The sequence below is a fragment of the Mus caroli genome, unplaced genomic scaffold, assembly GCF_978045245.1.
Source record: "Mus caroli unplaced genomic scaffold, Mus_caroli_1 scaffold_5, whole genome shotgun sequence".
In the NCBI taxonomy this organism is placed as follows: Eukaryota; Metazoa; Chordata; class Mammalia; order Rodentia; family Muridae; genus Mus; species Mus caroli.
In genome coordinates, this window is record NW_028227260.1 from 105,706,524 (window position 1) to 105,778,612 (window position 72,089).

Sequence of the window (72,089 nt, forward strand, 5' to 3'; positions counted from 1 at the left end):
GCATACAGAACCAGGAGCCCTGACTTTAATCTCTTTTGACCATTTTCTCACTTAATGTTCTTTCTTCCAAACTGACTCTAGCTTGTATAAAGTTGACATAAAGTTAACTAGCATACCTATTTTTACTTTTGTTTCAAAATATTAATCAGAACTTTCATTGTATATTCAGTACCATTTTTGTCTCTGTTCTAGAATCTAGCTAATCTCTACAGAAAGAAAATGTCCTGATCTTGGCTCACCTGAATAAAACTACAAATGATAATTACACTGCAGTGTAATAACCACTGTATGCATGAGCACACAATACTAATACACAATAAATAGTCCTTTCATGATCTTGTCTAATCAGAAGTCTTCTTAAAGAGGAAGTATATCTAGAGAACTAAACAATGAGTTGATTGGAGGAAGATTAAAAGGAGGAAGAAAATTCTACAAAAAAAAGAAAGAAAAATAGAGAATAGAAACAAATAGAAAAACAAAGAACAACAACAAAAAAAAAAAAAAAAACAAAACAAGACCCCAAAGCCTGAACTAGCTCTCATCTGAAATCAGGCAAGGCTTCCAATGGAGAGATTGGAACAACAATCCAGTCACAGAAATTTCTATCTAAAATGTGTCATGCCTGCAAGATGTGCTGGGCTAAAAGTGGTATAGAAATTGTAGGAATGGATAAAAAAATGACTAGTCCAGCTTGAGCCCCATGCCATGAGAAGGAGCATACTCCTGACACTGCATCAAGGACCAGAAACCATAAATAACCCAGAGACATAGGATAGACCAAAGCATGACTAGAATGTAAAAAGGCAATGAAAGGATTCCTAATGATATTCTGCTATACTCAAAGACTGGACCCTAGAATAATCATTATTAGAGAGGCTTCATCCAGAAAGTGAAATGAACAGACACAGAAACCTACAGTCAAACAGTAGGTAGAGTTAGAAGGGTCAAGCACATCATAAGAACATGTCTCATAGAAATCACCTGATCATGGGGCTCATAGTGGATTACTGATATTGAACTGCCCAACAGAAATCCTTCATTGGACAACCAAGGAGGCATTCTACATATATGTTATTGCTGTGTTCCATGGTCTTCTTGCAAGACTGCAAACATTGGCAGTGGAGCTATCTATGAATCTTTTGCCTGTTTTGGGAACCTGTTCCTAATGGATTATCTCATCCAACCTGGATATACAGCTTGATATACCATGTTTGGTGCATATTCCTAGAAGGCCTACTAATTTCTGAAAGGAAATGAATATGGGAAGTGGGGGTGGGGTAATGGAAATGATGTGTCAGGGGCCTGGGGAGAATGGAGGGTAGAGAAACTGCAGTCAGGGTGTAGTATGAGACAAAAATTTAAAAAAAAAAGGAGAAAACTTCAGTTAGTTTCACTGTCAACATGAAATGGTGATAAATTTTAAAGATGGGATAGGGAGAATCAAAGACAACTAGCAGAGCTACAGAGTAAAAAGCTGAGGTTTCTCCATAAATTCATGATATTCTAGAAAAAGACCTGGTAGTATGGCATAAAAAAACACCTGAATAAATGTTTACAGGGTGAATGAACATAAAGGGAAATATGGGAAATTATTTCTTGTATTCTATAATGAGTTATTAGGAGCATGGCTATTTTACAAATGGTGACATGGACAGGAAATGAAGGCTTAGATGTTAATCCTAGTTTCAGGTCCTAGTAGCTATATAACATTGTTCCAAGTTATCTTTCTCTGGTTCTCCTTTAATACAACTAACTAGTAAGCTGTAAGTACTGTACAAGGAGTAGAATGCATGAAGAATTTTTATACAGAAAAACATAAGGGCCTACTAATGAGTTCACTAAACATGGCACATCCTGAAAAGCCAATAAACAACTGGTCACTACTACTGACACGTTTTATGTCACTTGATTTCCATATTTATGAGAGTCATATTGATACAAAATTTAGTGGAAAGAAATACAAAACAGTTTTTTGTCTTTCTACTATATTCACTAGATAGTCTATTTAAAAATGTTAATTTAATCCAATGAAGTAGAAAACTGTAAATATAAAATCATACATACATATTTTTACCTCCCTGGAGCTTTTTCTTGAGCATGCTTTTTTTTTCTTAACATCATAACAACTTCCAATGTCAGCAGTATGATGAAAATATATCAGAAACTGTGGTAGGTGATTCTTGTTTGTAGGAATTTTAGCAAGAAATGAAATGTGTTCCTTTGCCTTAGCAGGGAGGGAGTATCAGAGAATTATAAACTCCTTTGTCATTGAAATTAAATTTCTAAGATGACTGAAGGAAAACTGCAAAATCTTTCATAATCCCTCCCAATCCATGCATTAGGTCTTTACTTCAATGCTTTGTACTGATGCTGGCTGACTAGCTAAATGATTGTACCTTGATAGTACCTGAAATATATGACATTGTGATAACATAGTAAAATGGGTCTTCTTGATAGATGCAAAAAAAAGCCTATATGCAAAGAAATATTGGATTGTTTCTTCCAGTCCTGTGTAATAGAAAATCCTAAAGAAGATGTCTTGAGCCAGCATTGATGAAAGCATCATAACAGAGTGGCAGAGAATCATAAAAAATCATAACACTTCATTTCTATAACACAAGAACCATGCTATTAGAATCCAAATTCCATATTTCAAAAAAAAAAGCAACACAGTGAGATGATCTTTCTCCTTCTCTAGTAATGTATTAATGATGGAGTATGATGAGGTATTAGTAACTGCTTCTGGAGTTACAGAAAATTAAACAGTTTGCAACTTTCCATTTCTGTCACAGACTGCAAGTATAATAAAACATTGCAAGATAGTCAAAATGGAAGATTATTTGGAAATTCATCTTTTTAAAGTGGCATATATACAAAGAAACCCATGCACCCAAGTCTAAACAATAGAGTAAAAAAAGCTGCAAAATGGCAATGCACATATCTGTCTGCTTAAAGGCAGCATTCATATTAGCTACACAATAAAACAGCAAAACAAACAGCAAAACACACATTTGCTTTTGTAGTGACACCAGAAAGGGATTAAAAAGATTGTGTTTGGCAACATGTGGTCCTGAAATCAAGTCTCAGCTCTAAGATGTAGTGGATTTATGATCCTATAAAAATTAACTTATCAAAACTTTCCTTTACCTTAAAATAATAAAGTTAATGTGTGTATATAAATGCATATATCATGTGTAAGACAAAGGAATCTGAAATTATATCACAGAAATAGTTGATAATCTGTTACCCACTATAGATCATATCCTATGTGGCAGGCCAAAGTTATCACTGAAAAGTGTGTACGAAGACAATTCATTATCAGATTTTACTTTATCAAGCAAAGAAAAGAATGCCACATAGTATTTTCAAACAATAACACAATTAAGTAGTTAAGGACATGGAACAATAAGTGGGAGAGTAGAGAATATGAAAAGACTATAGAATAGAAGGAACCTGCACAACTGTTTATATATTTCTGTTTGCCATATGCAGACATATTCATGTGTCCATAACTCAGATTGCTGTAGATATCAGGACCCTTATGATCCTTCATCCCAAGAATGCTTACTGGATTGTGAATTTCAGGTGTGTTCTGTGCCTGGAGCTAGCCTCAGGTAGTAGAGCTTTTGTCACTCTGAGCTGGGAATAATTGGCCCCTATGGGGCCTTTGAGAGAACCACTTAAGGGAAACCATTGAAAGGTTGAAAAGAGGGATGCACATAAAATCCAGGCAGATATCAGATTGCTTTTGTGAATATTTATTTTTCATCATACCATGCTCAGAAATTGGCCCGATAAACATATTGACTACTGATCAGGATAGCTTTTGCTTCAATCAGGTAAAATGCCCAATTATCTGTCAGAACTCATATCCTTGAAATGGATCCTGAGTTACAGTTGATCTAGCCCTCAGAATTGGCCAATGTGTGCCTGCTGACAGCACAGCTGAGTTATATGAGATCTTTCCCTCTGCATGCTCAATAGCATGTCGGGTAGTAGCATAGATGAAAGTTTTGCAACCCAACTCCTATTAGAATCTCTATTAAATAATTTGTGAACCTTAGCTTATTTATAACTTATAACTGTATCAATGAGATAACCAAAATCTAATTCATGGAGATCTCAGTAGTGATATGAATGATAATGCTGTTAAGTGATATAATCATTGAAATACAACCATTATTATAGATTGATTTCCTTTCTGTAGCAATTTGATTAACTACTTTATACTTTACACACATACTCCTGTCAGTTACTGCTCCATATCCTTATCTGCTTAGTTGTGTTCTTGTTTGGAAATACTATGGGACACCCTTTTCTTTGCTTGATAAAGTAAAATATGATTCCTGATGTGTCTTCCTACATACTTTTCCAGTGATTCTTTTGGCTTGCCACATGGTATATACACTATAGTGGTGATAGATTATCAACTATTTCTATGATATAATTTCAGATTTCTGTGTCTTAAACATGACATTTTCTTAGTTGAATGGTCTCCATCCTGTTCTTTTTTAAGTAGTTTTCCACACTATTTTAGTGCAAGCTTAGTAGTCATCTTTGAGAAAGAGCATTGCTGAACAGTATACACTATTTGCCCCTCATTCATCATTATGCCTTACAAAATAATATCATATAAATCATAACATTATTTCACTTGCCTACACTTTCCCTTAACTATACTCTAAATGCACTTATATAATTGCATATTTTATATTGATTATTAAAAATAACAAGATCATTATGTAATGTTGCAAACCAGGAAGATCCATCTGCATTCCCACTCCTCAGAGAGTGTCAAAATTACATATAGCATTAGACAGGGTCAAATCAATTGTGTGCAAAGAACTAGGTAGAAAAAGTACAAAGCTTATTTGAAGGACCAAAACAAGTTCAAAAGACTATAATATAGAGACACTAAAATCTCAATTTCCTACAGCAACGCATATATATATATATATATATATATATATATATATATATATGTATAGCATAGCTGATTCAAGTTCTTTATGTAAATATCTTTTCTATTTCAGATGCACCCCACTAAGTTCAAGTATATTCTGTCCTACATTATTTTCTGTAAAAGTTGATGCTAGTTATGGGTAATTAAATTGATACATGATACTACTAAAGAACTCCAACCATACTGTGAGAAAAACTTGCCATAATCTGAATGAAAGATATAGTCATGAGCATGGGTGTCATCTTGTGAGTGAAGGAAATAAAGTAAGAAAGATTACCTAAGAGCATGGAAATAGGAGTACCTGAGTGGGAGGACCCCACCACCTCCACCACCAGCGAACAAGGATTTGAGATAACACATAAATTTCTTTGAGATGCCATTATCTAAATAGAACTCTGCAAACCTCGATTCCTGATCTCCACATAGAATGTGAGAATCCCATATAATGCTGCACAGATTAAAACAATGGAAGAATGAGAATGGTTCCGTCGTCTAGTAAAGTATCTCGACCTCACAACTACTATACCTACTCAAAAAGTAGATACAAGTATAACATTATCACTATCATTGAATTTCTCGCAAATACAATAGGATAATATTTGGGTCATAAATGTCATCTGAAAATAAATTCTACAGCAGGTTAATTTTATTTTACAAAATAATTTTACTATCTTTGTGAATTAAAACAATCCTAGTAAATTATGTCCTAGCTCTCATGTCACTAGTACAAGAGGTATCTATTCAGTCTTCTATCTTACACTGCATATATCATGTTTCATAGATAATTAAACAGAAGAAATCACTTCCCAGATCATTCATCTTAAGGCTAACACATTACTTGAGGACAGAGGACTAAAGCCCCTATTTCTGTTATGTATTTGGCTGAAAGTTGCTACCCTGTGTCTGAAGTTTGCCTAAACTTTCCTGCCAGCTGCCATTTTATGCTGACAATAAACAGTTATAGAAAAAATGGTAACTGTTTCACTGACTAACTCCGAGAGGGGAAAAATGGGGACTGAATTAGAATCCCACTTAGTATACATACTATAGATATTTCTGCCTACCTGATTCTGAATACAATTTAGCTCGTTTGCTTTTATACAGTATTGATAAATGTATATAAATGGATGTTTTTACACAATATATCTCATTTAATATAAGAATATCAAGATTTATATCACCTAATATTAAGGGACTTGCGAATCACCAGTGGTAGATCAAAACATCTTCTTGCAGCTTTAATTGTTATATATTCAAGTTTGCTGCAAGAATTCTCTAGATATGTGGGAGTTGATTCAATTTACATTTTTATGCTTTCACATTGAAATATTTTTATTATTTGACATGATCTCAGTTTGGTCATAGCAATCACCCAGTTTCTTTATCTATTTTAATAAATCTGTCAGCTAAAGTCTCATATATGTGAGAGGATTTCAGAATTAAAAGCAATGCAAGTACTAAAGAGTAGAGGCAAAATTCTTTTTTTTTTATCTTTTTTCATGAATTAAGTATTTTCTTCATTTACATTTCCAATGTTACCCTATAAGTCCCCCAAACCCTACCCCCCTAACCCCCACTCCCACTTCTTGGCCCTGACGTTCCCCTGTACTGGGGCATATAAATTTTGCAAGACCAATGGGCCTCTCTTTCCACTGATTGCCGACTAGGCCATCTTCTGATACATATGCAGCTAGAGACATGAGCTCTGGGGTACTGGTTAGTTCACATTGTTGTTCCCCCTATAGTTTTGAAGATCCCTTTAGCTCCTTGGGTACTTTCTCTAGCTCCTCCATTGGGGGTCCTGTGATCCATCCAATAGCTGACTGTGAGCCTCCACTTCTGTGTTTGCTAGGCCCCAGCATAGCCTCACATGAGACAAATATATCAGGGTCCTGTCAGCAACATCTTGCTAGTGTGTGCAATGGTGTCAGCGTTTGGGGGCTGATTATGGAATAGAACCTCAGGTATGGCAGTCTCTAGATGGTCCATCCTTTCGTCTCAGCTCCAATCTTTGTAACTCCTTCCATGGGTGTTTTGTTCCCAATTCTAAGAAGGGGCAAAGTGTCCACACTTTGGTCTTCGTTCTTCTTGAGTTTCATGTGTTTTGCAAATTGTATCTTGAATCTTGGGTATTCTAAGTTTCTGAGCTAACATCCACTTGTCAGTGAGTATATATCATGTGAGTTCTTATGTGATTGGGTTACTTCACTCAGGATGGTGCCCTCCAGGATCATCCATTTGCCTAGGAATTTCATAAATTCATTCTTTTTATAGCTGAGTAGTACTCCATTGTGTAAATGTACCACATTTTCTGTATCCATTCCTCTGTTGAGGGGCATCTGCCTCCAGAAAAACAAATAACCCCATTAAAAATGGGGTATAGAGCTAAACAAAAAATTCTCAACTGAGGAATACCCAATGACTGAGAAGCACCTGAAAAAAAAAATTCAACATCCTTAATCATCAGGGAAATGCAAATCAAAACAACCCTGAGATTCCACCTCACACCAGTCAGAATGGCTAAGATCAAAAATTCAGGTGACAGCAGATGCTTGCAAGGATGTGGGGAAAGAGGAACACTCCTCCATTGTTGGTGGAATTGTAAGCTTTTACAACCACTCTGGAAATCAGTCTGGTGGTTCCTTAGAAACTTGGACATAGTACTACCGGAGGATCCTGTAATACCTCTCCTGGGTATATATCAAGAAAATGTTCCAACCGGTAAGAAGGACACATGTTGAACTATGTTCATAGCAGCCTTATTTGTAATAGCCAGAAGCTGGAAAGAGGCAAAATTCTTAATGGACAAAACATTACAGGTAATATCTATTTTCCAGCAAGTGTCCTTTGAAGTTTCCTTCCTTTCCCAGTACATAAATGTTTAAAATATACTTATTTTTTCCAGAGAATCTAGACATTGAAGAGAATATCTTCTTATTGGATGGTATACAATTTTAATGTTATGTATTGCTTGGAATTCATCCCTACCTTTTTTTCTAGATGCAAAATTTAAGTTTGGATTCTTTCTGTTTTAATTAAAATAGGAAGAAATTATAAATATGTATTTGTACTAAATCAAATGCATGAAGTAATGGGTATCACTCTAAGAATAGTTTATAAACACAATCTTATTTTAATTTAGTTTTGAAATCAAAACTTCTCAAAAACAATATCAGAATACTGTAGAAAAATTAGTTTTTGTAGGGTGGGTGACACAGTTAACAATAAGTTGTTGTTTGAATGAGTAAGATACAAGAAACAATTTTCCTAGGACCTATTATGCATTATTAACACTTAGAGAAATGCAATTTATAATGAAAACTCTATTAGAACTAGTAGGCCAGATCATGGATATATCACTATACCTGATATGTATGGGACACTGGGACAACAGTGACTAACACAAAAAACAACCAAGCTTGGGAATATATAAACATAATGACACAGTCACTTGTCTCTACATACTCTTCTGTCTTAGCTTTTCGTAAGTCTTTTAAGGACAACACAAATTTAAGAGCAATTTCCATGTGTTTTCCAATCTTAGTGAAAATAACTAGTTTATCTCTAGATACCTAGAAATACCTAGATATTTATAATAAATGTGTATAAAGATAAAGATAATTGAACTCTCCACAGTATCTTAAGCTATATTGGATTTTATCTTGAAGATAATAGTTCTAAAACTGTACTTTCAATGTTTTTAAAAATTAAAGAGAATTCCTTATGTGTACACGTGAAGGTGAAAAGTATGGCTGTGAGGGCTAGTTGTAACTGTCCATTTGGCATGATCTAGAGAAATGAGAGGAATTCTCAATGAGGAGTTGTCTATATTATTTGAGCCTGTGAGAGTGCCTATGGGTGTTTTCAAAAATAGGTACCATTATGAGGGGCACTCTTCTTCAGGTAAAAAATTCTGGATTATAAAAGAGGGGAGAAAATAAGCTTAGAAGTATTATGCAAGCAATAACTCACTACTCTATTTCTGACTATAGATGCAATGTGACTAACTGCTTCAAGTTCTTAATGACTTGACTTTCCCAAACTGGTAAGTGTTACATTATATAAATAAAACAATTCAGGCTTAAGGTTCATTTGTTAGAACATTTTATCGTAGCAGTGAGAAAAAAGTAAAAGACAAAGACAAATACATCAAATAGAAGATTAATATAGATAAGCATGTTAATGAATTTAGTGAATATCTGGGGAAAACATGTCACTAAATTATGCATTTTTTATATTTCTTTATTTAACTTGTAATGGGGGCTCTTGAATACTATAACACATAGATAGAGGTCAGTATACAACTTATGGAAATTGATTATTTTTTTTCTGATATGTGGGCTCTGAAGATAAAAATCATGTCACCATCCGGGCGTGGTGGTGCACGCCTTTAATCCCAGCACTTGGGAGGCAGAGGCAGGCGGATCTCTGAGTTCGAGGCCAGCCTGGTCTACAGATTGAGTTCCAGGACAGCCAGGGCTATACAGAGAAACCCTGTCTCGAAAAACCAAAAAAAAAAAAAAAAAAAAAAAATCATGTCACCAGGCTTGGTAGAAACTCTCATTCTTCCACTGACCCATGTCACCAACCTTAAGATATGTTCTGTTATTCTTGTATACTACTCATATTTGATTTCTGAAACTGCTCACAACAATCTTTAAAAATGCACCCTTTCAGAAAACTTTAAAATGTAAATATAATTAGGTGTTCATGATGAAGACACTGAAGCAGTGTTGTCCTGTATAATACCAAAGATTCTAATCATAAGTAGTGATGTACCAACTTAAATTTTTGCTCTTTCACTATAGGATTAAATCATCATTTATGGTGCATTTGCATTCCATTTATGTAAATGAAAAGCCTTGGTAATGTTTTGCAGAGTTATAACAGAGGGAAATGCATTTAATTTTTGGAAAGTTATAGACATGAGATTTAATCAAAAAATTTAATCTGATGTTTATTCCACTAATGTACTGGATTTCAGGATGACTTTGACACACAGAAACACATGAACCATCCCTATAGTCAGTAAATAGAAAACCTACAAGACATAAACAAAATTAAATAGTATATATTGAAGATCTAGAAAATTGCAGCTTTCACCGAAGATTAGAGGGGTACTTTAAGCCAATTAGGTAACAACTGAGATTATTTAAAATGGTTCTCTCTTGAATTCTGAATCATTTTGAGGAAGATAAATATTTTCTATTACACTGAGGATGAAATATAAAAGATAAGAGGGTAGTCTGATAAAGGAATGGGATGAACTGTATTTTGGGATATTTTTCCTCTAGAGAACTTAATAATGTTTTAAATTAATTTGATTTTTCTACTTGCATTTTGGAACATTCCATTATGAAACTTCTACAAGTAAGGAAGATGATTAAAATAAATCATGCATGGTACAATCCAAGAAAAATAATTGATTGGAAGTGTGAACTTTATACAAAACACTCAAGATATTCTAATGTGCATCAATATTGCATGATTAATGTGTCTGTACACTGAAATGTGTCTCTTCAAACAGTCAAATTGTTATGCAACAATTAATAAGATTAGCTATAATATGGTTATTCGGGGGTAGATATTGTACCAAAGTAGTAAAACAATGGTGATGAGTAAATAACCAGTGGGTTTGGAACAGCGAATGTAAACTTTTCATATGTTGGCTTTAAAATAATCCATGAAAGTATTCTAAACTAGTACAAGGAACTTTACTATTCAATAATCAGCATTCATTTGCTATATCTGTGTTATATGTATATATCTGTACTATATGAATGTCTCACACACAAGCACACACAAACATATATATATATATATATATATATATAAGTTTCATTTTAATCGGTGTAAAATAAATGCCATATTTATTTTTGACACTCGGTTCCTAAGTATGTCAGCACATGTATTTAATAATAAAAATACATACTTACATACTTTAAATCAGAAAAGTGAACATGGGAAATACAGCTGTTTACATGAAGGAACCAGAATCTAAAAGAGTGATACCATTTTAAGTACCACATGATAAATAAATATTAAATTTCAAATTATAGTTTTTATTCTAAGTTCCAGTAAAGCATGTTAAGTATATCCTGCTACTTGACAAATATCCAGAAAATATTTTGAGAGAACAAAACTTCAGGTTCATTTTGAAAACTTTTTCTGCTTAAGTTGCAGGATTTTTGTACACATTCTGACTTCTCTTCATCCAACTCTGTCCCATTTTTTCCAGAAAATTGTTAATACTTAAAATTTAACTTACACCTTTCAGAGTACTGAAGCTTAAATGTGTTGCAAACTATATGCATTAACATCAAATTCATTATAAATAAGGAAAGCAAGTGTATTTAATAATACAAATTCCATGTGTTACTATACTACATAATTCTTAAACTGATACCATGTCCCTTAATCTCATTTTTTAAACTCAAAATATTTTAAAACAATTTAAGTACAAAAATCTTTTGTGAAAAAGAATCCCCCAAGCTGGTACCAATATGGATCATCTATGTCCAAAGGAGACCATGAAACAGAACAATCTGCTACTACTTTGAATTAATTTTCTTCCAAGTCTGCCATTAATAATACTGTAGACTGCTGCAGTCTCTAATGCATAATGGCTTGTGGTTTTTCTGGGATATATGCCAATTCCTTAAGTAGCCTAGAGTGACAGTTATCAATGTTATACACACACACACACACACACACACACACACACACACACAAATTATCTTACTTCCTATTTAACTTTCCTCATTCAGATATGCATGGGATAAATGAATAGTTGTCTTCTCCATTTATTTGAGCAGTATTTGAACTTTGCTGACCTAATATCATTAAGACCAGTTGTTCTCATTTAAGGTAATATATTACAGGCTACAAATGAACTCAAGCAAATGACATATAGCTACAACATCTTTGGGTTAAATAATCAGCCTCAACCCAATGTCTTTTGAGGTCAGCATTATTGTGCAGATTTAATTAACTCATTTCAGCTATAATTGCTTCATATTGTAGTCAGAATAACCAAGATTATGGATTTGAAGTTGCAGGCATAAAGGAGAATATGAAAATCTTATTTGGAAAAAAAAAACCCTCAGTAGATATACACAATTTGGCAAAAGCCGTTTCTGTCCTAATTCAATACATAGGTTAGTTTTCTTTTGTTTCAAATGAATAACACTTCAACCAGTTTTATACTTATACATGTGCTTATCTGCTGTCTCTATGACTGCAGGACTCATGTGAGTGTTCCCATGTGATCACTTCAAAAGGTACTTCAAAAACAACTTTTGTGTCATGAAATATTTCAAGTGAGGGTATTCAAACAAAAAAAAATGATAATCAAAACTATGTAGAAGATTTTATGCCCAACTCATGGAACTGGAACAAACCAAAATAAAAGGCTTTGTATTCGTCTGTAGATTGAGTCTATGATACTCTTTTGGGGGAACAAAGATGAGATGAACTGTAATATCAGCATTGATTTCTGGAAGCTTATATTTCATAATTTATTCTATTTTTGTTAATCTAAAGGTATACATAGGAATATGACCTGATATATCCCTATAAATTATAGTTTAAATTATTTTTGTGGCACTGTGGAATATTGTATATCAGAAGAGATTTGTGATTATGTTTACTATCACCAAATCTTGTATTTATAATAACTTATATAGTATGGAAATAATGAATAGTTTTCATTTTCTCTGCAGGGTAATGTCAATGTATAAGACAGATATGTCAAACTCTGCTGTGTTACTCTTGTCTGTTCCTCATCTCACAAATGAGACAGACCATAGTTTTCTTTCTTGTCATGAAAGTTTTACCTAGGGTCATAAGCATGCTAGACAAGTACTCTACTAGTGAACTACATTCATATACTTAACCTATTATTATGGTGTGTCTCATTTTCAAGGACTTAAGTTATTTTGAGTTTTTAATATATTAAATAAGAGATCTTCCAAACTCTTAGGCTATCATTCAAAATAATTAAGGTGCCTCAGAACTTTTCCTCATTTTGCTTAACACCCTTCTGTAGATTTTTTGCTAATTTATGAAACAATGCCCTAAATTATTTTTTGTTAATTCTTAATAAACTCATGGACTTGAATGACCTTTAATATTGTTTTCAAATACACTGAGACATCCACATTTGTATATTCATTTTGGACCTCCACTATCCCCCTGAAATAAGTACCTTACAAACTCTTGATGTACACCTTGGAAGTCTAAGAAGAAATTCAAAATTAGTATGCCCTAATCAAAATTTTATCTTTTCAACAAAGCTCATTGTTTTTCATATGTATTGATAACTTCTAGATGCTATTTTTTTTATTTTGGATGTTTAACACTCAAACTAGAATTCATTTGTTCCTCATATCTATTACAGACCAGTAGAAACCTGATAAATATCTTTAATTTATAGTTGCTGACCAGTATTTATATGTTTGAAATTTAAAATAATGAGAATATGGCTTTATTGTATACATATAGATTTTCTCTTTCTATGATTTACAAAAGAATATTAATTACTATCCATATGGCACTTATACTGTATTAGCTATTGAAAGAAATCAAAGTAACAAAGTATATTATAAGATATGTATAGGCTAAATGCAAATAAAATTACATCGTTTTATTCAAAGAGCCTGAAGATCTCTGGAGTATGATATCTTCAGAAGATTCTTGAAGCAATTTCTTAACAATATAAGTGATAGCTTCTCTCCTCCAATTAAATTGGCATCCCATTAATATACCACCATCATAATCTAGACTTCATTAGTCTCTATAGAGGACTCACTAGATTTTTCCACAAAGTTTTCACAAGTCTACACATAATTAATTGGTTCAACATTTTTAAGTGGGATGACAAAGAATGTGTTCTTACATACTGGGTCCTTTCTTTTTTATTATTAAATATTTTCTTCATTTACATTTCAAATGCTATCCCAAAAGTCCCCTATACCTTCGTGCAATTCTGCTCCCCAAACCACCCACTCATGCTTTCTGGACCTGGCATTCCACTGTACTGGGGCATATAATCTTCGTAAGACCAAGGGCCTCTCCTCCCAATGATGGCCGACTAGGCTACATATGCAGCTAGAGACATGAGCTCTGGGGAAGAAAGTGGGGAAAAGCCTCAAATATATGGGCACAGGGGGAAAATTCCTGAACAGAACAGCAATAGCTTGTGCCATTAGATTGAGAATCAACAAATGGGATCTCATAAAATTGCAAAGCTTTTTATAAGGCAAAAGACACTGTCAATAAGACAAAAATCCACCAACATATTTACCAATCCTAATCAGATAGGGGACTAATATCCAATATATACAAAGAACTCAAGAAGCTGGACTCCAGGAAAACAAATAACCCCATTAAAAATGGGGTACAGAGCTAAACAAAGAATTCTCAACTGAGGAATACTGAATGGCTGAGAAGCACTTGAAAAAATGTTCAACGTCCTTAATCATCAGGGAAATGCAAATCAAAACAACCCTGAGATTCCACCTGACACCAGTCAGAATGGCTAAGATCAAAAATTCAGGTGACAGCAGATGCTTGCAAGGATGTGAAGAAAGAAGAACACTTCCCCATTGATGGTGGGATTGCAAGCTGGTAAAACCACTGGCTCCTTTCTTAATGTAAGGTTTTCAAAGATCATCCATGTTCCCATAACATTTGTCCCATTGCCAAATAATATATTTGTTATATGGTTGTTATGTGTTTCATAAATAAATTCAGCAATAGATGAACATTGGAATATGTATAATCACATGCTTCTGTGAATAATTTCATACAAGGTTTTTTATGTGGCTATTCTTTATAATTTATCTTCAGTTTATGACTAAAAGTAGGGATGATGGATAATATGGTAGGAGTATATTTAGCCTTTTGAGGAACTACCAGCATGTTTTCAAAAGTAATGTGCATTTATTTATCAACAGAAGTGTAAAGGTTTTTATTCTAGCAACTTTTGATATAAAATATCCAATTTCTTCTACTGAATGAATTAGAAGTTCTTGAATTACACAATGGGTCACTATCAATATAAGACAGAACTTTTCTACATTTGAAGAATCCTTAAAAACTGTATAACTCATATTTTTACAGTTTCATACTCAGAGAAGCTTTCCATCATTTTTGAAAATGTTGTTCCTTTGAATACTAATGTGTTACATGCAATTTCGTCTTAAAGCTATTCATCTATTTTGTGAAATTATTCCCATGTCTTTTTTGTCTTTCCAATACTTGTCTTATTAGTTAATCTTTTAGACTCTTTAACATCAAACAGCAGAAATTAATTATTTGCCTATAACATATATTATAAAAATGTCTATATATTAGAGCAAATAATGTTTCCTACATTTAAAAATATTTTGGAACCATGAATTAATTCTTGGAGAATTCCATAGTATAATTTCATGATTTTAATCTACTCACTCCTTTCAGACATGCTCACCATTTTTCCATTATGAAAATATTTATTTATTTGAATTTCTGCTTCCCATATACTGTTGTTTTTGTGGCCATCCACAAAAGCAATATCAACTTATCAGTGATAATACTCTTTAAAAAAAAAAGACAGATTTACTTCTAGCACCCATCTTCCCTGCATCCTGAGCTAAGTCTTGTGGGGTACACCCAACTTCCCTAAGCAGTTGGAGATCCTCACTGGATCCACATTCTCCCATAATCTGTAAAACCAGCTTCACCAAAACTGCTAATTAAGAGCCCTATGTTACAAGGATACCGATCAGAAGCTGGCCACACCAGAATCATTGATGTTAGGCACCTTCTCAATTCCTACTACAACAGAAACATCCAGGCACTAAAGCCATCCAGATGGTGAAAGGCCTGCAAAAGAATACAATCAACAATAGCTAAGCCAATATGATACTTAGAGAGCACATCTTCTTCACTATAGAAAGCCATGAATATCCTAACATAGCCAAATGATAAAAAATGACCTTAAATGTAATCTTACAAAAATGATACACATTTTTAAAGAAGAAATGAGAAATCCCTTAAAGAATTACAGGAAAATAAAATGAAATTGGTAAAGTAAATTAATAGAACTGTTCAAGACCCGAAAATGGAAGCAATGATGAAAACACAAAGAGAAGGAATCCTGGATATGTAAAATCTAGGGAAGAAAACAGGAACAATTAGATAAAGAATACAGGAGATGGAAGAGAGAAAACTTTCCCAATCTAAAGAAAGAGATGACTGTAAACAAACAAAAATCTTACAGTACACCAACTACACTGAACCAGAAAACAAAATCCTACTGCCACATAATAATCAAAACACAAAATTTACCTAAGAAAGAAAAAAAATATTAAAAATGGCAAGGGAAAAAGGCCAGGTAACATACAAAAGCAAATCTATCCAAATTAAACACAGCTTCTCAACAGAAACTGTCAAAGCTATCAGGACCTGGACCAGTATCTTGCAACCTATAAAAACATACAGATGCCACCCTAGACTACTATACCCAACAGAACTCTCAATCACCATTTGGGGAAAACAAAGTTTTTCAAGGCAAATCAAAATTTAAGCAATGTCTATGCACAAATATAGCCCTACAGAAATAGAAGGAAAACTTCAAACCAAGGAAGATATCTATACCAAAGAAAACACATAAACAGGTAATTCTGTACCAGCAACACAAGGGAAGAACACACACACACACACACACAAAGCCCCACCAACTTCAGGAGACAACAGTTGCTGGTCATTAATAACTCACACATCAATGGATTGAATTCCCCCAATAAAAAGACAGAGGATGGATGTCAATTACTGTCAAAAAACAACAACAGCAACAACAAAAAAAATGGATGTGAAAAAAGGATCTATCATTCTGTTGCATACAAGAAACACACCTCAGTAATAAAGATAGACATTACCTCAGAGTAAATAGCTGGAAAATGTTTTCCAAGCAAATGGATCCAAAAAGTGAGCTGGATTAGCCACCCTAATAACTAATAATATAGACATTTAGCAAAAATTAATCAAAAGAGACAGAGAGGGACACTTCATACTCATAAAGTATAAATCTACTAAGGTGTAATCTTTATCCTGAACATCTATTCTCCAAACACAAGGGAACCCACATTTGTAAAAAAAAAGAAACATTACTAAAACTTTCAGTCTACATTGAGGCTCAAACATTAATAGTGGAAGATTTAACACCTCACTCTGACCAACTGACAGGTCAACTCAATAAAATCTAAACAGAGAAATACTGAAATTAACTGACACTTCATATAAAATGCTTCTTACAGATAGATATCTACAGACTGTTTCTCCAAACCTAAAAAGAATATAATTTTTTTTTCTCAGCAATTCATGGATCCTTCTCAAAAATTGACCATATACTCAGGTTCAAAGCAATCTTCAACAGGTACAAGAAAATTGAAATAATGCCATTTATCATATCATTCCACCATGAAATAAAGCTGGACTTCAACAACAAAAGAAACACCAGAAAGCCTATACACTAATGGAAAGTGAACAACTCATTACTTAGTGATCTTGAGGTCAAGGAAGAAATAAAGGAATTGAATGCTTTCTAGAATTCAATGATAATAAAAGCACAGCATACCCAAACCTATGGGACACAATGAAAGCAGTGCTAAAAAGAAAAGTTTATAGCATTGAGTGCTTCCATAAAGAAATAAGAAAGTACTCATAAGAGCAATTGAAAAGTACACCTTAAAACTCTAGGAAAAAACAGCAAGCAAACTCATGGAAGAATAGTAGAAGCCATGGAATAATTCAAATCAGGGATGAAAATAATTAATTAGATTCAAAGAGAACAATACAAAGAATCAACTAAATCCAAAGCTGATTCTTCAGGAAAACCAATAAGATAGACAAACATTTAGCCATTTTAACCAATAGACAGAAAGACAGTATCTAAATAAAAAAAAAAAAAAAAAAAAAAAAAAAAAAAAAAAAAAAAACGAAAAGGGACACAACAACAGACAAACAGGAAATTCAAATAATCATTAGGTCTTATTTCAAAACCCTGTACTAAAAAAATGTTGGAAAATATAAATGAAATGAATGATTTTCTAGGCAGACATCACATACCACTGTTAAATCAAAATCAGCTGAACTAAGTAAGCAGCTCTGTAACCCCTAAGGAAATAGAAGTAGTCACGGATAGTCTCTCAACTAAAAAAGCCCAGTACCAGAAGTTTTTAGTGCAATATTCTACCAGACACTTAAAGAAGAGCTAAAATCTATGTTCCTCAAAGTAGTCCACAAAATAGAAGCAAAAGAAATTCTTCATTGCCAAACTCATTCTGTGAGGACCCAGTGATCCTGAAACCTAAACCACACAAAGATACAAGAATAAGAATTTCAGAACAAATTCTCTTATGAACATTGATGTAAAAATACTCAGTAAAATACTCACAAACTGAATACAGGAAAACATCAAAAGCATCATTCAGTATGATCAAGTAAGCTTCATCACAGGAATGCAGGAGTGGTTCGATATACAAAAATCCATTAAGGTAATCCACTGTATAAACAAACTGAAAGAAAAAAATCGCATGATTATCTCATTTGATGCTGAAAAATCCTTTGATAAAATCCAATACCACTTCAGGTTAAAAGGCTTTGAGAGATCAAGGATATAAGTGCATACCTAAATATAATCAGATCAATATACAGCAAACCAATAGCCAACATCAAAATAAATGGAAAGAAAATTAAAGTAATCCCATTACAATCAAGGACAAGACATGGCTGCCCCCACTTTTCCTATCCAACATAATACTGGAAGATCTAGCTATAAGCTGGAAAGGTTCCCATGCTCATGGATAGTAGAATTAACATAGCAAAAATGGCCATCTTGCCGAAAGCAATCTATGATTCAAAGACATACTCATCAAAATTCCAACACAATAGTTGACAAACCATGACAAAGCAATTGTCAACTTTACATGAAAAAACAAAACCTCAGGACATCCAAAACAATTATGAACAATAAGAGAACTTCAGTGGGAATCACTAGCCCTCACCTCAAGATGTACTCCAGAGCAGAATTAAAACAAACAAACAAACTGTGTGGTATTGGTATAGGAACAAAAGGTGGATCAATGGAGTTGAATCAAATACTCAGAAATAAACCTACAAACCTTAGCATACTTGATTTTTGACAAAGAAGGCAAAACAATACAATGGAAAAAAGAAAGCATCTTAAACAAATGGTGCTGGTTTAACTGGATGTGAATATGTAAAAGATACAAATTAGATCCATATCTATCTCAATGCATAAACCTCAAGTCCAAGTGGATCAAATTCTTCAACATAAAACTGAACACAATAAATCTAATAGAAGAAAAATTGGAGAAAAACTTTAAACTTCTTGGTACAGGAGAGTTTTCTGAACAGAACACTAATGGCTCAGGCTCTGAGATCAAACTATGATAAATGGAACTTAATGAAACTTAAAATCTTCTGTTAGGCAAAGGACACTGTCAATAAGACAAAAAAAAAAAAAGGCAACCTACAGATTTGCAAAGTACCTTTACCAGCTTTTTATCTGACAGATAGCTAATATCCAAAATTTATAAAGAACTCAAGAAGTTAGACACAAGCAATGCAAATAACCCAATTAAAATGGGATATATATCTGAACAAGCAATTCTCAATGGGAAAAACTTGAATGGTTCAGAAATATTTGAGGAAATGTTCAAAATCTTTAGGAAAAAGCAAATCAAAAGAACTCAGAAATTCTATCTTATACCCTTCAAAATGGCTACAATAAAAAGCTCAAGGAAAGCACATTTAAAAAAAGAATAGAACTTGATAATATCATCTTGAGTGAGGTAACCAAGATTCAAAAACACATGCATGGTATAAACTGACATAAAAGTGGATATTAGCCACAAAATACAGGGTACCATGCTATACTCAACAGCCCCAAAGAATCAGAAAATAAGAAAAGCCCAAGTGAGGATGATTGAATCTCACTCAAAAGGGAGAATTCAATAGTCTTAGTAGAAAGATGGTGGGTAGGAGGGAACTGTGTGGGAAAGGGGATTAGTAGGAGAATGTGGGCAAATCAGAGTCAGGTGTAGAGAGACACAGGGAAGAAGTGCCCAAATGCCCAGAAGGATGGATGGAAATATGCAGGTGGTCTGGAGGGAGCGTCTGGAGAACATGTCTTAGTCCTGGGATAATGGAAGTTCCCAAGAATTAATAGGCGTGACCTTAGCTGAGGGTCACAGCGGTGGAGATATGTAATGTTAAGAGGCCACCTTCTGTTGCCAGCCAGGAACCGCAGTAGAACAATAGGAACACCAACCCACCCAGAATTTTCCTGCCTACAAGAAATTTAGGAGTTGAGGGAATGGCCAAGCAATAACCAGTCTAACTAGAGACTCATCCCATAGGCAAGCACCCGTCCCCAACACTACTAATGATATTCTGTTATGTTTTCAGACAGAAGCATGTTGTTCTTTGATAGGCTCCACTTAGCAGCTACCTCAGACAGATGCAGAGATCCAAAGACAAATATTGGATGGAGTTGGGGACTCCTATGACAGAATAGGGAAAAGGACTGAAGGACCTGAAAGAGTTAGAAACTCAACAGCAAGACCAACAGTGCCAAATAACCTTGACTCTAAGGGTCTCTCAGAGACTGAACCAAAGCACATACATGGGCTGACCTACCCCTGTCCCGGATGGACAGACAGACACACACACACACACAGACACACACACACGCACACTCATGTGTAGCATATGTGTAGCTTGGTCTTCATATGGGTCCAAACAACTGGAGCAGTATGTCTCCCAAAAGCTGTTACCTGTATGTGGGATATATTATTCTAGTTGGATTGGGCTGCCTTGTCTGGCTATGGTGAGAGAGTATGTGCCTGACCCAAAGAGATTTGATATGCCAGGGTAGGGGGATACCCAGAGTGGGGCTCCAGTCTCTCAGGAGAACGAGAAAGCAAGGGGAAGAGGAAATGTGGGAAGGAACACCAGGAGGGGGACAGCAATTGTTGTATAAAGTGAATAAATAAAATTAAATTTAAAAAATAAATAAATAAAGATGTAAAATGAAGGAAAACATACAACTCATATCTTTGTGTGTCTGAGTATCTCCATAATGATTGCTTCCATTTCCATCCACATAATTGTGAATTTTATATTTCCATAGTGCTTAACACCTTTGAAACTATTATGCAAATATGTAATATTTTTATTTTCCATTGCTCAATTGATGAAAAATTAGGCTGTTTCTTGTTCCTGGAAATAAATAAGAGTGAGCAAGAATCTATGAGTTTATGTCAATGTGTAGTATAGTTGAATTATGTAGAATTATTTGAAGCTTCTTAAGGGTATTTCCACACTGATTTCTATAGAAGATATTCTATCCAGTTACCTATAGTTATATTAAAGACATATGAATATTTTTCAAAGATCATCTTTCTATTTCAAACTGGGTCATTTGTAGCTCAGAATGGCCTTTCAATCACTATGAATCATAGGATGACCTTTAATTTCTTATCATCCTGCATCCTTCCCCCTTTAAGTTCAAAAATTGCTATTATACCCCATTGTATAAGGGATAGAAAATTATCTTTAACTTATATATTTCTTCTTGTTTTAAAATTCCAAAGGAAGTGTTGATTTATAATCTAAGGTAGAAATTTTAAATGTATCTGTCATACATTATGGAAATTGTAAAGGAAGTAAAACAAAGGTATTTTTCATTTTAGTTCTTAAAAAAAACCCATAAAATTCAGTGCAGTGAGCCATAACATGTAATGTTGAAGAGAGTAACCTCAGTTGAAGTAAATATATATATATATATATATATATATATATATATATATATATACAATGATTTAGAAAGATTGACTTCTTTTACACTAAAGCAGGCCAAATATACCAGATATTAATGATAGTTGAATTTAGTCAAACTGAATAATAATGTAATATATAAGTATACATGAGGTGTATTTTAAGCCAAATTATAAACCAGTTAATCTGCCTTTAAAATACTTTAAATATTGTAAGTCATATAAATAAACTATATATTCCAGTTCAAAATGTAATAATTCTGAGTAATTGGTAAAATGTAAATCCTTTTCAAATGTGTTTAATAGTACAGCATATTCCAAATCAAACCAATGTTTACCAAGAACTTAGGCATGCTCGTAAAATTTTGACCTGGCAACTCAATTAATATGAACCAACAATTAATATGATAAAATTAATATATACCAAAAATACAAGCCTTTTTATAAGTCCTGAGTATACAATAGCTTCTGGATTCATTACGTCTATAATCTAATGAGAAAACGGTAGAAAAAAAACACAAAATAAATAACCACACAAATGAATTTAATTGTATTGAATTGATTTGTCATGACACTTAGAGGATCACAAAATAACTTATAAATAAGTATGTGTCCTCTACTTGAGGAGGAAGGAAAGCTTATCAGAAAAATTACAATGCAGTAAACACTAGAAAGAAATAATCAGGTATTATGGGAGTGGAATATAAGGATGTGGATAAATTTGAATATCAGCACCAGCCCTGAGGATAATCAAGAGGGATAAAGGAACACATAGGTAACATTGCTTTATATGGCTGCTAAGTATATCTCTGCTTAAATAAGTACTATAGCTAATATAAATAAAAGTATTTTAGTCACATGAAACTATAGTGTCTGTGGATTAAACTTCTCAATAATTTGAAGATCTGGAAATAAAAGTCTGTTGGTTTTCTTCAAATCCATGGACTGTCCTTTTGAAGGAAGTTGGAAAGATTACTTTGTTATAGTGCTAACTCTTCTTGCTATCAGCCAATGCAGTGATCAATGACTCCCACTTTCACCTTTTCTGCTACTCCCATGAAACAACTGATGCATCTTTCTTTTGGTTTACAAACAATATCCTTTACATTGAATTACAAATTTTTATATTGAAGTTACTAATAATATTTTATTTGTGTCTCCCATCATATGCCTAATATAAAAGAGAAAAATATGGCCTAATTGTTTTGATGTTACTGTAGCATCCCTTCTGAATAATAGAAAGACTAATATGCCAGCATCTTAATCTTCTCAATATCGTGCTTCAAGGGCATGAAGCACTACTGAAAAAAAAAAAAAAAAGGTTAGGAGTGATGACAGGAGTTGGATAAAATGATAAATATCTAAAACAGAGAGATTCTCAAGGTAATATAGCTCACTGTTTTGTTAAATGACCTCTTATTTCTTGTTTCCTATAGTTCATGTAGGATATGTTGCTGTATAAGATGTTCACATTTTCTATTATAACTGACATTCACACAAGGGCATGAATGTGACACATGGAAATATAAAATCTGTTTCATATATTGATACCAAATATATTGCTTTTTAACTCTTTTTAAAGTGTTTTAATTTTTCCATGTGTGACTGAGATAGAAAAAGGTAGACTGAGGACCTAGATGTTATTTTGAAAATACATATATTTAGAAATTATAAAATCAGAGATTTCTGTCTTTGATATTTTTTTATATAGAAGATGAACGCATGATGGTTATAGAATACATAGGAAAAGAAATGAAGTTAGATTAGTGCATATATATACATATATATATATATACACATATACACATATGTACACATATACACATATATGTGTACACATATGTACATATACACATATGTACACATATACACATATACACATATACATATATTCATATATTCGTATGTGCACATATGCACATATACACATATATACACATATACATATATGCATGTATACATATATACATATATACACATATACACATATGCACATATATACATATGTATATACATACATACATACGTACATACATATATATTTTGTACATGTAAAATGGATTTAATTTGCAACCCCATAGGAAGAACAACAATATCAACCAACCAGACCCCGCCCCCAGAGTTCCTAGGGACTAAACCACCAACAAAAGAGTACACATGGAGGCATGCATGGCTCTAGATCCATATGTAGCAGAGGATGGACTTGTTGGACATCAATGGAACGAGAGGCCCTTGTTTCTGTGAAGGCTCGATACCCCAGAGTAAGGGAATGCCAAGGTGGGAATGGATGAGTGAGTAGGTGGGTAGGACAAAACCCTCGCAGAAGCATGTGGAGGGGGATGGGATAGGGGATTTGCAGGAGTGAAACTAGAAAAGGGGATAACATTTGAAATGTAAATAAATGAAATATCCAATGAAAAAAGAAAAAAATCTATTACTAAGTAAAAATGTATTGATTAAGTTAATACATTACATGAAATAATAAAAATCTTGCTAATTAATATATCACAAGACATTTACAATTTTTTTTACCTCTTGGAGGAAATATACAGAAACAAATTTTATGCTAATAATTATTACCATTCATTTTCTGAGACATACAATGTAAATTTGTTCAGTCTATACTGTATAGATTTGCAGTAATTGAGACATAATCTGTGATATTTAATAAGTCACCAAAAGAAAGCATTATGAACATACTTTATAGTTATATCCACACTTAGCTTGTTACCTATAATAAACAATCAGTTTTAAACCTTTATTTAACAAATTCATTTAATATATGGTATCTGTTAAGTGGTATTCTGTTCACTTTCTAAGTATAAACAAAATTAATCATTTTAAGAGCTCTATGAAATTAAAATGTTATAAATCATGGTTTAAAAATGAGAACATTAATACTCAGGTTTCAATAAGTGTTGCAGGGTCATAGATATGATAAGTGGTATCATCAAGATTCAAATGTAGTCAATCTCATCCCAGTGTGCAGACATGTGAGCTCCAACTAAAATCTCTCATATTGAATTCAGTTATCATCCTCTGGTCAAGAAACCAGAAAGAAACAAAGAAAAAGACGAATCATCACATCTCTACCCCAATGTTCTCTGCCTGAGAATTGTATTCTAATATGTTTAACAACTCCCTGTAACTCCCTGTGAATGTTTCATTTGATATAAGATAAATTCCTAACAGCCAGCATTAGTTTTAGTTTGGAATAATTGGATACATTTGGAGGAAATGTCATACTTAAAATTTTTATTATGGGTATTTTATTTTTAGATTAATTAAACTTACCCTTATGGAAAGATGGCTTAAGATTGCAGACTATGCACAACTGGATACCCGGTCCTTGAGCATTCTGTTTCTCCTCTTCCCTTCTCTCTTTTGAGGGCTGCTTCCTGTATACTCTTTGGATCTCCACTGCCAACATATCCACCACTGTGAACTCCTCATACAGCTATTTAGGTTCCATATTTGAAACCACTAATTTTCACAAATGTACAGACGCAAAAAGTCGCTTCTCATCTCTTGTCTCTGTCTCTGTCTCTCTCTCTCTCTCTTCCTCTTTGTATTCTCTCCATGGTGCTACTCGGTATGTTCTTCTCACATCTCAATATAACCTACCTAGTGGGATGGAAGAAACTACTATCTGTGTGCTCATCTCTATCATCTTATAATCTAAGCACATCAGTATTCCTTCATAAGTATGTTTCTAAATAATGGAGTAAGAGAGGAGTACGATTTCACGGAAAAATACTGGCTCATGCTGGATACAATAAAAGAGACAGACCACTGGTGTGGAAAAAAATAAAGTACTTCTGTTAAACGAGGACTGTTTGAACATTCGATTCCGTTACAACCTCATATTCAAAAGACTCTAGTTTCTTTGCAGGGAGAGAGATTGCCCTCACAATCAATGAATCAGAACATTTTAGAAATAACTGACTTCTATAAAACAGGCTACTAAACAATATATTACACACTGTATTAAAATCAATGACTTCATGAAATTCTTAGGCAAGTAGATGGAAGTAGAAAATATCATCCTGAGTGAGGTAACTCAATCACAAAAGAACACACATGGTATGCATTCACTGATAAGTGGATATTAGCCCAAAAGCTTGGAATACCCAAGATATTATACACAAACCACATGAAACTCAAGAAGAAAGACAAAGTGTAGATATTTAAGTCCTTCTTAGAAGGGGGAACAAAATACGCAAGCAAGGAAATATGGAGACAAAATATGGAACAGAGAATAAGGAAAAGGTCATCCAGAGACTGCCCCACTTGGGAATCCAACCCGAATACAGTGAACAAACCCAGACACTATTGTGGATGCCAAGAAGTACTTGCTGACAGGAGCCTGATATAGCTGTCTCCTGAGAAACTCTGCCAGATCCTGAGAAATACGGAGGCAGATGCTTGCAGCCAACCATTGGTCTGAGCACAGGTTCCCATTGGAGGAGTTAGAGAAAGGACTGAAGGAGCTGAAGGGGTTTGCAACCCAAAGGAAAAACAACATCAACCAACTAGAACCCCCAGAGCTCCTAGGGACTAAACTACTAATCAAAGAGTACACATGGAGGGAGGGACCCATGGCTCCGGTCGTGTACTCACTGTAGGTTATTTAAATAAAACTTAAGGTTATTTGGTCACAAAAAATAAATGAATGAACGAATAAATAAATAAATAAATAAATAAATAAATAAATAAATAAAGAATAAAAGACTGGATGCACATCTTCTTTACTTCTATACTTCCCCCTTAATTGATTTTGTCCATTAAAGGAACAAGTAGTTCTCCACTTTCATTTGATAATCATTCAAACTCTTAATATTGATTGCAAAAACACAACCAATTTTTCTATGTAGCTTGAGTTGTACCAGTCAAGTCGTTTTCCTTACATCTCATTTTGAGTTATTCTGGTGACTTTCAGTAGGAATAAAGCATAGTCTCTATCAGTGTGTAGAGTCACAACCATGCTCTGTCCTTGCCTTCCACTTTTCCTGTGGGCATTCTTGGATTTGTAGCACTTACATTTACATCTCTCCTTTCAAATGAACAGTGTAAAACAAACATTCTTTTGCACTATTCACTCTGAATGCTTATTTCAATAGATCTTTAACAATCTGGCCTTCCCGAATTTCTCACTCAGTACGATTGATATCTCTGGAATTAACTGACTGGGACTCCCCTTGTGTGTTCTCTTGGGGTTAGGAACCAGAATGAACATTTGTTTTTCAGATTTACTTTCCTCTTTAGAGACAGTCAGAATTGATTTTTCCCACTTTTCCTTCCAGCAGTCATTTACCACCTTTCTTCAAATATAATCAGTCTTCTCTGCAAGCTAGAGAAAACAGAGTGGGACTTTGCATGCCATTAACTCCACAGTTGCAAGGCCCTTCTCTTCACAGTGTGTTTCCTTACTGAAGTCAGCCATATTAAATGACAACAAAATGCTATAAGAAATAGCTCCCTTTATAAAATCAAAAGAAGTGTATTTATGGAATAGAAAAGTGGCTATAAAAAAAAAAACTTTTGTCTAAATATTCATGGTTAGTGGTCATATGAAGATAACAGTTTTTCATTATTTTTGGCAAAGTTATTAGAGTATATTATAACTTTGCTTTAACTTTTTCTATCATCAAGGAAGACAGTTAAAGTATTAGGGTCCTAATATTTATGACAATGTAGAATGAAAGAAAAAATGTATAATACATTTGAAGATGTTTCCACCTCTAAAATACAAATTCTATCAAGTCTCTTAGACTGATCACATTCAATTATTCTTTCGTTTCTCAAAGATCAATGATGTGGTTTTAATTTTATAGTTTTAAAAATCATCTTGCAAATGCAGTTGTATATATAAGAGCACATTTTAACATAAAAGTGTTTAATTATTTTGTGGGTTGTGTATTATTTCTTGAAAAATACCATTTTTATTTCCCTTAGTCTGTCACATAATTATTGATTTTCTACTGCATGTTGAGCATGTGTGGTTCTATATCATATGGGTATAACAATAAACATGATTTTTCAAATATTACTTCAGTTGGAAAATTACAAATACTAAAGATAATGCATGAAGCATAGTGACTGTACAAAGTCAAATAGAACAATAGTAATTGATTCAAATGGTGGAGGTATGATCAAGAAGGCAGGAAATACAATTTAAATTATGATGTTCAGGGCATTTCTAAGTATTAGACTTTTGAATAGAGACAGAAAGCACATGAAGGAATAATGAAGTAGCTATCTGCAAAAGGAGCATTCTCTGGAGAGGGTATTAATAAATAAGGTCCTAAGGCAACAGTACATACCACTTACCAATGTTTATGGAAGACTCAGCACTTGCCTCAAGGTTACAAAAGAGATGCCTTATTCTTGAGCCAGATGTGAGTGACCATGGCCCAGGAACACAAATTTAGTTTTGCTAAAATCCCTTGTCCCAAGGAGTTAGCAATTTCATAAACTCCTTATGAAAGATTCATTATTTTCAATTGTGTATGTGTGTGAGAAAGTGTGTCTCTGTTTGGGTATATGCACATGAGTTCAGCCCATAGAGGCATGAGGCATAGGATCACATTGAATTTGGAATAAAAGTTGCTTATGAGCTGCCCAATATAGGAATTAAACTGGAGTCTTCTAGTCATTTTTAACCAATCAACCAGTTCAGATATACCTTCTTTCCAAGAATTCTCATTCACACAAAGGAATATTGTAGAAATGATAATATTAGAAAATGAAAGCCAGGCGGTGGTGGTACATGCCTTTAATCCCAGCACTTGGGAAGCAGAGGCAGGCAGATTTCTGGGTTCGAGGACAGCCTAGTCTACAAAGTGAGTTCCAGGACAGCCAGAGAAACCCTGTCTCAAAAAAACAAAAACACAAAACAACAACAAGAAGACAACAACAACAACAAAGAAAATGAAATTATAGCAGCCACGGGAGCTATAGGGCTACTAAGGTCACAGTTTGAGGCAAATAAAAAAATGTATACAATACATAAAGATAGCTAAATGTCTGATTTAATGTTACGACCTTATCTAGAAAGAGGTACACTGGTTGTCCATAATTTATACAATTTCTTTGATTTATGCATATAAGTTTTAGACCAATAGTAGCATGATTAGCCCTAAAATTCTTATTAGGAATCCTACTGGGAGTAGTTTTGATATAGCTAATATAAGAACAGAAAGAATATTGGTCTCTTGAATACTAATGAAAAAACAAACAAACAAAAAAGCTTAAAACAACTTCTGAAAGTTCAAAGGCTGTAAAAGTTGTCTTTGTCAAGTTTTGATTTCTGGTGTTAAGCTTTAACATGTGACTGTCAAATGATCTCAACTAATAATTTAGGCTTCATAGAATGAATAGCTATTAAGCCCCATAAATTGTTTAGCCATCTTGCTTCATGGTTTCTCAGTCTTCTTCTGGTTTTATGACTCTAGAGAGGAATGCATGTTAAGAGCATTCAAGACATGTAATTTCGGGAAAAGATCAATACTGAATATTATTCTGACAGAAAGGTATAAAAATCGAAAAAGCAAGGCCTTTTGCTTTGAGTTAAATATGAAGCACTTTTCTGTGTATAAAATCAGCCTCCACTACAGAGTGCATTAAGACAGGCAATTTAATAGTTTGAAGTACTGCCTGTTTCTAAACTAAAGGCCAATAATGATCTATATCAAAATTTCTCTAATTACATTGCAATAGTCAAACATGTTTTATTATGAAATTGCATTTAAATAAACTGTCACTTAGACTAATGAGATGACACTTACTTAAAACCTCCAAATAAAATGCAATTTAATTCTGGTAGTAAAAGTAAAAGAAATATTTTTCCATAATTACTAGCTAAAATTTTCTAGTATTTTACTAAACAATTTTATAAACTATCTTATTGGAGGCAAACATTGATGTCAGTAGTGTGTGTGTGTGTGTGTGTGTTTTACCTCTTTGTGCTCCATATTCCCATGCCAACATCTTATGATGAAGCCTTCTAGAGAACTATGAGAAAGTTAACAATGGAAATGATAGTATCATACATACATGTGTAAAAATCCTGTTATATTTTAGATCCAGGAACACAGGTTCTAAAAGAATTTGCTTTAGTTTTTTTTTCCTCATTTATAATTTTTCAATGTAATGCCACATGTGTTAGAATATTTGTCATATATATTTCATCAATTAAGTAATTAGGTTTTACATTATATTACATCTTCCCCCACTGGAATTATGAGCCACTTTCTTGTTAATTTCTATAAAGAAACAATGTATCAAGTTTATCCAATTAAGGATTACATTGCAAAATATTTTTGAGGCTTGTTCAGACTGTTATTGCAAATTGCTTCTCAGGAGAAAACCCAGCAATTATATGATTGAGGATGAAGCACATATATTTCACAAATGCTGTTTCTTCCATGGGCATATCTTCCTATTTCAGTTCATTTCAAGTGGTAAGAGTTGGTTGATTTTTAGTAACTTTCAACTCAAGAACCATGTTATAATTTTCCCATCTTATGGTTACAGTATCAAACTCTTAAATCCATAAATCCTTTCATTCTTGTGACATTTGTTATTTTAGCTTCCACTTTGCTGTTGTAATATTCTTTTCCAGTCTCCTGACATTAATACAGCTAAGTTGAAGGCACCACTTTAGTTCCTGCCAGAGATATTTAAAATCCACTCTTAAACATGAGAGTAAAAGTCCACCAAATTTGCTTCAATTTAAGGAATTATTGTTTAATTTTGTAATAGTTCTCCCATAAAGTAACAGGAGAAGGAATTTAAATCAATACTCAGAAATGTCACAATCTAGAATTATTTGACAGGAAAAAAAAAAAAAACTCTGATTTCAAAGGCCATTTAAATGAATAAATTATTGGCCACCAGAAAGATTATTTCTCCCATCCTCAGCACTCCTTAATTGCCTGTAGTTTATTGTATAGGTATGAGGTCCCATGAGGTTTGCCCTTCTAAATCAGCCTAACTTTTGGTGGTGTCTTAGCTCAAATTATGATTTTTAAGCAGCCATTTTGGTGAGATATTCTGGGTGTAGCTTCTGACATTTCTAGAAGATATACTTTCTCAGCAAATTCCCATTTCCTCTCACTCTCACAATCTTTCCGACCCCTAATTCCCAATGTTCTCTGAGCCTTAGGTGGATGTATTGTAACTTATCTGTTGGGACTGGTCTTCATAACTCTGCATTTTGATTGTGTTTTTCCGCAGTCTTTTCCATCTAAAGCACAGTTTTGTTGATGAGAAGTGAGGACTACACTTACCTGTTGGAATAAGGGTATGGATTCAGAACATAGCTAAGGACTGTGCTACTTCAAGACCCATTGCTTCCCTAACACTGAGTAGCTAAGTTTCCAGTACCAGGCAGCAATAGAAAGGTCGAGAACTACTTACTGATCTAAGTCATGTCAGAATCAAAAACTTAAGTGACAGCTCACAATAAACATGGATCAGGGAACACATGTATTGAAAGGTTTATCTTTCTTCAATTTTTATAGTTTGTCATCTTCCTCAAAATCCCAGGAGTATAGTTTCGTGGGTTCATTTCTATGTGTTGTATTATGCTTCATTTTTTGCAAATTCTTTTTTTTTTTTACTATGGCTTTTTTTTTAATTAGGTATTTTCTTCATTTACATTTCCAATGCTATCCCAAAAGTCTCCCATAACCCCCCAACTCCCCTATCCACCCACTTCCACTTCTTGGCCCTGGCATTCACTGTACTGAGACATATAAAGTTTACAAGACCAATGGGCCTCTCCAATGATGGACAACTAGGCCATCTTATAATACATATGCAGCTAGAGACATGAGCTCCGGGAGTACTGGTTAGTTCATAATTTTGTTCCACCTATAGGGTTGCAGACCCCTTTAGCTCCTTGGGTACTTCCTCTAGCTCCTCCATTGGGGGCCCTGTAATCCATCCAGTAACTGAATATGAGCCTCCACTTCTGTGTTTGCTAGGCCCTGGCATAGCCTCACAAGAGACAACTATATTAGGGTTCTTTCAGCAAAATCTTGCTAGTGTATGCAATGGTGTCAGCATTTGGAGGGTGATTATGGGATGGATCCCTGGGTATGGCAGTCTCTAGATGGTCCATCCCTTCATCTCAGCTCCAAACTGTGTCTCTGTAACTCCTTCCATGAGTGTTTTGTTCCCAATTATAAGAAGGGGCAAAGTGTCCACACTTTGGGATTCGTTCTTCGTTTCATGTGTTTTGCAAATTGTATCTTGTATCTTGGGCACTCTACGTTTCTGGGCTAATATCCACTAATCAGTGAGGACATATCATGTGAATTCTTTTGTGATTTGGTTACCTCAGTCAGGATGATGTTCTCTAGGTCCATCCATTTGCCTAGGAATTACATAAATTCATTCTTTTTAATAGCTGAGTAGTTTTAGTATGAATTTAATTCATGTTTTATGATTATTTCAGCAATGTAGTTTTTCTATTAGATTCCTCACTTACTAAATTACTTTATTTCTCTATAATTTTTAGTTTTTTCTTCATATATTGTAGAAAATAATCCCTTCACATAAATAGCTAAATATTTTCTTCCATTCTGTTCACTATTTTTATTGTTTATTTATTACCATTTAATCCTTTCTTTTGTGATTTTTTTTTTTGCTCTTATTTCCTGAGCTGTTGTAAATAAGCATATCGACAATAGATATCAATATGAAGATTACTTAAAAACTGAAAATAAAAGTGCATACCTGAAATCCATGCTACATACAAGGTGAAAGTCAAAGGATGGCAGCAATTTTGACATGATTTAGAGCCGTAGTTGTCAACATTACTGTTGCAGCAACCCTTTAATACACTTCCTCATGTTGTTGTCCAAAAACAAAAAAATTAGTTTTTATGGCACTTTACAACTGTACTTTTGCTACTATTGTGAATCATAAAGTAAATATCTGATATTCAGGATATTTGATATGAGACCCCTATAAAAGAATTATTCTACCACTAAAGGGTTTGCAACCCAAAGGGCGACAACCAGTGCTTTAGAGGATTTCTTTCAAATGTGACATGAACATTTTAGATGGTGAACACTCATATTCATTGAAGAATTTATTTCTTTTGAAAACTCTATAATTTAAGATATAAAAATAGTCTCTAAACTAACCAAATACTTTTAGATTTTACTTGTTTCTTGAATCTGAAATGATTTTTGATGGCTTTAATTTTACATTTTGCACCCATGAGAATGCACTTCAAAAATACATAAATAGATACAATGAAATCAGGTTGAAAAACTGACTTCTTATATTCGAGGACTAATAAGTCCATTTCATTCTTAATTCTTCAACTGATGGTAAAATATAACTCTCTCTGGAGAATGATCAATTGACAAGCACACAGCAACAAACAGAATGTGTTATCTGTTCTTTGAGTCAATTTGTATTGATCAGCAAAAAATGTCAGTGAAAACTGTCGTTGCAAAACCATTTTAAACATCTGCTGATATACGTTATATTAAAAATTCTAATGATTGTTTCCAAAAGAAGCAAAAACAATGTGCTGACTTTTAAATGGGAAAGGGTACGAAAGAAGTACAAAGGGTCAGGAAATCAAATAGAAATATATAACAGTGGGGGATGGGAACCTAGTGGTAGCCACTAGAAAGTCCCAGACACCTGGGAAACTGGAGTTTCCCAGGAGGGACCTGGAATAATCTTAGTGGAAATACCCAAAAAAGGGAACATAGAACCTATAGAAAGTACCTTGATTAGATAGGCATGGGCCACAGTTGAGGGATGGTTGCACTCACCCATCTCAAAAAATTTAAACCAGAAATGTTTTTGTCCAAGGGTAAAACAGGGACAAAAAATGAAGTAGAGCCTGAAGGAAATACCACCCCACCTAAGGATCCATCCCATCCTCAGACACCAAGCCCCCACACTATAGCTCATGTGAAGAAGTGTTTTTTGACAGGATCTGCTATGACTGTTCCACAAGAGGCTCTACCAGCACCTGACCAATACAGATGCAAATACCCACAGCCTGAGCCCAGGGATGCCAATATAAAAGTTAGGGGAAGGACTGAAGGAGCTGAAGGGAATTGTAAACCCATAGGAAGAACAACAATATCAAGCAACCAGATTTCCCCAGAGCTCCCAGAGACTAAACCACCAACCAAAGAGTATACATGGAGTGACCCACAGCTCCAGCTGCATATGTAGCTGAGGGTGGTAGCCTTATATGGCATCAGTTGGAGGGGAGGCCCTTGGTCCTGTGGAGGTTGATGCCTCAGTGTAGGTGGTGAGGCAGGAGTGGGTGGGTGGGTGGATGAGCATACTCATAGAAGCAGGGGGAGAGGGATGAGATAGGGGATTTATAGAGGGAAAACAAGAAAAGGACTATCATTTGAAATGTAAATATATAAAATGTTTAATAAAAAAGAAAGTGGCAAAAATATATAAGCATGGAAATCTGTTTTCATGGAATTTCATAAATCTTGGTAAAAATATCTTATGCTGAATTAATGTGAAGACTGGCAAAACAAAAATAACAACAATAAAATATTTGGTTTCTGTATTAAAGCAATAACCATGATGATATAATTTTAGACCTGACATTATACATCTTAGTGTGTTTGTGCAGGTCTTAAATTCCAAAATTTGCTGTCCTTGCCTAGAGATAGTGAGTATACTCTATTCTTGTCCTGTATATGTTACCAGTCCTTAGAATATATATATATATATATGCATGTGTACACATATAGATGTATTATATTTTATTTTATATATTTCATATATAATTTTCATATTATAATATATAATATATAATATATTTGTATTAATATATTATATATTATATACAAATATATAGGCTTGTGTACATATAATTTTCTAAATATAATATATATTAAGCATTTGAATAAGAAATACATTTCAAACTCCTTATTATAGATTATTATATAGCTTATATTCACTAGAATTCAGGTGATACTTAGTAGAAAGTGAATATTTGTAAACTAATGACTTTACAGGTGTCAATTGTTCATACATGCATCTCATCTTCCCTGCAAATACAAATGTTCAGAGAGTTTGACATTGTGTCTCTTAGTTATATCAGAAGTTACACCAATAAAATCTAACCAACATGACTTATTAAATATGAACTGAACAAGAATGACACCAATTGACATACCAAAGTTGACCAGGAGAAATCCACAAAGCATCAACACTGCAAAAAGAAAGATAGGCAACTAAGGAAAAATGGTGTTCCATGGGGAAGAACACATCTATTTCTTTTCCAGTACTAATTGGAAAGCCCTGAAAACATAAATAAAAGTAACATATGGAATCAATAGGTTATATTTGGTAATGAGTATCTATATACTTATGTATGCACATATAGATATATGCATACATAAGTATAAATATATAATTACTATATGTTAATACATTAATTATATTATTAATTATTTATATTATATGTATTAATATATAATATATTCGTGAATACAATAACAATTAGTGGTAAAAGAGTCATTAATTTGAAGGAGAGTGAAGAGTGTTACATGGGAGTTTATGGAGGGAGGAAAAGAAAGAAAAATATATAATTAAAGGGAAAGATTTAAGAATGATTAATATGTGTTATATACAAATTTAAAGTGGCAAATGGTTAAAAATAGAAACCTCTGGAACCTCATAAATATTGGTAAAAATGTCCACCATTGAGCAGTCCTGAAATGTTACTGACTCTTTTCTTCTTGTGACAGTTTTATGAGAGACAGCTTCATTCAGTGACCAGCTTCAAGAGAATAAAAAAATCCTTCTGAGTTAAAGCAAACCACATTAGTATTTGGCTACTTTAAAATTTCAAAGGCTTCAAAAGTATGCAACTGCTCAAAATACTGTCCTGACAAGGGCAATACTTTAGGTTGTAAAAATTTGGTTACATATTTTGTTTCTCAACCTAAATTGTCAGTGATTTTTCAGAGAATGAAACTGTACATTTCATGTATGCAATTCTCAAGAATAGTTTCCAAAATTATGGACTGAGTTGTTAAGGATTAGATAGGACTCAAAAAATGTAGACCTATTCCATATGTTAGTAACAAATTCCCCCCTGTCCTCTACCACCACCCCCCAAAAAAACATAAAAATTTCATCAGTCCTATCCACAGTTGTTTTCACTATTTTCAGACTCTGAAGAATGTAGTCATGACATTCTTAATATTTTGTTCTCTAAGATTGTCTTCAGTTTTTGATAACAAAGCCCTCTTTCAAGTGAGGACAATATTTGAATATGAAGAATTTAACTTGAAGTTAGCTAACATAAATTAGATATTGTCACAAGCAAGGCAGTTGTGCAGTTTATTTTCAAAAAAATTCTCACCTTTATACTTTAAAAATAGTTTCTTTGGTTGGTGGTTTAGTCCCTGGGAGTTCTGGGGTCATCCATTTATTTGGTCTTCCTATGGGGTTGCAAACCCCTTCAGCTCTGTCAGTCCTTCCTGTAACTCTTCCATTGAGATTCCAGGGTTCAGTCCATGGGTGAGGTGGGAGTGGGTGAGTGGGTTGGAAAGCACCCTTACAGAGGCAAAGAGGAGGGAAGATAGAATGGAGGTTTTACAGAGGGGAGATCATGAAGGGGGACAACATTTGAAATGTAAATAAATAAAATAAGCAAGCAATTATAATTTAAAAATCTACATTTCTTTTAGAAGGGCTAAAATGAGTCCTAAGAGTGTCTCATGTCTCAGGTCTCTGGTACTCTCTAGAAGGTCCCCCACTTTGTACTACTTGAGATTGTTTATTTCTACTCATCCTCTTGAACCTTTGCACCTCTCTCCTGTCCCCTCCCCTCATATTTGATCCTGGTTCCCTTTTTCCTGCCCTCACCTCTTCCACCCATGTGCCCCTCCCTCTGCCTCTCTTGATTATTTCCTTTCCATTTTCTAAGTGAGACTGAAGCCTCCTCACTTGGGCATTTCTGCTTGTTATATTTCTTAATGTCTGTAGGTGACACTCTCAGGACTCATTGGAGGTAACCTTAGCCAAATTGACCAACACTGAGGAAAGGACACTTGAAGAATCCACCTCCAGTAGATTGACAGGGTCTCAAGTGGAAGGACAGGGTTGCTAACACACAGTCAAAATTACTGACTCAGAATTGTTCCTGTCTAAAAGAAATGCAGGGGCAAAAAAGGAGAAAGCATTGAAGGAAAGGAGGTCCAATTACCAGTCCAACTTGGGATCCATCTCATGGGAGGACACCAACGCCTGATACTACTATGATATGACATGCTTACAGATAGTAGCCTGGCATTCCTGTCCTCTAAGAGGCCTTATCAGCAGCTTACTGAAACAGAAGCAGATACATATACCCAACCATTGGACTGAAGTCAGGGCTCCCTATGGTTGAATTAGGGGAAAAATTGAAGAAACTGAAAGGGAGGGCGACTCCATAGGAAAAACCAGTAGACTAAACTAATAATCTAGACCTCTGGAAGATCAGAGAGACTTAGCCACCAACCAGGAACATACAAGGGGTTGGTCTGAGGACCCTGGCACATATGTAGCAGAGGTTTACCTGGTCATGCCTCAGTAAAAGAAGATGCACTTAATCCTTGAGAGACTTGAGGTCCCAGGGAAATTGGAGTCCTGGTGAGGAGAGCACCATCTAGGAGGCAAAAGGAGAAATAGGATGTGGAACTGTGGGACATGGGAACAAGAGGGAAGAACAACTAGGATGTAAATCAACAAAGTAAATTTTAAGAGGCCTAAAATGATGTCACAGGAATACTGTCTATTTATAAAATAATAATCCTTCATTTACTTTCAACATTGTTTACTACAAGATCACTAAAACAAATAATGCTAATTTTTACTATAATATTTAAAACACAGACTTCCTCATGAGCCTATATATGGTTCTGGGCATGAAAAGCGTCTCCATGGTTTCATTAAAATATCTTTATTAGATTCTAAATCCATAAGATAGCAGTATAGAGAGACAATGATTAATGTCAGGTATTTTAAGTCATTCTTGCTCTTAGTTTGCTTTTATTGCTCTGTTGAACACCATGATGAAAAGTAACTTGGGGAAGAAAACAGTTATTTCCTATTACAACACTCAAGTCACAGTACATCACAAGGATAATCTGGGAGAAAACTCAAGGCAGAAAATGTAGCAGAGGTCCTGGAGGAATGCTGCTTTCTGTATTGCTTTCCATGACTTGCTCAGCTATCTTTCTTATGAAAACCCATACTTATCTCCCCAAGGATAGAACAGCCCACCATAAACAGGACCCTCCTACATCAATTAGCAATCAAGTAAATAACCTACAAAAAAACCTCTCAAGACCATCTAATGGAGGCAGATTCTAAATTTGAGATTCTGTCTTTCAGGTATGACATAAGATAATTCTCTGGTCTCAAGTTGACAACATTAAGCATTCCAATTTCATGAATGGATTAATGCTCATAATAAAAAAAGCTAATGTGTTTTGAATTTGGCAACAATTTCTATTTCTGTTTTGTTGCACTTGGTTCCATGAGATGACAAAAATTATATCGTTTCCACAAATAAACCCTCAACCTTGAATTTCCCAGTCTCCAATAGTGCAAAAAATTATTTTTTGTTGTACTTAAATCACTTAGATTCTGGTATTTTGTTATAACATCACAGAATGTCCACAGAAATGCTTTTGTTTCAGTACACGGGTAATTTCATGACATTTAGGTAATGTAAAATCTGTGTAGTATTTATCTTACATGAAGATATTGTAGTTTATAGTATATATCCATCCTTAACTGCAGATAGTATTGAATAAACAACAAAATATAACTTTGTTATCAATATTTAATGCTGAATTGTGAATTTGAATTAAAGGTGTCTACTTTCTTATTCAGAACCCTTATGTGAAATCTACATCATGTCCATTTTCCCCTCTCTAAGCACAAACCCCACTTGCATGCTTGGGTGTATTAGATACTTTATTCATTTATGAGATATACATAACTGAGCAGCCTAAGGAAGAAAGATTTGTTTTGGTTAAAAGTGCAACTGTATTGTCTATCACGGCAGAAGAGTCTTCATGACAGGATATTGAAGCAGTTGCTCACATTGCATATGCAGTCAGAGGGAAAGAGATAAAAGCTGGTGTTAACCTATTCACACTACTTTCAACACTTTGAGTCTGGATCCCTAGCCTATTAGATGTTCCTTTTTCCTAAACAGAAGTTTCACATTGAAAAGAAAATATAGCAGAATTGTGGTCTGTTTTGCAAAAATTTAAGGAGTAAAACTTTGTCTCATGTTACTCTTTTATAATCCAGATACTTTCCATCATATATACATACATACACACAAATATTATATATATATATATATATATATATATGTATGTATGTATGTATGTGTGTATACACATATATGTATATATTCAACTTTTCTTTATATAAAATATTAAACAAAATATTTTACTTAATCAATGTACACCCAGAACATTCATTACTCCTTTCACTGAACATTTTGTGGCATACTATTCTTTTGAAGTATGACCTACTGATTTTTTTTTTTTTTTTTGGATTTCTTAGGCATCCATTATTATGTCCACATTTTCATTTCTGATTTTTAAAATTTGTATATTCTATCTCAGCCTTTTAGTTAGAGTGGCAAAGAGTTTTTTCTATCTTCTTGATTTTCTCAAAAAGCCAGCTCATGGTTTCCTTGATCCTTTGAAATAATCTCATTGCCAATCTAACTGAGATGGAATATAAAATTAAGTCTTCTAACAAAAAATCCCAGGACTTGATGATTTTGGTGCAGAATTCTACCAGACTTTCAAAGAAGAGCTAATACCAATACTTGTCAAACTCTTCCATGAATTCAAAACAGAAGTAACACTGCCAAACTCATTCTATGAGGTAATTGTCACCCTGATATATAAACCAAAGGAAGACCCAACAATAAAAGATATTTTCAGACCAATTTCCAACATGAAAATTGATTTTAAAATACTCAAAGTATTTTTGCTCTAGTAACATAGAAGCTGGATATCTGACCAGTTCTTGAGCCATTTAAGGCTTATTGGAAATAAGAAAAGTTGAGTATCTTTTACTTAGGAACTAAATGGTCAAAGATGGGGTAAAACCCTAGATTGGGATTAAATGTTTTACAGCAACTCACAAACTGAGTTCAAGAAAACATCAAAAACCTTACCCAACATGATCAAGTAAGATTCATCCCATGGATGCAGGGGTGTTTCAACATATAAACATTCATCACTGTAATCCACCATATAAAATCTGAAAAAAAATATGATCATCTTTCTACATGCTGAAAAATCCAAAATTCTTTCATGATAAATGTCTTAGAGAGATCAGGGATATAATGAACATACATAAACACATTAAAGGCAATATAAAACACGCCAATTGCCAACATCAAATTAAATGGAGAGAAACTTAAAGAAATTTAACTAAAATCAGGAAAAAGACAAATCTGCCAAGTGTCTCCCTTTATATTCAATACAGTACTGGAAATTCTTGCTAGAACAATAAGATGACTAAAGTAGATCATGGGATACAAATTGGAAAGGAAGAATTTAGAGTATCACTATTCCAAGATGATCTGATAGTATACATAAGTGACTCCAAAAATGCTCCTAGAGCTGATAAATTCCTTCAGCAAAGTGGTTGAATACAAAAATAACTCAAATAAATCAGTAGCTCTCTTTTATACAAATGATAAATCAGCAACGAAAGAAATTAGGGAAAAACACACTTCACAATACCTATAAATAATATAAAATATTTTGTTATAACTCTAACCAAGCAAGTAAAAGACTTGTATGAAAAGAATACCAAGTCTTTGAAGAAATAAATTGAAGAAAATATTAGAAGATGCAAAGATCTCTCATGATCATGGATTGATAGGATTAGCATAATTAAAACTGCCATCTTACTGAAACATTCAACATAATTCACATCAAAATTATAACACAATTCTGTATAGAACTTGAAAGTAGAATACTCAGCTTCATTTGAAAAAAGAAAAAATCCCAGGATGAGTGTAACAATCTTATACAATAAAAAACTTTCTGGAGGTATCACCATCTCTGATCTCAAGCTATACTACAAAATAATAGTAATGAAATCCACAAGGTATTGGCACAAAAACAGAAAAGTTGATCAACAGAATTAAGTGGAAGGAATGGTAAAAAAAAAAATTAACAGAAATAAACAGGTACAGACAGTAGATTTGTGACAAAACAAACAAACAAACAAACCCAAAAGCATACAATGGAAAAAGAAAGCATTTTCCACAAATGATGCTGGTCTAGCTATATGTCTGAATGTAGAAGAATGGAAATAGATCCACATCCACCCACAACTCAACTCCAAGTGAATCAAAAAGCTCAAGGTAAAACTGGACACACTAAATCTGATAGAAGAGAAAATGGGAAATAACCTTGAAAACATTGAAACAGGAAACAACTTCATTTACAGAACACTAACATCTCAGGCACTAAGATCAACAGTTAATAAATGGGAGATCATGAAACTGAAAAGCTTCTGTAAGGAAAAGAACACTCTAAAAAGGACAAAAGTGCAGCTGCCATATTGGGAAAAGATCTCAACTAATTGTCCATCTGACAGAGGACTGATATACAAAATATATAATGAACTCAATACTGAATAATGGGGCACAGTCTAAAGCAAGAATTCACAACAGAGGACTCTAATGGCTGAGAAGCAGTTATAAGGAGATGCTCAACACCCTTAGTCATCAGGGAAGTGCAAATCACAGTGACTCTGATATTCTCTCTTACATCTGTCAGAATGTCTTAAGATCAAAAAAAAATTAAGCCACATATCCTTGTGGCAAGAATGTGGAGCAAAGGGCATACTCCTACATTGCTAGCAGGAATATGAACTTCTAGAACTACTTTAAAGATCAATTTGGTAGTTTCTCAGAAAATTGTCAATAGTTCTCACCTCATGACCCAGATATGCCATTCCACGGAATATAACCAAAAAAATGTTCCACCATTTCTCAAGGACACTTGCTCAACTATATTTTTAGCAAATTTATTCATAAGACCCAGAAACTGAAAACAATGTAGACACCCCTCAATTGAAGAATGATTAAAGAAAAGGTGGTATATATACATAAGAGAATATTGCTCAGCTATTAAATACAATGACATTATGAAACTTTCAGGCAAATGTATGGAAAAAGAAAAGATCATGCTAAGAGAGGTAACCCAAGCCAGCACCGGGTCACCTTGTGCAAGGAGTCAGCGGACACCCCCAAGGTCCCTAGAGGACAGCTTCTGAGGTAGACCCCATTTCAGGATCCAGATATCCGGGCACCTTCCCTGCTAGAGGATAGGTGTCAGCCCTGCCCGGGAGGTCTTTGCTGGAACACCTTGGGGAGCCATCTTGGTTCCCGGATCCCTCCACGAATAGTCTGCTCAGGTGAGAGTGTGGACTACAGAAGCTAACAGCTTCTGGGACAGGCTGAAAAGACACAGCTTCTGAGTCAGGCGTTGTTTCGGGCATTCATCTTCTACCAGGAGGCAGGTCCGAATGTCAGATATCTGTGTACATACCCTGCAAGAGGAGAACTTGCCTGCAAAGAGTGCTCTGACCACTGAAACTCAGGAGAGAGCTAGTCTCCCAGGTCTGCTGATAGAGGCTAACAGAATCACAAGAGGAGCAACCTCTAACCAGAGACAATTATAACAACTAACTACAGAGATTACCAGATGGCAAAAGGCAAACTTAAGAATCTTACCAACAGAAACCAGGACCAATCACCATCATCAGAATACAGCACTCCCACTTCACCCAGTCCTGGGGACCCCAACACACCCAAAAAAATAGACCCAGACTTAAAAGCATATCTCATGATGATGGTAGAGGACATCAAGAAGGACTTCAATAACTCACTTAAAGAAATACAGGAGAATACTGCTAAAGAGTTACAAGTCCTTAAAAACAAAAAACAAAAAACAAAAAACAAAACAAACAAACAAACAAACAAAAAAAACAGGAAAACACAACCAAACAGATGATGGAAATAAACAAAACCATACTAGACCTAAAAAGGGAAATAGACACAAAAAAGAAAACCCAAAGTGAGGCAATGTTGTAAATAAAAACCTAGGAAAGAAATCAGAATACAAGAGATGGAAGAAAGAATCTCAGGTGAAGAAGATTCCATAGAGAACATCAGATCAACAATCAAAGAAAATGCAATATGCAAAAAAGATCCTAAGTCAAAACATCCATGAAATCCAGGACACAATGAGAAGACCAAACCTACGGATAATAGGAGTAAATAAAGATTTTCAACTTAAAGGGCCAGCAAATATCTTCAACAAAATTATAGAAAAAAAAAAACAAAAAAACAAAAAAAACTTCCTAAACCTAAAGAAAGACATGCCCATGAACATACAAGAAGCCTACAGAACTCCAAATAGACTGGACCAGAGAAGAAATTCCTCCCGACACATAATAGTACAACAAATGCACTAAATAAAGATAGAATATTAAAAGCAGTAAGGAAAAAGGTCAAGTAACATATAAAGGCAGGCCTATCAGAATTACACCAGACTTTTTACCAGAGACTATGAAAGCCAGAAGATCCTGGAGAGATGTTATACAGACACTAAGAGAATACAAATGCCAGCCCAGGCTACTATACCCAGCCTTTTAATTATCATAGATGATAATAGATAATAGATCATAACTTTCAATTATCATATATGGAGAAACCAAAGTATTCAATGACAAAACCAAATTCACATATTATCTTTCCATGAATCCAGCCCTTCAAAGGATAATAACAGAAAAAAAAAATACAAGGACAGAAAGCATGCCCTAGAAAAATCAAGAAAGTAATCCTTCAACAAACCTAAAAGAAGAGAGCCACAAGAACACAATGCCAACTCTAACAACAAAAATAATAGGAATCAACGATTACTTTTCCTTCATATCTCTTAATATCAATGGACGCAATTTCCCAATAAAAAGACATAGACTAACAGACTGGCTACACAAATAGGACCCAACATTTTGCTGCTTACAGGAAACCCATCTCAAGAAAAAAAAATAGATACTATGTCAGAATGAAAGGCTGGAAAATATTTTTCCAAGCAAATGGTCTGAAGAAATGAGCTGGAGTAGCCATTCTAATATCGATTAAAATCGACTTCCCACCCAAAGATATCAAAAAAGACAAGTAGGGACACTTCATACTCATCAAAGGAAAATCTTCCAAGAGGAACTCTCAATTCTGAATATCTATGCTCCAAATGCAAGGGAAGCCACATTCATTAAAGAAACTTTAGTGAAGTTCAAAGCACACATTGCACCTCACACAATAATAGTGGGAGACTTCAACATACCACTTTCACCAATGGACAGATCGTGGAAACTGATACTAAACATTGACACAGTGAAACTAACAGAAGTTATGAAACAAATGGGTTTAACATATATCTACAGAACATTTTCTCCTAAGCACCTCATGGTACATTCTCCATAATTGACCATATAATTGGTCAATAAACAGGCCTCAACAGATAAAAAAAAATATTGAAATTGTCCCAGGCATCTTATCAGTTCACCATGGACTAAGGCTGATCTTCAATACAATCATAAATAATAGAAAGACAACATTCATGTGGAAACTGAACAACACTCTTCTCAATGATACTTTGGTCAAGGAAGGAAATAATAAAGAAATTAAAGACTTTTTAGAGTTTAATGAAAATGAAGCCACAACATACCAAAAGTTATGGGACACAATGAAAGCATTTCTAAGAGGGAAATCTCATAGCTCTGAGTGCCTCCAAAAAGAAACTAGAGAGAGAAAACATTAGCACCTTGACAACACACCTAAAGGCTCTAGAACAAAAGGAAGCAAATTCATCCAAAAGGAGTAGATGGCAAAAAATAATCAAACTCAGGGGCCAAATCAACCAAGTTGAAACAAGAAGAACCATTCAAAGAATCAAACAAATGAGGAGCTGGTTCTTTGAAAAAAATCAACAAGATAGATAAACCTTTAGTGAGAATCATTAGAGGACACAGGGTCAGCATCCTAATTAACAAAATCAGAAATGAAAAGGGAGACATAACAACAGATCCTGAAGAAATCCAAAACACATTCAGATCCTTCTACAAAAGGCTATACTCAACAAAACTGGAAAACCTGGATAAAATGGACAAATTTTTGACAGATACCATGTACCAAAGTTCAATCAGGATCAGGTTAATGATCTAAACAGTCCTATATCCCCTAAAGAAATAGAAGCAGTCATTAATAGTCTCCCAACCAAAAAAAGCCCAGGACCAGATGGGTTTAGTGCAGAGTTCTATCAGACCTTCAAAGAAGATCTAATTCCAGTTCTTCACAAACTATTCCACAAAATAGAAGCAGAAGGTACTCTACCCAACTCATTCTATGAAGCCACGATTACTCTGATACCTAAACCACATAAAGATACAACAAAGATAGAGAACTTCAGACCAATTTCCCTTATGAATATCGATGCAAAAATACTCAATAAAATTCTCCCTAACTGAATCCAAGAACACGTCAAAACAATCATCCATCCTGACCAAGTAGGTTTCATTCCAGGGATGCATGAATGGTTTAATATATGGAAATTCATCAACTTAATCCCCTATATAAACAAACTTAAAGACAAAAACCACATGATGATCTCGTTAGATGCAGAGAAAGCATTTGACAATATCCAACACCCATTCATGATAAAAGTCTTCGAAAGATCAGGAATTTGAGGCCCATGACTAAATATGATAAAAGCAATCTACAGCAAACCAGTAGCCAACATCAAGGTAAATGGTGAGAAGTTGGAAGAAATCCCACTAAAATCAGGGACTAGACAAGGATGCCTATGTCATCGCTACCTATTCAACATAGTACTTGAAGTCCTAGCTAGAACAATTAGACAACAAAAGGAGATTAAGGGGATACAAATTTGAAAGGAAGAAGTCAAAATATCACTTTTTTGCTGATGATATCATAGTATATATAAGTGACCCTAAAATTTACACCAGAGAACTTCTAAACCTGATAAACAGTTTCATTGAAGGAGCTGGATATAAAATCAACTCAAACAAGTCAATGGCCTTTTTCTACACAAAGGATAAACAGGCTAATAAAGAAATTAGGGAAACAACACCCTTCACAATAGTCACAAATAATATGAAATACCTTGGCTTGACTCGAACTAAGGAAGTAAAAGATCTGTATGATAAGAACTTCAAGTCTCTGAAGAAAGAAATTAAAGAAGATCTGAGAAGATGGAAAGATCTCCCATGCTCATGGATTGGCAGGATCAATATAGTAAAAAATGCTATCTTGCCAAATGCAATCTACAGATTCAATGCAATCCCCATCAAAATTCCAAATCAATTCTTCAACAAATTAGAAAGGGCAATCTGCAAATTCATCTGGAATATCAAAAGACTTAGGATAACAAAGACTCTTCTCAAGGATAAAAGAACCTCAGGTGGAATCACCATGCCTGACCTAAAGCTGTACTACAGAGCAATTGTGATATAAATTACATGGTACTGGTATAGTGACAGACAAGTAGACCAGTGGAATAGAATTGAAGACCCAGAAATGAACCCACACACCTATGGTCACTTTGGCAAGGGAGCTAAAACCATCTAGTGGAAAAAGACAGCATTTTCAACAAATTGTGCTGGCACAACTAGTGATTATCATGTAGAAGAATGGGAATTGATACATTCCTATCTCCTTGTACTAAGGTCAAATCTTTGTGGATCAAGGAACTCCACATAAAACTAGAGACACAGAAACTTATAGAGGAGAAAGTGGGGAAAAGCGTCAAAAATATGGGCAGAGGGGGAAAATTCCTGAATAGAACAGCAATGGCTTGTGCTGTAAGATCAAGAATCAACAAATGGGACCTCATAAAATTTAAAAGTTTCTGCAAGTCAAAAGATACTGTCAATAAGACAAAAAGGCCACCAACAGATTGGGAAAGGATCTTTGCCTATCCTAAATCAGATAGGGCACTAATATCCAATATATATAAGAACTCAAGAAGGTGGACTCCTGAAAATCAAATAACTCCATTAAAAAAATTGGGCTCAGATCTAAACAAAGAATTCTCACCTGAGGAATACCGAATGGTTGAGAAGCACCTGAAAAAATGTTCAACATCCTTAATCATCAGGGAAATGCAAATCAAAACAACCCTGAGATTCCACCTCACACCAGTCAGAATGGCTAAGATCAAAAATTCAGGTGACAGCAGATGCTGGCGAGGATGTGGAGAAAGAGGAACACTCCTCCATTGTTGGTGGGATTGCAAGCTTGTACAACCACTCTGCAAATCAGTCTGGCGGTTCCTCAGAAAATTGGACATAGTACTACCGGAGGATCCAGCAATACCTCTTCTGGGCATATATCCAGAAGATGTTCCATCTGTTAAAAAGGAAACTTGCTCCACTATGTTCATAGCAGCCTTATATATAACAGCCAGAAACTTGAAAGAACCCAGATTCCCCTCAACAGAGGAATAGATACAAAAAAATGTGGTTCATATACACAATGGAGTACTACTCAGCTATTAAAAAGAATGAATTCATGAAATTCCTATCAAATGGATGGACCTGGAGAACATCATCCTGACTGTGGTAACCCAATCACAAAAAAACTCAAATGATATGTTGTCACTGATAAGTGGATATTAGCCCAGAAACTTAGAATACCCAAGATACAAGATACAATTTGCAAAACACATGAAACTCAAGAAGAACGAATCCTAAAGTGTGGACACTTTGCCCCTTCTTAGAATTGGGAATAAAATACCCATGGAAAAAGTTACAGAGACAAAGTTTGGAGCTGAGACGAAGGGATGGACCATCCAGAGACTGCCATACCCAGGGATCCATCCCATAATCAGCCTCCAAACGCTAACACCGTTGCTTACACTATCAAGATTTTGCTGAAAGGACCCAGATATAGCTGTCTCTTGTGATGCTATGCCAGGGCCTAGCAAACAGAGAAGTGGATGCTAACAGTCAGCTATTGGATAGATTACAGGGCCCCCATTGTAGGAGCTAAGGAAATTATCCAAGTAGCTAAAGGGATCTGCAACCCTATAGGTAGAACAACAATATGAACTAACCAGTATCCCCTGGAGCTCGTGTCTCTAGCTGCATATGTATCAGAAGATGGCCTAGTTGGCCATCATTGGAAAGAGAGGCCCATTGGTCTTGCAAACTTTATATGCCTCAGTACAAGGGAATGCCAGGGCCAAGAAGTGAAAGTGGGTGGGGAGGGGAGTGGGTGGGGAGGGTATGGGAGACTTTTGGGATAGCATTGGAAATGTAAATGAAGAAAATACCTAATTAAAAAAAGCCATAGTAAGAAAAGCAGAGAATTTGCAAAAAATTAACCATAATACAATACATAGAAATGAGCCAATGAAACTAGGGGACTTGGTGGGAGGGTATGGGAATCTTTCAGGATAGCATATGAAATTTGAAATGTATATAAAGAAAATATCTAATAAATAATTTAAAAAAAAGAAAGGTAACCCAAACCTAGAAAGCATGTAATGTATATACTTACTAATAAGTGGATATTAGCCATAAAGTGCAATATAAGCATGGTAAAATCCACAGACCCAAGGAAGATATATAACAAGGAAACCCCAGGGGTATATTCTTGAATCTCACTAAGAAGGGTAAAGAAAATAGATGTAAATAGTTGAAGGAAGGAGGAAACCTCTTTGGAGGGGACCAGGATAGAACAAGTGTCAGGAGAACAGAGGAAGACAGAACAGAATTTGGTGGGGGAAGGGGTCTCATCTCTGGAACAAGCTTAAAACCTAAGAAAATGTAAATTTCTAGGTATTTAAGAGACTGACCTTAGGTAAAACTCTAGCATGGGAGATATGGATCCCAAAATGGCCAACACCTGTAACAAGCAAGATTTCTAATGGAGGGACAGAGACACCAATCCACCAAAAAAAAAAATAAATAAATAAAATAAAAAAAAATCATTACATCCACAATTTTCCTGCCTGAAAGATATGCAGGGATAAAAGGGGTACAGAATTTGAAGGAATGTTCAAACTGTGACTGGTCCAACTTGAGAACCATGTCATGATAGAAAGCACACCCTTGACACTATTAATGATATTGTTCTATACTTGCAGATAGGAACCTAGGATAACTGCCATCTGAGAGATGTTACCCAGCAGCTGAAGGAAACTGGTGCAGAGAACCACAGCCAGAAACTACATGGAGCTAGGAGAATTTTGTGGAAGAGGAGGATGAAGTATTAAGGGAGCCAGAGAAATCAAACACACCCCAAGGAAACCTAGGGAATCAATTATCTTGGCCCCATAAGGACTCACTAAGACTGATCCAGCAAGCAGAGAATTTGTATAGGATGGGCCTAGGTTCCCTACACATATGTAATCAGTGTGCAGTTTGATCTTTATGTGGGACCTCTAACAGCAGGAACAATGGCTCTCTCTGACTCTGTTGCTTGGATTTTGGAACCTTTCCCCTAACTGAGCTGCCTTGTCTACCCTCAGAAGAAGAACTAACCAGACCTCCCAGAGTTCCCGAGGACAAAGCTACCAACCAAAGAGTACACATTGAGGGACTCATGGCTCCAGCTGCATATGTAGCAGAGGGTTGTTTTATCTGGCATCTGAGGGGGTGGGAGGTTCTTGGTCCCATTGAGGCTCTATGCACCAGCATAGGATGATACTATGGTGGTGAGCCAAAAGTGGGTGGGTTGAGGAGCACCCTCATAGAGACAGGGAGGAGGGGATGGGTTAGGGGAGCTACAGAAAGAAAACCAGAACGGGGGACAACATTTGGTTAAATAAATAAAATAACCAATATAAGAGAGAGAGAGAGAGAGAGAGAATCAACCTGGTCTTACTGCAACTTAATATGCCAAGGTGGGTTGATATTCATGGGAGGTTTCCTCTTCTCTAAGGAAAAACTGAGTGTGGTGAGGGGAGGAGAGTTGGGGGGGACTCAAGGACAGGAGGGTGAGAAAGCTGCCATCAGTAAAGACTTAATTATTGAAAAAAATCAATATTTAATCAATAGACAAAAACTTCAGAGAATATAAAATTAAATTTAAAAATTAACAATATATAGTTCACACAGAATTTATATTTACATAAAGGCTTACTGAAGAAAAAATATTTGCAAAATGAGGCCAAAAATATTTTGCAAGAAAATAACCCAGCTGTATACCTGTATCTAGTTTTGAAGCAAAAGAAACTGGTAAATATAGGATATGTCTCTATGTGATACCTTGCTCTTTCCAAGTGTTCAAATATATGCTTTATATTCTATTAAGAGCCTTGCCTTTCAAATTTAATATCTTGACCTTTAAAATTTTATGTAAATGCATTATTCTTTGTGATGGTCTAATTTCTCCTTTGTGGTATAGGAATTATCATTTAGTGTTGTCATGAGGAGTAAATGAAATAAGAGGATGAAGACAAAGAGTATATAACAACGAATACATTCTAAAACTTTTTATCTTTTTGTCTTCTGTAACATTTCTTAGGATATAATATATATGGATTTATTTAATAAATAGTTTAAATCAACATTTAAAACCCTATCGTTATTTTATTCTGATACAATTTTATTACAAATATATGTTCAGAAAATCAAGTACTTGCTTTTGTTAATATTTTTATAAAATATATTGCTAGAAGCTTAATGTTTGAACAAAGGATAATGAATAAACCTTTTCAAGTTACAGTACTTTCCTTGGTTTCCTTTCAGTCTAAAGGAACAATTTATAGTCACCAGCAAATTTGAGGGTGTTCAATTCCCCTATGATCTTTGTAATTTTTTTTGAACATGGAACATGTAAATCGTTCCAATTTCCTTTCCAATATTGGAAATAATCCATTCCAAAATCCTTTTAATTTGCATTGTATTACTACTAAAACTTGTTAAGCATTTGTGCTTTGTACTTTGCATTTAGCTCTAAATTTTTGTTCTTTTTTTTTCTTTTTTATTGGAGATACATTGCAAACAATTTTCTCTGCTCTTTATTTGGTTCATATTTTTAGTACACAGGTGATATATTTGAGTGATTAAAAGAAATTTGAAGTTGAAAAGGTAGCTTAGTACAAGAGTGCTTTCTGATATGTCCATTGCCCTGGGATCAGTCCCCAGTATAAAACAGACACTTCAAGTCATTGTTTTACTATTCACCTCAAGTACTATAAATATCCCCAGTCCATTGAATTTTAGTGTATAATGGTAACATTAAAAGTCATACCAAACTCTATAAAATATACTAATACTTCTTTCTATATATTTGTGTGATGATAAACTGAACAAGTTTTATTATAAAAAGAGCTGCTAATTCATCATATTCTTGGCATCAACAGACCAGTGAGTCAAATTAAATACCAAGGAATAACCAGCTAAAGAATAAGACATTTATAGAAAAGAAAAAAAAAAAGAAAGAAAGAAAACCTTCTGACTTTGCTTTTTATAATTTCAGGAAAGAATTTGTTCTCTTCCATTTAAAATGGTACTGCAGTACAGGCACCTAAGATAGTGTTCAACCATGAGCCCTTCATTTATTTCTTCAACACCCTTTTATTGAGCACTTAGCGCTTTTTTAAACACTATGCTTGTAAATTCAATTAATGCAATAAGCATGGTAGAAGAAATCCCTGATTACACATAAACCAAATAATATTTTAAATGTTTATAAACTTCATATAATATGGTTTTACTATTTGGAAGAGAAATACATTATAAAATGTACTTTCCTGAGCATCATATCACATACCTTTAATCCAAGTGCTTAGGTGGCAGAGGCAGAGGTAGATATATCCTGTGAGTTTGAGGCCAGCAGACAGCTTGAACTGCATAGAGAGACACTGTGTTAAATATATTGAATAAATGCAAATTGCACATACATATATTATATATATGAATAGATATACTATAAGCATTATTTATAATACCCTATAATAATCTTTCCAAATGACTTAAGTTTCCAATAGTCTTGAAAGGAAATTACTGTTAAAATATCCAAAGGAGATAGGAACTCCACAGGAAAACCAACAGAGTCAACTAACCTGGACCCAGGTTGCTTGCAGAGACTGAATTACCAACCAAAAAGCATACAATGGCTGGACCTAGGTTGCCCAGCACATATGTAGCAGATGTACAGCTTGATCCTAATACGGATCCCTAAAAACTGGAGTTGGCACTATCCCAAAAGCTATTGCTTGTCTATAGGATATGTTCTTCTAGATGGGCTGCCCTGTCTGGCCTCAGTGGGAGAGGATGCATCTAGTCCCACAGAGACTTCATGTGCCAGGGTGAAGGGATATCTAGGGGAGCCCTCCCACCCTCTCAGAGAAGAAACAAAGTTAGTTATGGGGCAAAGATTGTGGGAAGGTATGATCGGGAGGAGGGTCAGTGAACAGAATATAACATGTATTAATTAATTAATTAGTTAATTAATTAATTAAAAATATTTGCACTTTTCAGATATAAGGCACAGAATATATGAAGTGAAATTCCACGTATCACACATCAAATAGAAATTTCAATGTTTGCTACATTGGAATGTTTTCTGATTTTCACCAATATACTTGCTATACTCATTTCATGACTTAAACTTTTAAAAATTTACAATTTTAAACCCTTACTTTATATGCATCAGAGTTGATTTAATATGTAGCTCACATAAAATATTCATTACCTTCATTTCCTGTGCCTTCCTCTAGTAGAGTCACTATTACAGCTTTGCTAAAAAATTCTGAAAAATATAGTGTCTGCTTGAATATCTATAATTATCTCTCTTTATCTAGTTCTTAGGTCTCTATGTTCTTGTGTATTCCAAACATAGATAAACGTACTATGTAAATAAAAACATATTTTTAGTACCTTAATAAATGTTATTTTTGCATACAGGAACATTGAAAATTTTTCTCAGGCTTAGTTTGTTTAGAAAGAATTATAATAACCCATGACAGGTATAAAGTAGAGAGGAAATGTAAAGAGAAGATTTTTGACAATCTGCCTAGAATGAATAATACAAAAATACCTAAATATGCCATAAAAGAAGTCAAAATTATTTTCATGGGCTACTTATACTGTAGGAATAGCACACTATTGTATAATAACCAATAGAAAAGATTGGCATTTATAACAACTAAAATGTCATTAATAAAATGGAGTTCAGTCATTGTTCCACACTAACAATAACATCTGATTAAAAGTTGTTGATGATATGACAAAAGGAGTGTTTAAATAAAGTAGATTTATTTATACTATATAAGGTGATTTAACAAACTTCAACATTTTCTTGTCCATTTGTATGAAAGATAACATAAATAAATAAAATAAAACTAAATTTTCCTGACAACTTTAGCGTTTTCTAAGTTTCTCTGATTTTATCTAATTTAATCTTTATGGCAGGGAGCTGCATCAATTAAGGAAATAAATATTGGCAAGAAAGTCTAATATTCTTTCTCTGTTTGATGTGACAAGGCTGCAAGCTGTAGAGTTAGATATAAACCTGAAATTGACAGGTAAAATGTAAAAGGGACTTTTTGAGTTAACACTATGACTGAAAATATGTTATTATTAACTAATTGTCTATATTTTCCACAGATAAATAAAAAATGCATCATCTTATAATGATGTCTTTCCTTCTATGGTGTTTTTATTCTGAAAAGCTTGCTCTTTTCTCCCAACTGTATTTGTCTTCATCTGTCAAACAGCTCATTAGTTTTCCAAAACAGGCTCAAATGTCAACTTCTTAATGTAGTTTACCCATGTATATCCATTGAGAGGGACTTCTCGGTAGGTATGGGTTCTGCATTCAGATGCAATTTTTTTTTTAATTTAAGGTTTGCCATCTAAAATCATTTAAAACAGAGTAAGATCCTTAGTTCTTTAGAATTATATTTTTTTTCAGTGACCAGTGTAAGAATTTCTTATATATATTTTCTGTGGGTGACAAAACTCTTAAGAAAAATCACATGTAACAGGTACTATTAAACTAAATTTTTACCAAATTCACTATTCAGTTTGAAAAACAGAATTTTAAATCTCAACTTTTGATATGTATATATACACAGATATTCAGATAACTGTGATAACATAGGAAATATGATTATATATAAGTGTTGGATATCTGAGATGAGTCTCTTTTTAATTGTTTTGTTTTTGCTGTTCTTCTTCTTCTTTGATTGCTTGTTTTTAATAGAGTTATTCTGCATAACCCTGTCTGTCCTGGACTTCAGTCTGTAGATCTAGCTGGCTTCAAACTAACAGAGATCTGCCTGCCTCTGGCTCCTGAATGCTGGGATTAAAGGAGTACACCACCACTACTTGGCCTAGGTTGAGTATTATACTGTAAAACAAATCACTGGACACATTTATATAAGTATTTAAAACTTGCAAGAGAATCAATAGATGATCTTTATAATGCAGGTTAATCTAGTTGGTGCTTTCAAATTATGATGGAAACTGTAGAACATAAAAGAAGAACAATGGAAGGATAAAAATTCTTAAATATACAATTCTGTTACATCCATTATCACTGTTACTATCACCCCTTATATTGACTCCATGTAATGTTCTAAATTAAGGGCAATTCAGCTCCACAAAATGAAGAATTCAGTAATGAGTTGAAGATTCAAATCATTTGTAAATTGCTTAGCTAACATTCACAAGGCCAGGGCATTAATCTCTAGCACTACAATACCTGAAACAAAATGTCCAATACAAAACTATGCCACTTATTTATTTGAAGATTAAATTATATAAGAAAATGGCCTCATAATATTGAAAACAATCTTTATAAAATATCTTTCTGGCCATTGCACTTCTATTACTTTCTTTTACCCATTCAATTTCCTAACTTTTTCTCAGCTCAAGGCTAGAGTGTGCAAAGGATGATTCTTTTTCACATAAGCATGATGGGGTTTAGGAAAAAGCTTTGTGTCAATACTTCAGCTTGCAGGCTCCTGTAGTCACAAGCATATACAGAGACACATACAGGTAGACATAATTCAAATTAATAAAAAGTAAGTCTTAAATTATTTAGAAAACAGAAACTAAGTAGATAAGGGAAAAGATGTATTAAAGACAACATTGCAAAGAAGCTAGACATTGAATCAGTTGCTGTATTTCCCAAATAAATAAAAATGTCTGAAAAATTTCCATTCTATATTCAAAAATATTTTAAGTAAAGATGCATTATTATTGAAAAAATGTTAAACTTGTATTAGTTACATTTCTGTTGCTGTGAAAAATCACCACAACCAATGGCAATCGGTTGAACGTAAAAATTCATGTCAGTGAAGCATGGCAGCAGGAACAGGAAGCTCAGATCACACCTTCAAAGGAAAGCATGAAGAAAAGAGAAAGGATGGGGAGGGAACCAGGGAGAGAAGGAGAGCAAAAAAGAGAGAGAGAGAGAGAGCACAGATTCACACTGGGTCTTGTTATGAATCTCTAAAACTCAACACCTACATACTTCCTCCAACAGGCCCCTCCAGCTAAACTTGCCATACAACACCAACAACTAAGTATTCACATGAGTGAGCTTATGAGGGACATTTCTCATTCAAACCACCACTAAAAGTTACTAAGATTAAGTACTAAGTATTTTATTGTTTTCTGACATAAACTGTCTCTGTGCTCTCTTGGATAGTAATGAAATATGTGATACACACAAGGTTCATATAGCACTGCGACAATTACAAAGCAAAGCAATCATTACAGGTAAGCAATAGAAAACAGACTCAACAGGATATAATAATATATAAAATATATTTGTACTTATATGTAACATTAACAATAAAAACAATGAGACCATACATTTATGAGAGTAAGAAGCAAACACACTGAAATGGTTCAAGGGGGAAAGGAAGAGGAAAATGATGTAATTATAGTTTAATCAAAATGTATATTTAAATACAAATTTCAGAAACATTCATTATAGTATATTTGGAGTATATATAAAGATATGTTCAAAGGATATTTAGTTCTTTTGTCTGATGTTCAGGAAAGTAAGCCTTCTTGGGACCCAATTTGAGATTTATAGATTTTTTTTTGAACTTTTCCCTTTGTTTTGAAATAGATTGCCAGATAGTGCCACCTCTCCTCAATTTCCCTATTAGAAAAGCTTGAATTATATTCCTATGTCTGCTACATATTAGTACTGCTATACCCAGCTATTTTTGTCAGGTTTCAATACCATATACTGGCTAGTGTTACATATGCCCAAATATTTTAAACATGCTAAATATGTTAAACATATTTTCTATCTGATATCTGCACATTTCTTATCAGTGTTTATGGAAATACTAATATCATTTAACTTTGTGTGAGTATGAAATACTTTCCTTAGATTGGATGATATTTCTTCCATTCTTCTTTTTTTTTTTTTTTTTTTTTTTTTTTTTTTTTTGGTTTTTCGAGACAGGGTTTCTCTGTGTAGCCTTGGCTGTCCTGGAACTCACTTTGTAGACCAGGCTGGCCTCGAACTCAGAAATCCGCCTGCCTCTGCCTCCCGAGTGCTGGGATTAAAGGCGTGCGCCACCACGCCCAGCTTATTTCTTCCATTCTTAACTTTCCACAATATACCATCCCATTCCTAAAAGTAAATTATATATTTGTAAAAAGCAAATATTTTGTAGTTATATCTACTTTTGGTTCTGGAACTAAGCATAGCTAAAAAATGAATAGATAGTTAAAACCATATTTCTGATTAAGGAATCCATATGTGGAATTCAAATATATTTTAACAATTATTGTCTGCTTTATAATGCCTTAATTTTCTTTCATACATAACCTGACATAGCTTTAGATTTTTCCAGTCATCAACAGCATGGTTTTTGGAATGTTCACAACATAAAGAGTATATGACACACTGGGGTATCACTGTAAGGATAATGTTATTGTTCTAATTCTATCCTGGCAACACTTGGGAATCATATCAATGAATACAGATATACACAGCTAAAGTAAGATAATGCACATAAACCAACTTGTGAACAGATTTTTCAAAAACCTGTTTGGTCATATCATGTAGGGAGTAATAATATTGCTTTGAAATGTAAAATTCCCAGTAATCTCAGTCACTTATTTTGATTCAGGCTTAATGATTATTGGTACTCCCTGTTCATCAGAGACATCTAGTTAGAAATGAAAATGCAAACAAAAATATAAAACCAATAGACCAGCTCACCATAAAGATGTCAAGATCATTTGCTCCTGGAGAGCAAAAGTAGAGTATATTTTCACATATCCTTCTCTTTCCATCTTGAAGTATAAATTTAAGTAACGAAATACATTGAAATTATATCTATAACATTTATTTGAATTTGGCTCCACAAAGTAACCTTTGCTTCCTTGATGTTGCCCTGCTAAATTCATGTCAATATGAAGAATGCCATAGTTTTCACTGACAGTGTCATACCTCTATTGGTATTGAGATCATATTTTATATAAAGGTAAAATTAATAACTTCAATGTGTAGTAAATTAAATCTTTGGCCAGTAAAATTCATGTATGACCCAAGTGTGAACCACAAAGCAATTTTACATCTAGTAGTGACATTTGGAAATGGAGATGGAACAAATACTAGTAACTTTAATTATGGCTGATATATATTATTTGTAAAATTATGTATAAAATGTGCAAATAATTATCATAACTATTTAATATTAATAAATATTTTTAAATTAATGAATATTTAATGATTATTTTTCAATAAATATTAATCATAAATAATAAATATCAATATAAATGGAAATACACATCAATTAATTGATTATTCAGTGAAAGAAGCTCACCCTTGAAAATGTATATAAAAGTAATAGTATATATAATTGTATAAATGATCATGTTATATATAAATATTTTTGTATGTGCATGTGTGCATTCTGTAAAATGTTGCTTTTGTTTCCTCACATAAACTGATGAGATAAGAGTCATATGCAAGCTGTGAGAACATACAACTCAGGCTGTGCCTAGAGCATTTCTTTCTCTGATCTAACTCTGCTTAGCCCTAGGATTGGAAGCTTCTAGCCTCTATAAAATTTAGTTTCCCAAACTAAATGTTTCAATCCAGCTTCTCTCTGTGTCTGACAGATTTGCTTCATCTGGCCTCATACTAAATTTGACAAAAGGTTCTATTCTTCTGATTCCTTTTGATTCTCTGACTCATTCTGTCTTCATTGCTATCTAGCTTGTTCTCTTTGCAACCTGTCTCTGTAGAACTGTCCCAGTAAAACTGCCCTACACACATCATATACTGCAAACTATACCACTTTTCTCTCTATATGCTCTAAGTATTCTCTTCCCTGTGTTATTCATGTGTGAGTTGGTTGTATCCTATTTCTGATTCATTCTGTCAAATCTTTCTCTGATTTCTCACTTTGCCTGTCCCTCAATTAGACATCACTTTTAAGCATTCTTTCCTTCTGCAAACTAATTCTACCTTCTTTGTTTGGAATTGAAGGTGTATACTAAGGGCACATCTGAATTCCAGCCACATCATGCTGTAATCCAGGGCATGTCGGTGTTCTGGCCAGATCACAAAGACTTAGAATGTCTTTGGATATAATATTTTTCCATAACAACCATGTAGGTGGATTAAAATTCCTATTCAGCATTAAATAACAATTAGTTGCAAAAAAGAACTTTATTTTAAAGGAGAACTAAAAGGAGTATATTGCCTACTCTTGTCCTTATCTCTCCCCCTTAGGGTAACCAGGCCTGTTGCAAATATGTGGCTAGACTAAAGGGAGAGATGCATAGGCAGCCATGTGTGGGTACTGGCAGGATCTTTGTCAGCTGTGTGAGAGTAGAGAAGACACACACCCAGAGAAAGCTTCAGAGAACTGGTTTACTTTTGGGGGTGAGAAACAAATCTATTTAAACCTTTGGGAGTTTAGTAGATACTATGGAATGAGTGTTCCTCATTGGTCTGAACCAGGGTGCTAGAGATAACATAGAAGGAAGAAATTAAAGACTTTTTAGAATTTAATGAAAATGATGCCACAACATACCCAAACTTATGGGACACAGTGAAAGAAGTGCTAAGAGGAAATCGCATAGCTCTAAGCACCTCCAAAAAGAAACTAGAGAATACATACACTAGCATCTTTGCAGCACAACTGAAAGTTCTAGAAGAAAAAGAAGCAAATAATTTCAGGAGTGGTAGAAGGCTAGAAATAATCAAACTCAGGGCTGAAACCAACAAAGTAAAAAAAAAAAAAAAAAAAAAAAAGAGAACTATACAAAGAATCAACCAAACCAGGAGCTGGTTCTTTGAGAAAATCAACAAGATAGATTAACCCATAGCCAAACTAACCTGAGGGCACAGAGACAGTATCCAAATCAACAAAATCAGAAATGAAAACAGAGAAATAATAACAGAAACTAAACAAACAAGAAACAAAACAAAACAAAAATCATCATATACTACTAAAAAAGTCTTTATTCAACAAAACTGATAATCTGGTTGAAATGGACAGATACCAGGTATCAAAGTTAAAGCAGGATTAGATAGACAGTCCCATAACCCCTAAAAAAATAGACACAGATATTAATAGTCTCCCAACCAAAACAAGTCCAGGACCAGATGGATTTAGTGAACAGTTCTATCAGACCTTCAAAGAAGACCTAATACCAATACTCTTCAAATTATTTCATAAAAGAGAAACAGAAGGAACACAGCCCAATTCAATCTATGAAGCCACAATTACTATGATACATAAACCACACAAAGACCCAACAAAGAGAACTTTAGCACAATTTCCTTTATGAATATTGATGCAAAAATAATAAAAATTCTCACAAACCAAATCCAAGAACACATCAAAATGAACATCCATCATGATAACATAGGCTTCATCCCAAGGATGCAGGGATGATTCTATATACAGAAATCTGTCAATGTAATCCATTATGTCAACAAACTGAAAGAATAAACACATGATCATTTCATTACATGATGAGAAATTGTTTGACAAAATCCAACATCCCTTCCTGATAGAAGTCTTGAAAAGATAAGGAATTCAAGGAGCATACCTAAACACAGTAAAAGCAATATACAACAAACCAGTAGCCAATATCAAATTAAATGGAGAGAAACTTGAAGCAATCCCTGTAAAGTCAGGGACTAGACAAGGCTGTCCACTCCCTCCTCCTTTGAGTATTGATACTCAAAGTTCTAGCCAGAGCAATTAGACAACAAAAGGAGGTCAAAGGGATACAAATTGGAAAGGATGAAATCAAAATATCACTATTTGCAGATGATATGACTGTGTACATAAGTGACACAAAAAATCCACCAGAGAACCCCTAAAACTGATAAACAGCTCCAGCAATGTGGCTGGATATAAAATTAACTCAAACAAATCAGAGGCTGTTCTCTACTCAAAGGATAAACAGGCTGAGAAAGAAATTGGTATGACTCTAACTAAGAAAGTGAAATTTCTGAAGAAAGAAATCAAACAAGATCTCAGAAGATGGAAAGATCTCCCATGCTCATGGATTGGCAGGATTAATATAATCAAAATGGCCATCTTGAGGAAAGCAATCTACAGAACCGATGTAATCCCCATCAAAACGCCAAAACAATTCCTTATAGAGTTAGAAAGAGCAATTTCCAAATTCATTTGGAGTAACAAAAGTCCAAGATAAAGAAAACTATTCTCAACAATAAACGTATTTCTGGGGAAATCACCATCCCTGACCTCAAATTGTATTACATGATAATCGTGATAAAAAAAAGGCATGGTATTGGTACAGTGATAGGCAGGTAGATCAATGGAATAGAACTGAAGATTACAAAAGAGTCCCCCAAAAATTATGAGAAAGAGGGCCTAAAAACCTTTAAAGATGCCAAATAAGTCTGTAAGTTCCTCAGAAAACACAAGTAGATCTATCTGAAGACACAGCAATACCACTCCTGGGAGTATACCCAAAAGATGTCCCACCATACCACAAAGGACACATTATGTTCATTGTGGCCTTATTTGTGATGGCCAGGGCCTAGAAACAACAAAGATGTCACAGAACAGAAGAATGGATCCAGAAAATATGCTTCATTTACACAATGGAATACTACTCAGCTATTAAAAATGAGGACATCCTGAGTCTTAATAAACGTATACAATACCCAAGACACAGTCCTAAAATCTCAAAAAATTCAACAAGCTGAGTGCCCAAGTGAGGACACCTCAATCCTACTTGTGAGAGTGAAGAAAGCAATCACAAGTGGAGATGGAGGGAGGGACCTAGGAAGGAAAGTGGACAGGGGCGCGTTGGAGAGGGGAACCTTATCTGGTATTGGTGACAGAATAGGACTGAAGCCCCGAGAGCAAGCAAAAAGAATGGAAACAGGCAATCTCAGGAGGTAGGAGGTTGGGGTGACCCTCCATAATGCACCAAAGACCTGGGAGGTGAAAGACTCTCATGACTCAATAGAGGGACCTTAGATGAAATGCTCTATAATATGGAGAGTGAACTTACAGAGCATACATCCTGCAGGAAGACAGGGCATCAAATGAGGGATGGGGTTGCCATTTCACAATCACATCTCTGACCAATTATTATTCCTGTCTAAAAGAATTACAGGGATGGAAATGGAGAGGAACATGAGGAAATGAAGGTCCAGGGATAGGCCCAAAGGGGGATTCAGCTCAAAGGGAGGTCCCAAAGCCTGACACTATTACTGAGGCTATGGAATGCTCACAAAAAGGAACCTAGGATGTCCACACTCAAGAAGACCTAACAAGCAGCTGAAAGAGTCAGAAGCAGTTATTTGCAACCAACCAATGGACAGAAGCTACTGACCCCTGTGGATGAATTAGGAAAAGGCTGGAAGAAGCTGAGTAGGAAGGTGACCCTGTAGGAGGACCACCAGTCTCAATTAACCTGGACACCTGAGATCTCTCAGACACTGGACCACCAACCAGGCAGCATGCATCAGCTGATGTGAGGCCTCCAACATATATACAGCAGAGGGTTTCTGTGTCTGTACTCAATCAGACATTATGCATCTAACCCTCAAGAGACTGGGAGCCCCAGGGACTTTGGTGGGGTGGGGGGTGGGGACAGACTCATGGAGACAAGGGGTGGATTAGAGGTATGGGATGTGGAATAGTCAGATGGTTAACCAGGAGTGGAGGGGGAATAAAAATCTGAAGTGTAAAAAAATAATTAATTAATTTAAAAAGATGCCATTGAGATTGTTTTGTGTGTCAGAATACACCCTCATAGCTCTGTTCTCAAATTTGGGATTGGGCATTTGGATGCTTCTAGCAATTCTTAGTTTAGAATTATTTTAGCTATCATTTTTTGTTTGTTTGGTTGGTTTGTTTTGTTTTACTCTTTGTATTTCCATATGGTGCTGCAAATTGTCCTTTCAGGTTATGTATAGAATTAATTGTGTGGGGGAATTGATGGAGCTGGTATTGAATATGTAGATTGCTTTTGTTAGACTCCCATTGTTAGTATATTAATCCTAAAATCCATGACTATGATCGATCTTTCCATCTTCTGATATCTTCTTCAAATACTATCTTAAATGTCGTAAAGATTTAACCACACAAGTCTTTTGCTTTGTTAGAACAAACCCAAGGTGTTTTTTCCTGTGTGTGTAGCTATTATGAAAGGTATTGATTTTCTGATTTTTTCCGCCACACCATTTTCATTTGCATATGGAAAGTCTAATAAAGTCTGTGTATTAATTTAGTATTCTGCAGGTTTTCTGAAAACATTTCTCAGCTTGGGGAGTTTTCTTATGTTTATGTTGAACCATTTGTAAATAAATTCCTAACTCTCTCAAATTCTGTTGGTAAGGCTCGTCTCTGAGATTCCTGTTTGAGTTTCAGCATTTTTCATTTCCAGTTCTTCCTCAGTATTTTTCTTCAGTGGTCTGTTCCAACTTCATGTTTGATCTGCTTCTTCATTTCTTTCTGTTCATGTTTTCATAGATTTTGGTAATAGATTTATTCATAACTTCTTCATGAACCTTGAAAATATTTACAATAGTTATGTAGAATTATATCTTGTTCTTAAGTTATATTGCACTTCTCAGGGCAGAGTAGAGTAGAGTTGCTGAGGTTTACTGCCTTGCATATTATTGATTGTGTTTTTATACTAGCATCTAAGCATCTGGATTTGGAATGATTGTAATTCTAGGTGCTTACATCTGGTCTTTATTAGTTGGGTGTTCTGTTCCTTGGGTTGTGTTATACTCTCTGGTTCTTAGGAGACTGTTTGGCATATAGAATTCATCAGACACCCTGACAGATATGGTCATTGAGGCCAGGTTAAAATGTGTTTCTGGGTTTTGGGAAATAACACTAAGGACTTGGGATGGAGTCCAAGTTCAGTGACTAAAATATCCACCAAGGGAGAGAAAAGCTGGTTATCCCATCACAATCTCTATAGACACCTTGGAATAGGGTCAGAGAAGGAGAGGTCACAGCACACAGTCAACTCTAAACCTAACAGTAAGACTGGGAAATTGGAATTAAAAGACAAAAGGGAGAGTGAAGATAGCATACCTGAATGCCTGGCTGGCATGGAAGGGAGTTTTCTAGGGAGTGCCTGTAGGATTTGGGCAGCTGAGGAAAAGGAATAAGGTGGTAGAAGAAGGATATAGGAGAAGATCTGAGTGATCTGCTTGGAAGAGGGGCAGAGGACAGGCTGCAGCAAATGGTCTGCTACAGATCTAGGAAGAAGAGTAGGGGATTGGAATTGGAATATATGGGGTCATGGTAATGATGATCAGTTACCTGATTCTCTGGCTTGTATAAGGTTGTGATTTTTGTTTCTGTTTTGTTTTTACTTTTAACATTCTTTTCTGGAGTAGACATCGGTAAAGCTACAGTCTTCTAAGTCATGACAGACAGAAGAAATGCTATGTTTTTTTCTCAACAGGGTTTTATATCCACTACATAGTTGCTTAAATCTCTTGAGGTTTCTCAGAGAATGGCAAAAATTTGTTCCTAAGATAGTAAAGTCCACTCAGAGACAGATTAAATCATGCAAAGGAAAGCATGCTGACTTGGGTTTATGAAAATTTAATAAGCAGAATAAAAATTTGAAAATCAGATTCTACCTGCTTCACTTAGTCATTCATCAGTTTCTACAGATCACAGAAAAATATTCCAGCTTACCAGCTATTCTACTGTGGCTGCTAAACTCAAAGTCCACTCAACTATGATGATAGTTGTAGATTGAAACATTTCTATAAAATATACTTTTCAAATCCTAATCACAAATCACAAAGGATTTTATTATCATGAAACTAGTTAATGTTTAATATACCATGTAACATTTATTCTTCTATTCTTAAATGGCACTATGTTTCTGTTACCTAAAGGCAAAAACACAAGTGGAATTTGGTTTCTTTTCTAATCTCCTTTATTCTTCAAATATGGTTCCTAAAATTTAATTCAAATAACCAGGGGAAACTAAGCTAGAGATAAAGCATAATTTCTTCCTACTGTTATTATGCATGGATTTCAAAAAGATACATATTCTATAGATTTTCCAGGTGAATTGAAATATAAAGAGGATGAAATAAGAATATCCAGTTTCTATATAGAAAAATAAGAGGAGTGTAGTTTCAAAAATGAAATGAAAACTGGTTTATGCAAGTCCTGTGGGACAGGCATAGAAATGGTTGTAGCTTGAGTTGCACAGAAGTGGCTGAATAGTAAATCTTTGTAATAATTCTGTCAGGCCTTATTTGAGCATGAGAGTCATACTTAGTTTTCCTTGTGGTCACAGATATATCTGGAATATCCTGCTATTTCTCATCAGTTAACGCATGGGTAAAAATCACTACAAAGCAAATCATAGAAATAATGCTGGAGAAAAAATTAGCAACTATATCATAATATGCAAACCTTTAGATAAGTGGTGACACCATTGGATTTTGAAGAAAACATAGGTTGACAAATTGCAAGCAAATGCATTCCACAAACTCTTGAAGGATGAAAGGTACGATTATATAAGACAAAATGTACCATGCACTAGAATAACAAAAGCAATAATCTGATGAGCCAAGAACTGCAAGTTTAATGTAAAGTTTCAACCTGCAACTTAGCTTGTGCTCAAGATCTTCTTGGCTAGCAATATATATTGCGCATTGTGCTGTGTTCCAACTGGCCTTACATTGCCAATCTCAAACCTTCATTCTCCAACTGATTCCATCAATCCTTTCCTCCTTTGATTTGGGTCTTATATTGACAGGTCACCTTACAATATACTTTTTCCTTGGAATCTTAGCTTTCTAAGACATAAATCAGAAACAGTACTCTGACGAGATTGACTCCTACATGCTTGCCTCATAGCAAAAGAGATGTATGTTGAAAAGATACATTAAGGGAAGATCATTAACTGTTTAAAATATGACGTTGAATGTTAAGCTAACAGTAAATGTCAACTTCTGTTTACTCGACAGAAATATTATTGATTACGGTCATCTAAAGTAGATGACATAGCTGTCAAATATTCTTTATATTTCTCTTGATATACAGAAACCACTCATTAAAACCAAAATCATAATAAATATTTATATAAAACATAGAATAGCAGAATATATAGCAGAATAGCAGAATATATAGCAATATTTGTACTGCAAGATATTAGGTAATTCTGTGTAATGATTGACTTATGATCAGTTGAAATACATGCAACTTTACCCAAAAATTGGTAATAAAAATAAACAGTTCCTGTGTCCATAAATGTAACTTGCAATAAGCAATGAAAAGAAAGAAAGAAAGAAAGAAAGAAAGAAAGAAAGAAAGAAAGAAAGAAAGAAAGAAAGAAAGAAAGAAAGAAAATCTAAGCATATATTTCTTGTTTATAATTGACAGGGACATTGGAATGAGGAGTCCAAAATCATCTATGACTATGTAAAAGAGTTGTGAATTGGCCTAAGTCACATGAAACCCTGCCTAAAACATCAACAATTTTAGTAGCAGCAATTAAACAAGGATTTGTATTTTGAATAATGATAATTACAAAATAATTTCATAATGTCTTCATGACTTCCAAATTTAAGACATCTGAGTTTATATGCTATTAATCATGGAAATACTGATATGTTGTCTAATAGGATTGAGTAGCACTTTCCCTGTGTTCAGGTTGTTATTATACATTTAAAACTTATGAAGAACAAATACTATATTCACAGATAAGTGTGCTTCTCACCAATTACCAAAGAAACTTCTCTTTTTAGTAGGTGGAGACCATTACACAAAACTACAACCAATCAAAATACAGAGATGTGGTGAACAGTCCCAGCTGATACATCTTCAAAACAATTCCCATACCTACAGATCAGGGAATATTGCAGAAGAAAAGGAGAAAAGGTTTTAAGAGCCATTGGATCAGAGAGTTTGCTGTGAGATGGTTTCTCCTAGTAATGTTATAAGTTATATCATTAAAATATCAGCAATCATGACTGCCTGTACATGAGATGAACAAGGATGACATCAAGAGACATGCTGAAGTAGACAGGGGCAAATCCCAGAAGACATAGCAACTGATTATCCAAAACCTAATGACCAGCCATGAAAACATATACATACAAATTGGAGACTAAGCAGCTTATATTTAGGAATATGTATATGCATTTAAATATATGCATGCATTAACTAGTGTTAAAACAAGGATGATGCTAATCAACGTAAATGTTTTTGAGTGCTTATGCTTAAATCATCTTTTATATTAGGAAACTTATTAAAACAGATTCCAGTGATGCCAAGTTGTATGCACTTCTTGAGATGGTTAATATGCATTGTCAACTTGCTCCCAAAGAGGAAAGGAGTGCACTAACCTGGACCCCTGGGAGCTTTCAGAGACTGAGCCATCAACAAAAGTACATACAGAGGCTGGAACAAAGCACATGGCACACATGTAGCAGATGTGCAGTTCAGTAGGTCACTCAACAACTGGAACAGAGGCCCTCCCTAAAGCTGTAGCCTAACTGTGGTATCAGTTCTACACTAAAGCTTCCTTGTCTGGCCTCAGTGGTAAAGGATGCTCCTAATCTGGAAGAGACTTGATGTAGGGGAGTGCCCAGGGGTCTCCCAACTTCTAAGAGGAAAGGGGGATGGGGAATCGGGGATAAAGTAGGCTCTCTAAGGGAGTCAGCGTTTGGGATATAAATAAATAAATAAAGATAGATAGATAGATAGATAGATAGATAGATAGATAGATAGATAAATTTTACCTAAGAGCCCGATGAAATGCTGTTTTGGATAAACCTGCTAGGATATTTCTGTCAATGGCTAACTGAGAAGAAAGATTCACTCTGAATACTGGCAGCATTTTTCCATGAGATAAGGACCCTAGAAGGAATACAAGAGGGAGAAATAGCCTGCCCCCATCTCTCAACTTCCTTAACCATGTCTCCCCTGCTGAGATCTACTGAGCTCTCTGAATCTGTTAGCCAAAATGAATATTTCTTCCCCCTAAATTGTTTCTGTCAGGTATTGTAGCCATGAGGAGACAAAACTGTAACTAGTAGAGTTTCTCCTTAAATTGTTTCTGTCAGTGATTGTGGCCACAGTGGTAGGAAATTTAACTCTTACTGTTTCCCTTTCTTACTAAAGCTGTCTCCATTAAATTGTTAGAATGTGACTAATACTTTCCTTCCTGTAAATATAATGATCATCGCTGCCACTCACTGACCTCTAATATGTACCAACTCAGATCTATTTAATATGCCCTTTAAACTACTGTGTGATGTAGAATTACTATTCTCATATTAAATATAAGGATCCTCAGTTTAATGATCATTCATTGCATGCACAAAGGTACATTGCATATATATGAATAAACCTTGCTCACTCTGATTCAACTTTCCAACTATTAATATATTGTGCTGTGGGAAAATCAAGTTTTATTTGAACCCAATTTTAACCCAGGACATATAGGGACATGAAAACAGAGACATAAATAAAAATAAGCAGAATATGTATACTTTTATGAGGAGAAATTATTTAAATTTGAAAATTTAGAAGTCTATTCTGGGCCATTTACTAAAAGTATTTACATATAAATGTCTTTCAATGGCCCCCTGGGTTGTTCCTATAACACAAAACCTCTTTAGCTCTACAACTACCAAAACTCAAAAAGGATAGTTCAGTTAGGAGGCTCTGAAATTTAAGCAGCAGTTGCTTCACAATAAGCCTGTAGTAAGAAGTATCCATAACTGAATAGTTTTGGTCTAACATCTTTATCTCTGATGCAGTTTCTTGTGCAGAGTCGCCTACATGAAACTTGTTTCATAGGGACAAGTTATTCATCTGACTGACACTAGGCTTCAGCTGTTTTCTTTTCTTAGCAAAAGAAACCTGCAATAATTGTAAATGTTGTGACACCATTGTTTCAATCATCTATGAGACAAAAGGAAGGGCATAATTTATTTATTTTTTATTAATCATTCTATCCGTTTACATCTCAAATGATATTCCCCTTCCTGGTTACCTTTCCTCAACGCCCCCTACCCAATCCCACATCTGACCTCTACCCCTGTACTTTGCCTCTATGAGGGTGCTCTTCTACTCACCCATCCTCTCCTGCCCTAACTGCTCCAGCATCTCCCTATGCTAGGGCATCAAAACTCCACAGACCCAGGGCCTAGTCTCCCACTGATGTCAGACAAGATCATCATCTGCTACATCCTCTGGAGCCATGGATCATTCCCTGTACACTCCTTTGTTGGTAGTCTAGTCCCTGGGAGCACTGAGTGGTCCATCCAGCTGACATTTCCTTCCTATGGAGTTGCAATCCCCTTCTGCTCCTCAAGTCCTTCTGCCAGCTACCCCACCAGGGTCCCTGAACTCAGTCTGATAGCTGTCTCCAAACATCCACATCTACATTGGACAGTTTCTGGGAGAACATACCAAGAAACAGCCACACCAGATTCCTGTCAGCTATTAAAAATGATGACTTCATGAAATTCACAGACAAATGAATGGAATTAGATGATGAATGCCTTTAATCCCAGCACTTGGAAGTGGGAGGCAGAGGCAGGCAGATTTCTGAGTCCGAGGCCAGCCTGGTCTACAAAGTGAGTTCCAGGACAGCCAGGACTACACAGAGAAACCCTGTCTCAAAAAAAAAAGAAAGAAAAAAGAAAAAAAAAAAGAAAAGAAAGAAAGAAAGAAAGAAAGAAAAGAAAAAGGAAAAGAAAATATCCTGAGTAAGGTAACCCAGAAACAAAAGAACACACATGGTATATACTCACTGATAAGTGGAATTGGCCCAAATGCTTACAATGCCCATGAAACAACTCACAGGCCATATGGAACTTAGGAGGAAGGAAGACCAGGGTGTGGATGCTTCAGTCCTACGTGGAGGGGGGGGGGGAACACGATGATCATGGGAGGTGGAAGGAGGGGGCCCTTGGGGGAGATACAGGAAATGAAGGAAATAAGAGGGGGCAGTATCAGGTCCTGGATTGAATGGGAGAGAGGTATAGAAGGTCAGGAAATCAAATAGAAATATCATTACAGGATGAGAAACTGGAGTAGCCACTGGAGGGTCCCAGAAGCCAGGAAAACAAAAGGCTTTCAGGACCCAACAGGGAAGAGTTTAGTTGAATATGCAGTGAAGGGCAGATAGAAGTTGTAGAGAACACCACCAGTATATAGGCACAGTCTCCAGTTGAAGGATGGGGTTTACCCACCCACCTCAAAGTTTTAACCCAGAAATGTCCCTGTCAAAAAGAAAGACAGGGACGAAACAAATGAGCAAAGACTGAAGGAAGAGCAATCCAGGGACCATCCCACATGGGGACCCATCCTATCTGCAGACACCAAACCCTGACACTGTTGCTTTTGTCAAGAGGCATAATTTATTTTTAAGTACCTTTAATCCACTCAGAACTGTTATAACTTCTCTTATTCAATACAGTATAGCACTTGAATACAGTCAGAGGAAAAAGGCAAGGAAATTAACTAAAAGTAACATAAATAGGCAGGTGAGAAGTAAAGTTGCTTCTATTTAGAAGTGATGTGACAATATGCTTTGAAGACTGCAGTGCATAAAAATGACTTTCATATCTCATGAACAAATTTAGCAAATTAGCAAGCAAAAATGCGGCTCTTTAATACAGCGATTATCATTGTACTGAAAAGAGAGGATTGGTAAGATACAGATATTCCTCATGAATCAGTAATTAACTAAAAATGGGGAGTAACAAGAATAGTGCAATTGGGATCCTAATGACAAAACACTACTCAAAATATACAATGTGGGCATTAAAACAGTCTGTAAAAAAAAATGATAGAGGAAGAATGATCTGAGGCAGAACTCCCATAAATTTTTTAGTTATATTTCTAGGAATAGTTGTGGTGATTAATCCCATAGTTACATTTGTCATTTACCTCACATGTTCTATTAATTATGACATTGCTATAGACAAAGTGTAGAGAAGTTGTAAGTATTGTTTTATGCCCAGTTCTACAGGACTATAAATAAGATCAGCCACTATAAAACTATGCATGAAAGCTCTTTTTCTCATGTCATTATTTTGTTTATTCATTCACACTTTTGTGAACAAATATTGATCTAAGGCATTCTACCATTCAATAAGAATAAAGTACTCAACATTCTAAATAAGTTTATGCATCTTTGGAATGTTTTCTTCTTGGTAAAATGGAAGTAAATACATGAGTGATGTAATAGTTTTTCATTGCTGTGATAAAGACAATGGCAAAACAACAACAACAACAACAAAAACCTAACCAGCTTTGGAGGCTGTTGTGGTTTGTATATGATTAACCTGTAGGGGAGGCAAGCACTGTTAAGAGTTATGGCTTTGTTGGAGGAAGTGTATCACTGTGTAGGTGGGCTTTGACTGTCTGCTCCTATGCTCAGGTTCTATCTGTTATGGAAAAAAAGCTTCCTCCTACCTGCATGAGGATACCATTCTCCTCCTGGCTGCCTTTAGAGCCACATGTATAACTCTCAGCTCCTTCTCCAGCGTTGTGTCTCCCTGGATACTGCTATGCTTCCTGCCATGATGACAATGGACTTAACCTCTGAAAATAAATGTAAGCCAGCCCCAATTAAATGTTGTACTTATAAGAGTTGCCTTGGTCATGCCTCTTCATAGTAATGGAATCCTAACAATGACAAGGGTTAAGAGTTTATTTGGCTTATACCATCATTGATGAAGCCAAGGCAACAGCTAAAGCAGAGCAGGAACCTGGAAGCAGGAACTGATGCAGTTAACATAGAGGAACTCTGCTTACTGACATGCTCTGCACAGCTCACTCTGTTTCCTGTTTTCTACAACACAGAGCCAATCTGATGGTCAATTAAAGATAGATTTGAGAGAATGAGTCAATGGTAGGGTATACCAACACTCATAAGAACAGACAGGAAAGAGGCTACTTAAAAGTATAGCAAGAAAGGTGAAGTTATGTTGAGTTCAGTTGAGTTCAGTTGAGTTCAGTTGAGTGCAGTTGAGTTCAGTTGAGTTCATGCAGTTCCATTTGATTCCATTCTGTTCATTCACTCAGAGCAGTGCAATTCAGTTCATGTAGTTCAGAGGCAGGTTCTCCAAGCAGAGCAATTCAAGTTGACAAAAAGAGACAACAACACAAATGGTTAAATAAATGAACATGTGGTGAAATAAATAATAAAAATAATCAGCTGAGAGAGGTCAATCTTGTGTACAGCTCTTCTCTCATCCTTTCATTTGAGGAAATAAAACCAACATTTATATCAATAGAAACCCAACTCATGTTGGGGCCGGCCTGCAGCTCTCATGTCCGGGTTCGAGACTGACAGGCATCTTGGAGCTGAAAGAAAAGGAAACTAGGCAGATGAGAGAGAGAGAGAGAGAGAGAGAGAGAGAGAGAGAGAGAGAGAGAGATGCAACCAAGACAGTATTCTGATCAAGGCTCAAATTTTTAATGGCAGGTGTGCTTTAAAAAGGAGAGGGGAAGCCCATTCCCACCAAATCATCCTTGGAGCCCAGCTGCAGGTGACCATGTGTAGTCTCTGGAATAGCTAGGCAGACTTCCAGCAGGTAGCAGCAGCTGCAATGGCTGAACAATAGAGTGATCCAGGGAGGCAAGCTCCACCTTAAGTAATCTCCTTAGTGGCAACAAAGTCAAGGTCTGGCTCAGCCTGCTTCAGACTTGTTGGAGGCTACATCTCCTCCCTGTTATTAATATTTAAAAAAAAAA